Raw genomic sequence first — 71,641 nt, 5'->3', positions numbered from 1 at the left:
CCATCCACAAGCGTGAAATCGTATAATTTGAAGTGGTTTGCTAATCAATTTGCGATCACTTATACGATCGTTTCTTAATCATTGATGTATCTATAATCATTCCACCACAATTGGGCTACCACCCTACTCCTACTCTGTCCATGTGGATGAACTAAATGAAATTTACGGGCTGGGACATCCGGTGTCATTCTCATGACATGATCAGCCCACCGGCAGCTGACGAGTCTAATCCACTGTACGTCGTAGACCCCGTCATTGTAGTGCCTCCTCCATTAACCTTCCACACAAACGGGGTCAAAAATCTTTCTGGGCATCTTCCGGTCATATGTGGCCAAGAGGGTTTCATCAGTATTGAACAAAGCCCATATCTCAGAGGTGTATGTGAGTACTGGAATTATATAGGTCCTATACAGTCTGTTTCGTGCGTTGGGACAGGTGTTTTGAGTACAGAAGTTTCCACAGACTGTAATGACTCCTCTCTAAAGGTTCATATGAATCTTTTTGAAAGTATTCTTAAGCTCACTAACACTAATGTATAACAGCTGATAGCTATGTGGTTGGTAAATATTTATTTCTTCCTGTTTAGCTTAAACCGTTCCTCGGTAAAGCTGTAAATTATTCTAAAATGAAGTTTCTATCACAGTTTTAACATTATGAAGTTAGATTGCGTATGCGGCAAGTAAATGTTGCAACTAAATAACTCCAACAGCATGGGTTGAATAATAAATCACCCAATCGATTTTTTTTCTCATTTCGGATCTATTCGATCGATGCAATTAAGAAACATTCTCCTAATGGATTTGTTTCGCTGCGTTCCCTTTGGGCGTCGCTATCAATCGTCAGTAGAGTGTAAGTCACTGTCCGTCCGACGGAAGGTCGGTTTCTGGCATAACAGCCATCCTGTGCAATCTCGAAGAATGGTAGTTGCGTAAGGTATGGGTATCGTCGCCACGTTTAAATCAATACCCGTTCAGGACTCTGAAACGTCCATACAAACGCGTCTAACCCAAAAACGATCATTGCACAATGAGCAGTATTGTCAGGCAGGTTTGATGTCAAATTGTACACACATGCCTGTCATATAGGGGCAGTATCTTAATCCACTTTCGAAGGATTTTGATAGAAGGCCAGGCCAGGTTGGTCTCGGTCACGTGCAAGCGTGCTAACAGTTTGTGGAAGGAACCAAACACAGGAAGTGTGCATAATTAAATTAAATCTTCTGTTCCAAACGTGCACGATTGGAGGACCCCATAAGATTCCCCCTCTACAATGGGATGGGGGGGGCTATACCAGGGAGCCAAAGTGGTGCCCACTGCTACTGTCCATTGTCAGCCCCTCTTTCCGGAAAAGTCAACCACGCTATTTCCAACGAAAAAGTGAAAACTCTTGGCCACTCACGTTTATGACACACACTAAAAGAAAATCAGCCATACACAACTTATGGAGCGGAGGTGCATGGTAATATGTTTGTGGCCTTTTTTTTTGCCCAGTAAAGGAAGACCCACGAAAGCCCTCAACAATGCTCTATTCGCGCTAATGTTGACCTTCCTTCGGGCGATAGATACGATTCGTGCTACGATCACACCACACACCTCCTTGGGGACGGTTATGTGTGTGCATGCATGGGTTTTGGGGATGGAAAAGCCATAGTGTCCGTGGTCCTGTCCCGGACGGCACCCCACAAGGGAAGGACAGTTCGTCTAACGCCTGTGAAACCGCGTGTGTCGTCAGAACACCGCAGGCACAACTCAATAATCGATGCATTTTAATTTGTAGAAGGAAGCCTATAAAAGAGCATCGCGAATCGCGACAACTTCCAGTACGTACCTGCTTGGTGTCATCGACGGACTGTGTTCTGCCAGCGCTCTTGTTGTGTTCCCTCTGCGTGTTTGGTTTGATGGTGCGCCACGCTGCATTCGATTGAAAGTGTAAGAATGCGTGCAAAATTAGGTGTTGCTCAGCATTCATCTCAGTAGGGTAGATTGTTCACAACGATCATCTCGCCCGCACTCTCGAGAACACTTGAAAATCCGTTCCAAAACCAAGATCATACAGCCTCTTGCTCAGCCCTGTCTGTACCGTGGGTGATTTTAAGTGATGGATTTTTTGGACTTGATTTTCCCTTTCCTCAGCTGCAGTACACCAGTGGAGGATGTAAACGTATGCTAGCGGCAGGTGCCTGTTCAGACCTCGCTTGTCGTGCCCGTGCTCGTGCTGGATAGTGAGTGATAGATGCGACAGTGATACAGAAAGGCCATTCGCTCGGTGAGCCGTGTACATCGTGAAGAAAATTTTACACACAAAAACCACCAAAAGTACCTCGCTAATGGACATTTCATTTCTGTGTGGTTCTGGCTTTTCGGAGTAAGCGTAATTGAAACGGCATCAACAGCAATAGTGTAGCGGTGGATCCGTCTGTTTTTTTTAGCACACAAATCGCGTCGTTGTCCGTTAGGAATATAATCCAATCGCAAATTTTGCAGTGCTGTCTGCAGCAAGCAGTGACGGCGGCATCGCGGTTCAGTTGGCTCAGTTACTGTATCTTGGTTTTGCTGCTCCTAACCTTCTTCAGTTTGGTTTTGTTCGGTTGTTTCCTCCGTTCGGTTAGATTGGTCATTTTTTGACGTTTCACCATCTCACCTGCATCTGTCATCTTTCCGTTTGCTCAACTCATCATCTATGGAAGGCCTACTCTTTTAACTAGGGGTTGCTGATAGGCAACGGCTTGCTTTAAGCGTTGTACCCATCATCCGTTCCTTACGTTTATTGCCCATCGTCTCCGGTGAATCATTGTCGCTTACATTTCCTTCTTGTTACTTTATTTTCTCTAACGATATAGTTTTACGTTTGGTTATCGTTTCTGTTGTCGCGTGGAGCCCGTTTGATGAATCTTCCTCTTCACCGGTGCACTTCTGTTCGCTTGCTACGGTAGCACTGTCACAGGCACCCGGGACATACACACAGACACACGCACGCATGCACGGAGCCAAGAAGAAACAAGACGGTGGTACAACTAAGACGAAGGCCGGAGATACATAAAAAAAACCACAACCGACGAACTTCGCCCCTTTGATTGCACGCTGGCCGTGTGTTCTACGTCGATCGGTTGGAAGTGAAATATGTGTGCGTATGTGTGCGTGGAGTGCCTCCAGGAAGTGTGATCCGAGATTGTGAGAATCTCCGGTAGCTTTACGGTCGGAAAAATCATACATCCCTCTTCGACATCACAACCACCACTTGCGCTAACGGTGGAGTACAACCATCACAGGTGGTGTGGGTAGTGGCATATTGTGATAATTGAATTAGTGCAATAATATACGCGACCACCAGGCAGTGGTGTGATGCGGTAGGTGGTTTTATGTCGGGATAGCCAGTACTCACGCGTGTAAAACGCGGCAACGACAGTGCGGAACAACGCGGAAAATTACACCGTGTTTGAAGGAGACAGCAACAACAAATTCCTCCTCGAAACCAAAAGTGAATCCTTTCCACTGTGAATCGGTGGTGATCATATCGTGGGAGAATACGCTTGTTGAAGTTGAAGAAATAATATTGTGCTGCAACCAGTGTTGTGTGTTGATCTGACGCGTTTCGACCATTGTGAAGTGAGAGCTTAAGACGTACCGAAACCGCCACGCCGTACTGCAATAAATACAACACAACAGCAACAACAACAAAAAAGTCATACCAACCAAGGATAACGGAAGCCGCCGGAAGCGCGATCCAATCTCGCCAGCATGGAGTGCTGCCTGTCCGAGGAAGCCAAAGAGCAAAAGCGCATCAATCAGGAGATTGAGCGGCAGCTGCGACGAGACAAACGGGATGCGAGGCGAGAGCTGAAGCTGTTATTGCTGGGTAAGTTAATTGCCGCCGCCCGTAGTAACTCTGGTGGAAAAAGTAATACTTAGCACGTAAATGTTCCACGGACCAGGCGCCTCCATGTGAGATCGCTGGTGGTAGAGAAGTTCCGGATCGGGTGCTCACATTTTTCTTTAAGCGAGATTTTATTTTCTTGAATTGTTTTAGGCCACACGCTCTACATGATTATGTTTCGGCTGGATAGTATTTATTTTTTGCTCTACAGAGAAGAGCAATCCATGGGAAGAATTTCTTCTTTGTACAATTTTTAATCGATTTCGATTTTTGGTTTATAGTTTTTTTAGGTTTTTATTTATCGGGCATTAATTCCTGCCCGAAGATAAGCTGGTATATGTACGAAACAATGCAATTCTCTATTCCTGCCCGCGCGCTCTGTTGTAATAGCTGGCATGAGAGATTTACTGTGAGTTAAATTGCTGGCGTTTCTCACCAAGCGTATTATATTTTTTCATCTCACTTCTCACTAGGGAAATTATTCCAGTGGGTACGTGTTTCGAAAGGACAAAATAGGTTTTTATTACTTTTGATGTGATTGTCTAACTAATTGATTATGATTGTAAATTTCTCAGCAAGGAGATATATGAAAAATAGCTTTTTAGTTTAAAGAAAAGCAATTGTGATTTGAAGCTGCTTATAGTTTCCTTTTCCCCTTGTTCACGCATCAAATGACAGTTTTATTTCGCTTTTTTTAAATATCATCAACCATTAATTTACTCTAGCAAAGGTGTAGCGCCTTAGCTTGAAACAATTGCTGAAAGTGAATGGTGAGCGAATGAGCATTATTTTGCAACGAATCGCTCTTTTCACTTCCGTTTATACATTTTTTGTGGAGCAACGATATGGAGGCGCATGCATGGAAAAGCGTACAGAATAAGATATACACGAGGACACACACACACACAAACGTGCGCACACACCCAACGGGAAAATGAGGTTGGAGGTGACGCGCGTGGTGTTGTTAGAAGGGAAGATCGCTCACCGGTTCGAGAAGCGCATGCGCCCACAACGGATACCGCCATACATACATTGCAATTTGGAGAGGGGGGGAAGGGGGGGGGGGGGGTCCTTTTTGGGGTATCTGCTGTCATTGATTCAAACCGTTCTTCTAAAATCACGCTCATTCTTTCTCTTCTCGCGTTCGATCGCTCAGGTCAGAGTATGTGCATGTGTGTGTGTGTATTTTAACCAAATTTCCACCACCTTGGTTCTCACGTCCATTCACATCAATCCCGAAAAAAGAGTAAGAAAGGAAGGAAGTGAGGCCCGTTCTCTTATAATGCTGGTCAATACGTATTTTTCCGGTTTGGAAGTCAAGGGAAGTCCATGTTCACGAAACTGTTCTGTAAAAAGAAAAGATAAAATAATATGTGAAAAAGTCTTATATTACCATCATTACTCGTTAGCTTTACCCACCAAGCGCATTGATAATGCCGGGAGCCAAAGGGAGAGCTTAATCGTAGAGTTTAATTATTTCACCACCTATCGGTGAACGCACGCCATGCACCTTAAGGACAAAAGCCCGGAACGAACCTATAGCTAGCTAATTTCATTCAGGCTCCTACCATGCTGCTGCCCCAATACTTGTGGGTGAATGACGGGGATTCATGAATGACTCTTCGATGGGCAATTTCCTCTTGTCATGATGTATGCCACTAGCTGACACGTTAATTTGTGTCTCTTCGTGCAGGTGTGTGGGTGTGTGCATATGTAGGTGCAGTCGATTTTATCCATCCCATTTTCCATAGAGAGCATAATGAGTTATGATTAGAATAGTTGCTAACAGGGACAAATATTACACCGGTACCCGATATTGCATACGGTCTTACGAGAAGAACTCAATCCCTTGCTGGTTGTTTTTCGTATTTCGATTGATTTTTTAACAGATATAGATAAAAAAAACACCATAGACAACTCGGTCGATGGGAAACCCCCACTTCATCGCACTAACGAAGGAAGCAATCAGGCAGGAAACGGTGTCAAGCCCCGTACTGCCGAAGGGTAGAGCGAAGCCTTAAGGTGGCTAGGCCAACAATACGAGAGCAAACAAATCATTAGCGTATAACTAGCTAAATGCACATTACGCTAATCGTTCAGCCGTACGTTTTGCGATGTGGAAGCATCGTTGACCGTCTGCTATTTAATATCTCCACACGGTACTGTGTCCCCTAGCCTTCAGAGCCGTATGTTTTCATCGTCAACATATCGTGGTTATTGTCGCTCGTCCGTTGTACATTGAGCTGCAAATGCACTAGTCAAAAGTGACACTTCAATTCTGGGTTGTAGCTGTAGGTGACCAATGTCGATACTGTCGAGGTGAAAATTTTAGCATTGTACTAGATCTTGTTTCCACTTCTAATGTGTAATGCACGCGTTACATATCATTCACCAGGCTATAACACATTTTACGGGACAAAATATAGTAATATTTTATGATACTGTCAGTATTAAGCATTGCATAAATTTCGTAGGAGTAATTTTACAATTTCGCACGATAGTACTGGTCCAAAATCCCATCCCATCAATCCTCTGTAGGTCAGAAAAGGCAGCCCTTAGACCTCTTGAGGTTGTTGTGCTGGTTAAGAAAAAGAAGAATAAACGATTCAAATCCAGTTTCCCATCCAGGGTCGGTAACAATCAAGATACGGGTGGATCATTTTGCTTATTACTGCACATTGTAATATATAAATAAATGTATAATTTTAGTAACATTGCTATCAGTTAGCTATTTTTTGAGGCCGAATATAAAAAAAAGTATCGACATTACTCGTCCAATGCCAGTAAGTTTATAGCATTATAATGTTGTCTTTTGCTTCACCGGGATAGGGAACTCTTTTAAGCGTTTCAAACTGATAAGATGGCCGCTGATGACTAGCTGTTTTATGTTTTGGTTCGTGGTTGCGAAAGGTTTTCAATGACACGTGCTTCAGATCGTTCTGACCACACGATCGTCTCTACGTCTGCTATCACATACAACGGGGTTCGGTCAAACAACACCACCGCCAAACCGGAACGATTGCCTTTGTCGAAGCAGCTAATCAACGTACAATGATGGATGTGTTCTGATCGGCTCTATCTTATTCGTCTGCTTTCGCAGGTACTGGTGAATCGGGTAAATCAACATTCATCAAGCAGATGCGTATTATTCACGGCAGCGGCTACTCGGACGAGGACAAGCGGGGCTTCATCAAACTAGTATACCAAAACATCTTCATGGCGATGCAGTCAATGATACGAGCGATGGATCTGCTGAAGATACTGTACAGTGATCCGGCAAATATCGTAAGTACTCACGACGGTGCTGCTGCGGGTACGGTTGAGTGGCACAAACTTGATCATCCGCAACACGCTACTCCGGTATCTTTCTCTCCCTCTGTCCAACAAAAGGGGGTAGATCCGATTACGTGCGATGCCTGCCTGTGATGCAATAGTAATCGCTATCATTTCACTGTCTTTCATTGTAGGAGCATGCCGAGCTAATACGAAGCGTAGACTTCGAAACAGTGACCACATTCGAACCGCCATACGTTCAAGCAATCAAAGACTTATGGGCCGATGCGGGCATCCAGGAATGTTACGACCGAAGGAGAGAGTATCAGCTAACAGATTCCGCCAAATAGTATGTGTAGTTGCCAATGTTGTTGATCCGCTAACCAGCGAAAAGACTTTTAGTTCTGTTGTTTTTTCCCCCGTTGAGATTAATAATGAATCATGACAAATTTTACGTAACGCAGAGATCATTTCAGTATGATCAATCTGTGAATGAAGCTATGTTTTGCCAAACAACACCTTTCATTTGTTTTGCGATTAATTTGAATTGAGTTATTGGTGTTTATAAGGTGATTTTGTTTTCCATTAAGTATAGAAAGCAATGCATTTATTTTTGATTGGGCTTCATTAACCCAATTGTTTTTATTAATTATATTAGCATTCAAGACACATCATATACAAATTCCTTTTTTGTTCAACAATAATTAGGAGTAATGAAAATATTAGGACCAACAACAACAACAAAAAAGCGATGCAGTACTCCATTTACAACTGTTTACCATTTATACTGATCCTCCTTTGTCATCCTCCTTTCGCCGTTCAGTTACCTTATGGAGATCGATCGTGTCGCGGCAACAAACTATCTTCCAACGGAGCAGGACATTCTGAGAGTGCGTGTACCCACGACCGGCATTATCGAGTATCCCTTCGATCTGGAAGAGATCCGGTTTAGGTAGAGTTTTGATGGACTAGAGAAGGCTTTTTAATTACAAAAAAAGATTTAATCTTTCTCTCTCCTTGTTACTTCTCTGTCTATCTGTCGTTTCACGTCTTTTTTTCATTTTTGTGTCTTCTTAAGTTTGCATGCGCAGTGAAATTCGTCCATTGCGGTCGGTTGGGTTATGATATTTGTTGTTGTTGTTCTTTTAAATAATCACACTCCTTACTTCCTAACACTTTTGCAATGGCCGGTTTAACGGTTCGTTTCTGTTTGCTTCCTCGATTATGTTATATCTTCAGTATTCCAATATTTGTAATGCAAAAGAAGTGCATTCGCACAAAAACAACACTCCCATTTACACACACGTGTCAATGATCACGGTGAAGTTACTTTTAACGTTCACGCTTTTACATAATCCGCTTGCATGGTTTAACAAATTATTAGTTTAACTGCGCACTTGAAATGAAAGTTTTAGAAGTTTTATGTAAAGCCAGTGCAAAACCACTATGTTTTACACACCATTCCGGTGCGGTTGTACCGATATTTTTTGATGATATTTTTTTGCGAGAATGTACATGTGTACGATCTGGTAGTTATGAGAAAAATGGAAAACAGAGCAAAAAACCATATTTACATAGTCGGTTTGCGCTGTACGAAGTTTTAATGAACAAAAATCATAATTCGTTGAATGCAAATTTCAATTCCCAAGAACAGAACTAATTGTAATGCCGATTGTGTATGCGAAATTATATTTATTTATTATGGTCCATTCTAATTCCGTCACCCATTCTTTATCCAGTTACTTAAGCGATTTGGCACGTATCGAACAGGAAGATTTTCTCCCAACGGAGCAAGATATTCTAAGAGCTAGGGCACCGACAACGGGCATTTTAGAGTATCCATTCGATTTGGATAGCATCATCTTTAGGTATGCAAAATAAATTATTCGTCCGTTTCCTATGCTCACCTTTAACGCTGTCGATCGATGTACGATCGGTAGTGTGTGTGTTATTGTGTATATTATAAAACTGCTAGATGTGTACTGTTTTTCGGGTGGAATGGTGAAAAAAGCCGTGAACACATTTGTAAGCTAAGCGTAAATGGTACGTTTTTCATTCCGGTGGTGCTCCTAGTTACTGTTCTAAAGTGTGCATTCTTCTAACTACCTACCTATATATACACATATTTACGAATAATGTTTCCGGGTGATGTGTTGGATGTACAGTTCAGAGATCGCCTCTGATATGTAGCGGCTATTCTCTCATGTAAATACTTAAGCATATGACGCTAAACAAATGCTTTGGAATCATGTCATTCATTAGGTTATCTAAGTTTCGTTCATTGGATGGTAAGGGTAATGTGTTGCGCATTCATCTGATCATCTTTTATTAAACATTCACCAAAACGTGGGATTTCATAATCATGTATTTATAAGATATGTATATCATGTTGTATAAGATGTTTGCAGTGCTTTGGATAAACGAATAGCATGCTTTTAATAATTGTTTATACTGTGCTTGTTTATTAACAACTCGCTGTCGAATATGCTATAAGGAAGAGAGCGGCGATCAAAGAATAGACAGTCAATACTAATAATGTTGTATTTTCTTCTTCCGTGTTTGCGTTGCATTCTTTCTATCGGTTAATCCCTGCAGGATGGTAGACGTCGGCGGACAAAGATCTGAAAGAAGGAAATGGATCCACTGTTTTGAGAATGTAACATCAATCATATTCTTGGTTGCACTGTCGGAGTACGATCAAATTCTGTTCGAATCCGAAAACGAGGTAAGATAACTTTTAAACGAAATATCGTAACATCGCTGTTCAATCAACACAATTTCTAACGGAACTATCTCTACTGCCTCTTCAAACACAGAATCGAATGGAAGAATCGAAAGCTTTATTTAAGACCATTATTACGTATCCATGGTTCCAACATTCGTCGGTGATTCTGTTCTTGAACAAAAAGGATTTGCTGGAGGAAAAGATCATGTATTCGCATTTGGTAGATTACTTCCCCGAGTACGATGGTAAGTTGAGACAATCGCTAGTGTATAGCGTTCAGTGACGTACAGAGACGGCACTTCCAAATGTATATTACGTTAATTACTAACCTTTGTTAAATCTTTAACAACCACGTACCAAAAAAGGACCGAAGCTAGATGACGTGAAAGCGCGCGAGTTTATTTTGAAAGTTTATCTGCGCGAAAATCCCGATCCGGATCGAATGTGTTACTCCCATTTCACTTGCGCCACAGGTCAAGAAGTTATTTTATTTTTAAGCGTAGCATTAATCGCTAGTCTATCTATTATCGCTCTGTCGGGGCTGACCGGTGCCCTTCGATGCCATAGTACTGTTGAGTATCTTGTGTGTGGATATGGCTCGTGGCTCTTAGATCATTATCTGTCTTATTATATAGTTTTGTTTCTGTTGATGTACTTAAAACAAAACATGGCGTATTGTTTTATGACTAGATTCCAGGTTTTTACAAGCTTGAACCCATCGATCGTTTGCTAGTGTGTTAGATTCTCCCACATTCATACATTCGTTTCGCCTATCTTTCACGTATATACAGGACCACAAAGAGATGCAATAGCTGCCAGAGAATTTATACTTCGCATGTTTGTAGACTTAAATCCCGATTCGGAGAAAATAATTTATTCACATTTCACTTGTGCGACAGGTAAGTTCCCATTTTGCATCCTGTTCACTCATCCACGCTCTACTATAACCATTTAATCGATTTTAATAGATGCTTTTGTGATTAGATTTAGTTTGACTTTCGTTTGGTAAATCCGGGTTTTATGTGAGTTATACATACTGTAGTTTGATTTTAAATTCGAAATATTGAAGTTAATTTAATTTTGGTATAATTTACTGAATCATTTATGTTTTTTTTTTCTTAACTATATTTAATGCTTACCAAATTGTATCGATTCTTTAACTGGATTACTTCGCACATTCTCCTATGACTGTGACATGACACGAAAAATCAACAACCTCGATCGTATGCGCCATGTGTACTAAAATAGATACGGAAAACATCAAGCTCGTGTTTTGCGCCGTAAAGGATACGATCATGCAAACTGCTCTGAAGGAATTTAATTTGGCTTAACCACCGAAGGCGTTAAGATTGCATCCATTTTAATAGCGAAAAGTTCAATCGTTCCGAAAACACACGTGGCTAGTAAAATTACCACGTTGTTGCTAGTACATTTTGTTTTCTCTTTGGTGTCCAAGGCCAGACGGATGGCCAGTTTTTAAAGCATTCCCAGTAGTCAAATGCAAATCGAAAATTTTAGCAAATCAAACCTATTTATAATATACTTCCGCACGTCGCATGCCGACCGCTCTTTGCTGAGCGGTACGGTTTTTTAAATCGCATTACGAATAAAGGGTTCGATTGTTGGTTAAACCAAAATTCACTTAAATTTGAGTTCTTTTCTTTCTGCTGCTTCTCCTACCATTCCTATTGATGCTCCTTTATCCTGTCCAATTTAGTACACCGTCCGTAGTTTATGGCTAATATGTATTATTCTTTCTTCTTCCCTGCGTACCCGGTATCGCTACAGACACCGAAAATATTCGGTTTGTGTTCGCCGCAGTCAAGGACACGATACTTCAGTCCAACCTAAAGGAGTACAATCTGGTCTGAACTCGGAGAGGCAACAGTGCTTGCTTGCCATTGGCACCTGCGTTTCGGTACCGATTACAACAGAAGCATAATGGTGAACGATCGCTGGCGATGATCTCGTTAACGTCAAAGGTGTGGTATCCCTTCATCATTATTCGCCTTTGGTGCCATGCTACTGCAACTCTATCGTCATTGTTACCAACAAACCAACAATTACTTCATCTATGTGCGGAAGTGTCAAACCAGCCAGCTAAATCCGTCACCCAAGGGGCATCTTCTCGGACGATAGAGCTGGATCGAAGAAACGGGCAGCAGTTTCCTTATATACACCTCTACATCATTCTTCGTCATCGTCATTATCATCACTACGATTGCGATCATCATCGTCATTTACAACAACACGTACATGTGCGTAGCAATAGGGGATAGCACGGCCAGACGGACACGACGCTGCACAGTGCAGCCGGAATCCCTTTCCACATAAGGCGCTGGTGGTAACGCCAGCTGCGAAAGCGCCCATTGTCTTGTCTGACCGCAATAGTCACCGTTTTTATTGATTGACCCTTTAGCTGAATGTCAAATCTGTCAAATGTTGCGGAGCAAACGAAAGAGATGTTTGCGAATATTGTGGGTATTATGTTCGGGGCTCCGGGTTATATGCGACGGAACACATTGAATCGATATCGTAGCTTCGATGTTTGCTTTTACTGCTTGTGTAAAATTCGAGAGAAACTCACGTTGTACGAAAATTCGGCATACATTCATACACGCACACACAGACACATACCCCCTGAATATACGTTAAAACATATTTTTAATTATTCTGTGTAACGAGCGACAACCTCTCCCTCCCCCCCTCCCCCCTTGACTGTTGAGTGTATATTATTACGTGATCTGCAAAAATACATGCACACCAGTGTAATCTTACGTTACAATCACATTTCGTTCGGGCACACCGAGAACACTACGAGTCGCCGTAGTCGCCGTGAATGCAACGAACACATTACAGCGTATAATAGAAAGAAGAGATTTATGCAGCAAAACAAACGTTTCCTTTGGACTATCTTTATCGAAGAATGTAATGTAATGGTGATTATCCTTATTGTTAGTGTACTATTTGTATAGATTTGCCTGTATATTGTTGGTTAAAACTTACGTTTGCTTATTTAATTCCGTTACGGTGAAAGCACGCATTAATGATTCACTAGAAGAAGCCATCTCCTTGCCAGTAGGACCATATTTCGATGTGCATTTTACAAAGCAATTCGTGGTTCAATTCGTTTTACGCCCAATTGTACGTTGCTAGTTGACAGTTCCTGCTGGGCTCGATAAAAAAAAAACTGCTTTTCCGCGCCAGATTCATTCTTTTCGTTTTTTTTTTGTTTCTTTGTGTTGAATAGATCATTCGATCACTGTTGATAATGTGCTTCTTTTAGCTTTGTTATTACTTATTTTTCCGCATAACAAAATGCATTTAATTGATGCTGAAAAAGTTTAAGTTAAGAGCCAAGATAGGTACAGTTCTGTTGGGTTTTGTATGTTTTTATTTCGTTTTGCTTTTGTTTGTCAGCCTCTGATTAATATTCAAATTATTTGCTTAATAATAGCTTTTGGTGCATTGCGATATTTATTCCCTTAAAACAACATAAGCATTACATGTATGCTGAATTACGATCGTTCGTATCGCAAGTCATGCTCTTCCATTTGAAGACGGAAGGAATGGTATGTTGTATTTTTTGTTGCTGTTATAATTTACATATTCGCGTTCCAATCGCACGTCTATCGGAATTCGCTAAATCAATCTGTGTTTTGCAATAATGATAATCACAGACACAGTCAAAATAGAAGAAATGTCCCAAGGATTAAACAAAACTACGGTAACCATATAACAATCGGAACAGTTTGTCGAATAGTTTTAAACGGAAAAGCACCGCCTTTGATTAAGTTATTGCATTTAGGTGTCGTTGAGTGAGAGAAAACCGCGGTTCGCAAGATGGGCAAATTTTTACGTGCATGAATATTAAGGTAATATAACATTGGACTGTGAATTAAGAGAAGAAGATAAATGAAATAAAATAAAATGTAAGCAATCATTTAACTCAGACAGGACAACAAAGGCGCATCACGGACAGCCATAATAGTGAATAAGGCGGCTGATATGTGTTTGATGACCGACGGACAGAACAACAATTGCCGTAGCGCTGTAAAACGTATTAAAATTAACAACAGACGAGTTTCGCTTTTCATATCATGATTTTGCGTCAAAATTGATGCCCACACTATTTGAATGTGATTATTACCATCAGAGATAGTGGAAGTGTTGGAATATGTTTTTTTTTTGTTGCTATTATTGTGTCAATGCTCCCAAATTTTGGCCAATGAAACCAAAACAGAGAAGAAACAAGTGTCAAATAGAAAACATAAAAAAACATGCAAACTTTACACACAGCTGCCGTTACGTGTGGATATACCGATTTTCATCTCGATGATCTGATAACAACCCATGAACGCACTTTGCATCATTATTTCGAAACAATTCTTTCGCCTAGCACAATACTGTCGATCAATTCTCTCACATCAATTCTCTGATCATCACTTGATGATCATTCGTCGATGAGATCCGTGCATATTCGGGGTGTGCGTGGCGTAGAATATATTTGTTTACGCCACTTTTTTGTTATACGTTATACTTTACTGGTTCGTTTTAAGTTTAAGCGTTTGAGCTTGTTCAGCTTATATTCTCCTCTTAAGTTAATGGACGGTTGCTGCAAAGTATAAGTTACTGTGAGGTCTAACCGTAATCAGCGGGGAAATCGACCAAAACAAAGAACCCCGATCCCCCTTCCCCAGACACTAAAAGTAAAGAAAATGGTTACCTTATTTGTATCAGTTGTTTGTCACCAGCCTCGTTACACAGCTCACACAGCAAATAATTACTAATGTATGTGGTAAATGTACAGCAAAAACCTAACTAACCCTTAAGTTAACTTACGCGTGTTGCGGATAGAATTTATAGCCGTGTCCGGTAGTGGCCGTCTTCATCTTCTAACGGGCTTCAAACTTGTCCAATAAATAATTTACAAACCGCCCAATGTGCGGTATTCTGAGCGAAGAAGTGATTAATTTTATTTGAAAAACAAAAACCTTCCAACCTTTCGTATCTTTATAGGTTGTTTGTAAAACACCCGAACATGCAGGATATGCTTTCGCTCGTCAAAATGGAAATTAACCACGTCACTATGTGATGGTTATTCATTAACCAAAAGATGCAACTATATGCAGTACCTTAGTGCATTATTTCGTAAAGTACTTCATGATAATGCTTTAGCTTAACTGACCATTTCATACAACAGTGTTTGTGTATTTACTTTTTATTGTTTTACTACCTGCCAGAGGCTTTTTTGCGAAATTGAAATCTCCATCAAATCATATCTTAAGATCTATCTATTTCAACCGTGTATTCTTTGGTTTACTGCATCTCATATACATGCATAGGGGAAATGGTCGACCGTTTACTATGGCCCGCTACCCGTGTTAACGGTATGTGATGTGTGAAGTCAATGAAGCAGTTGTGCAAAATTCGCAAGTATCACACTTGAAATCTCTTCCAAAATCGTATAAAATAAAACAAAATAGTAAGAAAAGAACACACTCGGGAATTGAAGGTACACCACCACCCATGATTTTCTTTTCTCGTGGCTTTAAGCAAACTAAAGATTGCTACACGTTAGGATCAAACCAATGAACGATCAAAGATCGTAACATTTCTCATGCATACGAATTGTGATGCGGGTCATAATGTATTGCGAAGATTAACAAACACTTTGGAACAACCCAGTATCCCAAAATGGAGAACTAAAACAAACCGTTAGATAGTTAGAAAATGGATTGTTCATTTACGTGGGTAAGCTAATACTTCTCGTGGATTATTTCTAGGCAACCCAGCCTCGAACTTTTGTGCGTATTTAGGCTTACAGTGCTGCAAACATCCTGTCCCAGGAGATGTTTTATGTCTCTATGATGTTTTACTAAGTTACTAAATGCAAATATTCGATTGTGCATTAGCATTTCAAGCAAAATGGTCTGTCCGACACGTGACACAAACTCAAAAGCCCCGGAAAATTTGGAATGTGCCAAGCAAAACAAACAGAACAAATGAAACGAAAACCACTTGAAGAACGCCTGCCCCATTTTATGTTGAACGGCAAGTTTCTACAACACTAACTTCCTCTGTGGCATCAATCCTGTCCGATCGTTGCTTTTTTCATAATATACACAAACACACTTTTGTTAGTAAAGCTTTTTGGCAAAATATAGCTTTGTACGGGAAAAGCGTAAAACACACGTGTGTGCGAGATGTAAATTTTGCTTTTTTGTCTCGTAAGCATAAGAACTGCGTTAATCTTATAAACATCTAACACTTCTTCTACATCGTCATCCTATCGGACGCTAGAGCATTCTTCCTCCTTCTAAAAAATCGTTCATATTCATTACATACCTTTTGTGCCATTTTCGATCTATTTTGTTTTAGAAAAACAAAAAAAACACAATATCTCGCATCACTTTATGCGGCAGCAGTGTGTGGTAAACGGAACGCGAACATTAAACATAACAAACAAAAGAAGAAGAAGAAGAAGAAAAGAAACCAAACACATGTGATTCAAATTAATTTTGCGCGCTCCTTTTACCGCAAAACTACGAAACTCCAGCGGTGAGAGGAATCCCTTTCGTCCTTTGACACGTGCGAACTGGACACGAATCACTAAAAGCGGGTAAAAAGCAAGTGAGATTACAAAATTCACAAGCGAACACAACAAAAAAAAACATTAAAAGGCGAACAGGTGAATATTTAGTGAATATTCCCGCATGAAAAGAAGCACCAACCACCCCAAAAAGTCGTACGGTGTGGGGATATCACGTGCGCCATCGGGCGCATTCAGTGTGTGTATGTGCTTGGCAAGGTATGGAAGCTCGTCGGATGCGTATAGTGTCGAAAGCACTCGCATGCGCATCATGGTACATGTGCACGCATCTCTCTACACGCGGTATAGAAAGTTACATGTAATGCATAAGATATATAGAAAGAAAGAGGGAGATAGAGAGAGAGAGAGAGATTTAACATCACGGCATGCCAAACGGATGCACTGTACATATATGTGCATAAAGGTGGGAGTGTTGGAAGGAAGAAGACATGATGCATCCAGTTGGTGGGGTGGACACGCGGCATTCGGAATCGTATCTTCTAAAAGAAACTTACGTATATCTCGAACAAAAAACAAAAGAAACCAAAAGTAATATGTAATGTAATAAGAGAGACAAGTGGAGCAAAACTTTGTTGCACAAAAGAAAAACAAAGCAGAAAATAAGTGAAAATGAATTACAGAGCAGCAAGAATGATAAAACCAAAAGATGTAACGGTGTTTATCAAAATAACGCAAGAAGTGAGACAACGGATAAAACTTAAGAAGAAAATGGCGACGAGAAAACAAAACCTATATATACAGACACGAAGAATAAACCGATCCTTTAGCAAAAGTGCAATAAAGGGGGGGAGAAAATGAGGGTGAAAAAGATGGAAAAGAAAAAAAGAAACAAACATAATAACAACAAACAAACAAAAGAAGAAGAAAATACACAGTGCGCCAGGAGTACGTAGGTGTGACCAAAGTTTTTAGACAGGGGAAGCAGCAAACGGTAGAAAAGAATGTGTAACAAAACAGCAACAGCAACAAAACATATAGTAGCAAAACATTAGAAAACTCCCTAATCGAAATCGCCCTAACAAACTCTGGTTAGCTGCTCGTATTTGGTCGATTGTCATCCTTATTGGAAGTAAGATGACAATCGGACAAATAAATCGAAATAATAACGCGAGTTGCGTGTTGAGCCGTTGCAGTGCGTGAAATGGGTCTTTCTTTGAATGGCAAGGCAGACACTGGATATGCTGTTCGTTCGTTAGAAGCAAACGAAAAATGGAAATATGTATTCTGGCAAGGCAAAAACAGGAACGAGGGTGAGTCAGTGAGCGATCGAAAGGAGGAACAGTTTTTCTTTTCTAATCGGTAGCGTTCTAATATTCGAGTAAATTCTAACCGAGCGGTAATCAATTCGCCCAATTGATTACCGTTCAGTGTACTGTGCGAATTGAATCGATATGAAAGGCAAAAGCGCTCCCAAAACATGGTACCGTAGATGCGATCGCTGCACGAACGAGCAGCATAGCAAACTGTATATCCCAACCACAACCAGTTGCCAGAAGAAAGCAGACCACTTTCACCCGCAACGCGCCAACAACACAACACTGGAAAGGGAACCATCTTTATGTCCCTTGTATTTTGAACCTTCTTCTAACGCACGATTACTATGCGTTTTGCCCGTTACTTTCAGTTCCGTGTGAACGATATTGTCGATCGCGATCGCAATGAGCGCATTGCTCTACAGCACTACCGAATGTACGTATCTTCTTATGGCAGTTGTATGCTGTACTGGTAACACATTTGTTTTGCCTTCGGTTAACATAACACGAGATAGTGACGTGTTTCGATTAACGTTTCAGTTGAAGTTTTAAAGAAGGGTTCAAAAATGTTGTAAAATGGTTCACTTTCACGAAAGAGGAATTCGATTCCGCTTGCAAACGCGTTCGCATCAGTTTACATGCCCAACCATCCCGCCTAATTAAACCAGACAAAATAGAAGCAGATTACAGAAGAAGCAAAAAACGCAGACAAACACACACGGCCGGTTCGTTTTGAATTGTATTTTTTAGTAAAAATCCGGAACCGGAAACACAGTTCGGTGTATGAGTTTTACAGTGCAGGAAAAATGCGGGCAAACTGTTGGCCCCAAGGTCGGACAGAAATTTAGTGAAAACCCTTCCGGAACACAAATCGGCGCCGGGCGACGATACCGCTCCGTTCTCATTCCAATCGGTGGAAGATACAAGTGAGACTAATGTATGGCACATAATGAATTCTTCCGATTAGCAAGAGCAAAGTAACATGAATCACGTATCCTCCTCCTCCACCCCTCCCCCTTAATCACATTCATGAAATGCAAGCAGAAGAAAACGAACGTGAACGGAAAAACGAACGAATAGCAAACACACAACACGCGCGCGCGCTCGCACGCTACATTCACGATAATCTAATGGTAATAACGCAAAAGCAACAAAAATGAAATTATATATTTATGGTTTTTTTTTAAATTATATATGTAAACTGGAAAAAACTTTTCGAACACCCTCGGTGCTCCGCGCGGTGTGTACAGAAGGTGGTTGAGTAGAGAAGCGATCCGACAAAAACAACACTCCTCCCAGTACCGAATCATAGGAAAAAATACAAAAATTCGAAGCATACTATATACATGCTGTGCGATCCACGGTACGGACAGAAGGGGTGCGTGAAACGGTGCAAAACACTCAACACGATTTGGCTAAACAAGCGTGTGTGTGTTGATCAGTAGCAGTGGAGGATGATGCAAAAAAAAAATCCCCACACCGCTGAAAGAATCCTCACAAACGTGTGGGGATCGGTCGGTCCTCTGGAGCCTGATCTCTCCCTCCAAAGTTGAGCCATATACGTGTGGAACCCAATGGAAAGTCGCGCGATTAGCGCTGGATAGAAGCTGCTTAGTAGGGAACGGATATGCAACAATTCCTGCCGGGTAAAACTAAAGAAAAGCAAGCAAGAGCAAGAACGTAAACGAAACCGCGCGTGTGCGTTCGAATGCGGTGTCACGAGCAGAACTATAGCAAATATTAAAAACGAAATCAAAAAGAGCAAAACAACCTGGCTATAGATTGGATGGGAAATAAATTTACATTATACCAGCAGGACAACCACAAGCAGATGGGAAGGTGAAGAAAGAAATAACCAGCAGAAAAGATACAGTGAACAGTGCGCGCCTGGTGACATGAAATACCCTTGCGCAATTAGGGTAAAACAATCCAGTGCTCCATTGTGTGGCTCTGTGGCCACGCATGGCCTGGCCCTCGAATAACACAACCAAGAACGAGCGCGCCTCTGCTCGGCAGCTAGAAGATTGATGAATGCTACTACCATTTACTATTACTACACAACTACTACTCCTATTCTACTACGTTCGCGGGTGTATGAGAGATGCGCACGAACGCGAAATCAATGTGCGTGTGCGCGTGTGTGTGTGTGTGTACCGATGATAAGTGGGTAAAAAAACAGCAGGCGAATAACGAAACAGAGCGTGTGAGAGAGAGAGAGAGAGAGAGAGGGATTGTGAGAGCTGCTAGGGCAAAAAAGGAGAAAAAAAAACAGTAAATAAAAAGTAATTATAAATAATATGATAATATAATTGTGTAAACTAATGGCTGGAATTTATAAGAAACTAAATATATAATAAAATAATAGAAAAAATAATAAACAGTCACCGTGTTGAGGTAGTTTGTTTTCTTTATATTTTCGTTTGGGGGCTTTTTGTGTCTACGGTAGAGTTGGGTCGCATGAACTAAACCTGTACAGTTCGATCAGTACTTTTAAGTGAACGAACGAACTACGCTCGTCAAATTATGTTACTCTGGTTTGCGTAACAGAATGAATTACGTACGTTGAATGACGAATGGCTTGCAGGTTAAATAGAAATGTAATGCATATTGCACGGTTTGTGCCACAAGTTGACCGAAATGTACTGTAGGTTGAGCGAACTGCCCGTCGAATATAGGAACATTTGGTCAGTCCCATCAGTCGATCGGAAGTAGTGCGGAGCATTAGTTGATCAACAGCGTTTTCGATTACTTATCTTTTAACGTTCACCAGAATAGTCTACAATGTAGTAGAAGGATTCATAATACGGTACAAATAGTTCGTGGTCTGTAGAATGTGTAGCAATTTTCCACTATAAAGCAACACATTTTCCGCACGTAGGATGTATGATCCTTTAATGTTCTTTTTTTGTGAAATTTAGTCTGAAATTCGGTTCAAATATCTTATTCAAACGCGTAATCAACGTAAATATTAATTCTACACAACAAAGATACAGTAATGTGTAATGAACCGTTCATGATTATATTTCCCGCATTGGCTTTGTAACAGTATCAACATTTTGCTCCATGACTAATTGCACTTTGCACCGAATTCCTCAAATCACGTATAACCGCCGCCTGGTCGTCGGCCCGAATGATCGCGGTACCGGCAACGATCATGTTAGCGCCCGCCTTCGAACACTGTTCGATCGTACCGAGTCCTACGCCTCCATCCACCTCGATATCCAGCGAAGGGTAATGTTCCCTCAACCACTGCACCTTTGGCATCATGTCGGCCATAAACTTCTGTCCACCGAAACCGGGCTCCACCGTCATGACCAGCACCATGTCCGCGGCATCGATGTACTGCTGAACCATTTCTACCGCCGTTCCCGGCTTGATGGCTAAACCAACCTTCATGCCAGCCTCACGCACCTTCCTACAGACGTCCGGTACCGTGTCGAGGACCGGTTCGATGTGAAACGTGTACTGCTGGACGCCGGCATCAGCCATCGGTTCGATCCATTGCTGGGGATTCTGCACCATCATATGTGTTTCGAAGAATGCATCCTACGAATAAGGACCTGGTTTACTTCTTTACTGCTCTCAACAACAACGAACGTTTGTAAATCACCTTGATTTTGTTCCGCAAACACTTGACTACGGGATGGCCAAAGGTGAGATTCGGTACGAACGTGCCATCCATCACGTCTAGATGCAGATAATCCGCACCATTCTCGAGCAACTTTTGGGATTCCTCGTGCAGTTGAGAAAGATCTGCATTAAGAATGGAAGGACCAATGCGTGCACTTAGTGGAGCCATTTTAGTGAAAGTTTCCTTGCCAATGTAACCAAAAGCGAGCTGCTTGACGCGTGCCGATCTTGCAAGTGACTTGTGGTCCGTTATCGCTGCAAGGTCAAACAACGTGCCATTATAGTGGCTGGAACAAGCGTACGGGGAAGAAAAGTATTGGCATTGTATCTGTTTTCTTCAAAGGCCAACTTTACCGGATGGATACAAAACTCGATTAGAATTAACTATGGCATATTGCTGAGCAGAAATGTGTCCTATCGCACTTTTATTTTGAATAGCTATCAACTGCGCCAACTATTTTTAAAATAAAGCAAAACTCGCTTTACGTGCAAAATACAACCCTGGGCCGTTTGACAGCAATGGAAGAACGCAAACAAATGACTCGAAGTGAAGATGGTCTCACGCTACAGTATTGAAAAACAGGTTTGTAGCAACAATTCGTACTTAATTTACTCGATTTAATTCTTTTCAGTCTTGTCTTAAAAATATGCGCCAAGGAACAGTTTTAACTAATTCCACCTTTAGTTACGTCCACCGATGTTTGGCTACGTACGAATGCAATGCGGTCATTACAACACCGGGCTTCTACTGTGATTCCACCCAAACGTCAACTCGCATACGTCACCTCAATCAAAGCAAAAGAGCTGCGTTTGCTTACATTCCGGCAACGAACCGCAGTAATCGGCACTTTTCCTTCCCAAAATGAAGAAATTGCTCGTGTTTGTTGCACTGTGCATTCTGATAAACAGCTGTACCGATGCAAAAAAGTTTGAAGAGAAAGAAAAACCATCATGGGCCAAAAAGGACATACGTGACTTCAACGACGCTGATATGGAACGCTTGTTGGAGCAATGGGAGGTTCGCTTCTAGCGGTTGAGAAACGATCGTTGTGGCGGAAGAGAAGAAATATTAACCTGCCTTTTGTTTGATCGCAGGAAGATGATGATCCACTCGAGCCGGACGAACTGCCAGAACATTTGCGACCACCGCCGTCCATCGACATGGCCAGCGTAGATTCGACGAATCCCGAAAACATCCTGAAACTATCGAAGAAAGGCCGCACGCTGATGACTTTCGTGTCGGTTAACGGCAATCCAACGCGGGAAGAAACGGAAGAAATTACCAAACTCTGGCAGACGAGCTTGTGGAACAATCACATACAGGCCGAACGTTACCTGATCGACGATAATCGGGCGATTTTCATGTTTAAAGACGGCGCCCAAGCATGGGAGGCAAAGGACTTTCTGGTCGAACAGGAACGCTGCCTGCACGTGTCTATAGAAAACAAAGAGTACAAAGGCAAGTCCAACCGGGATGAGCTGTGAAACAACAGTGAGCAGCCGCATTTTGAGCGCGAAGATACGATGAACTCTATAAAAATTGAATTCTTTTGATTTTCGGAAAGACTGAAAATAAATTTGCATGAAATGTGTTGCGAACTGGAAGCTGTTGCAACTATTGCCCTTTGCATTTCAACGCATTCAGCCGTAAACAAATAGTGACGGCACCCTAACCAAGGTAGCTGTCAAACGACGGGTGACACATCGACGTGGAAAAAGAACAAAAAGCACATGCGTTTGTTTACAAAAATGCCGCCGCTGATTGGTCGAGCCGTTTATCAACAAATGGCGCTCGTTCACGTTTCGGGGAAGTTCGGTTTCTCCGAAATTCCCAGGGAGCAGTTCCGAAGCGAAGGATTGGCCGTTTTGGGCCGAAAAATCGACCGTACAGCAAGATTGTCCGGCCCATCCAGAGGGTGTGAAAGAAACGGGGAAGGAACCGTGCGGGTGCCTGGAAACGATCCACCACAGCTATTTTGGGATGTGAATAAAAACACGCTTGTATTTTTATATTATTTGATGCACATTTTCTAGTGCATCAAATTGAGATTTTATTTCTTTTTATACCGCATACTCACACACACACTTTTCACTGCTCTTTTAAGCGGATGCCATAGGCGAATAGCTATTGCTTTCCTGCAATAGCCACGTGCATAATTTCTGCTCCTTGCTCAGGGAGAATTTAGGAAAGTGGAGCTAAATGATGCTATTACCAGGATGTCTCCAATAAGACGTCATGGGTTGTAGGTAGTGTTGGGTCGTGAGCTCAGCTCAACTAACAGAGCGAGTTCAAAGCGCTCAAAGCAGAAAACTAAGAAGCTCAGTGCTCAAACGACCGCTCCTAGCTACGGAGGAACGATCCAGATAGGATTTTGTCTCGGTCCGGTTGTGTGAAGAACGACGCCAATAAACCACCGACCGCGCCATTAAAAACGCAATAAAATTGAATGAAAGTTAGTTTGGCGTTCAACCCGCTCATTCGCACAAATTTCAAAGTGCTTGTTTAAGCGTTTCTCGCCAATGGGCTCGACGCGTTCAAGTGCTTGTTTGAGCTTCGAGCTACCACGCGCTCAATACTGGCCTTGTTGTACACGAGCGGTTCGCTCAGCTTATTAAAATGAGCTACTTGACCCTACACTAGTTGTAGCAACATTTAGCAACACTTTCCTATGTTAAGCAGTTTTAATATAGCAAAACAGTGTGCAAATCTTTCACTCCGTTACCGTCAAAATACGCCGGTAGAATGCTGTTGCAATGATTGATTGATCGATGATCGATTATATTTGATTTACTTACCACTTCAAACCGATGTCCTAGGTTAATCTTAATAGTTCACACGCGCACTTATCTTCGTCGCCGCCTTTAACAACTGCAAATGTGTTCATCACAGCGGCAAAAAACGTAGTCTCAGAAGAGCGAGAAGGTGCAACAAGCAGTACATTGTACGAAAGGGATAGGTATAACATCTTACCAAGAGCCGCTCAGTATGTGCAGACAGCCGGTGTGAAACGCAATGAAACTGGAAGTGGCGGGGTAAAAATTGTTCCTTGGGCAGAAGCTGTCACTGTAGCGAAAACAAAATGCCAGAATTACATGCACAGTGAGGAAGCGCGCACCGTGGCGAGTGCGTTTTTCTGTGTAAAATCCGTAACAGATAGTGCAGTGACACACTCCACCGCTTCTCCCATTCTCCTTTGATTTCGATAGCAATTAAGAGATACAAGGGGGCAAGGGTCAAACGGGCACTGCTCCGGGTCGCCTTCTCCCCATTGTCGTTCACCACACGCACACGCATCATCATCTTTGCAGTGGAACAAAGGAAAACATCACGGTGGGCCAAGGAAAACCCGCGTAACCCCATCGTAGCAGGCGAGAGCAGATTGTGGAAAATTTAGCCAGAACGGTAAAAGGTGCAGCAAGGCAGTCGAAGTGGTGGTGTTGGTGTGGTAAGAGCCAAGTGATGTCATCGCTGAGCGGTGTGCAGCATTCATAGAAGAATAGTTAGACAAACGGTGACAAATACTTGTTTGTGCGTTCAGCCATTGCTTCGCTCTCTCTTCGAGCCCTTCCGTCCCCCTTTCTGCACATCCACCGGAGATAGCGGTGGCACATACTGGTTCACGTTTCGTTTTACCATCCACACACACCGTGGATGATAACAGTGTAGGAAGCCGTGAAATACGACTCGATTGGAAAACGGAGTGTTGTGTGCGTCGCATTTTAATGGCGGGTGTACGTTTCTGATGCGTAAAATACGTCGGAAACCGGGTACAACATGTAGGGTAGTGTTGTACACTCAAAAATAGAAACACTACTAGCGAAAATTGTAGTCCGTAGTAACGTCGAAAGCAAAATGGTGTTCGAAAGCATTGTCGCCGACGTGCTGAACCGATTCGTCGGTGAGTACGTCGAGAACTTGGACAAGAAGCAGCTGAAAATTGGCATCTGGGGAGGTAAGTGCACTGGGGCGTGAATGATGGATGGGGGGCACTATCATCATCAATGGGAAAACGAATGCAGATGGGTATGCTGCGCCGTACATAAACCGCTCTCAACTCTGCAATGTCATCAAATGACACTGACATCTTTGGGGGTTGTTTTCTTCGCACATTTTTTTTTCCTACGGTTGCTACAATCATCTGTTCACAGCCAAGCCCGCCGTCTAGCTGAACGTGCATATCGTGGCGTGGAAGGGATGGGGACGTGATTAGCATGGCTTGTTTATATTCTTGCCCGCTTGATTATGTTAGTGTGTTTAAGTTTTATTTTTGTTCCTTTTTTGAGTGAAAAATATGAAAAATCGATTAGCTCCTTCGTTCGGTTCGGTCGTAGCTGCGAACGTAAGGGATCATTGCCTGGGATGGACATCTGTACGGCTTCGGCGTAAATGAAAGTGATAGTTATTTGGGGTCGTTGATATATACTCCGGTTAAGATGATGAATCCTTATACGGCTTTAAACTATGGGATGACTAGCATCATGTGGGGTATTATGTATATTATCGAAATTTGTTAGAGGTTTTTCAATTTTTAAAATTTAATAACAAATCGAAACAGAAAAAAACATACTAAAGTCAATTGATAATGGAATACAAACATGAATCTTTGAGGATTTATGAATCTTTTGCGGGTCATGAATATTCAAAGATTCAGAGTCGTTCATTCAGATTTATGAACCTGAATCAGATGCACCCAGCAGATGTGATTCGATTCTTAATAATCATCAATATAAGCTCCACATTATCTAGTTTAGATGTCATACAGTTTTCGATGGATAATACATTGAAAATTTTCTTGAGCGCTGCTTATACTGCTTAAAGTATACCAAAATGATTGTTTTATTGCATTTAGTAGTAACAGGCAAGCCCATTTTGCTAACTAACTATTGTTGGTAATGATACGTACAAAAAATTAGTTTGTTTAAGCATTGTTACCAAAAGGTACGCTTTCGAATGTCTAAATGATCCACATGAACATTTGAATCAAGTGATGGAAGCCAATATTCTAACAACTAAGGACCATTCTAATTAAACAATGTGATAAGGATTTCAAACGATTCTAACATTTAAGGCAGTGTGCTTCATACGCGGCCGTATTATGAATAATTGTCTTCCAGTCTTTTGCTATTGAAAATGATAAGCTGCAATCTAACCATTTGGATCGAACCGATTTTTATGTAGCCGATAATCCATTCTTCATCATCCATATGGTCAAGAGTAAATACACGTGTCATTCTTAATTTTCCTGCACGGTCACTTTTGTAAGAGCTGAGCGTGATAAGATTAATTTTATACCGTTATCTAAATATGCGTTAATTTAGCTTTTTATTGTTGACGTATTTGATACAGATATGTACAGCAAAAATCAAGTTCTTAGAGTTTGATGTCTGATGATAATACTGGATAAAGCTCGGTGCTGTTGTTGTTGTACAGCACCTGATGCTGACGTCATTTTATAACGAACAATGCACAAACCAGACGGTGTAATAAATGGTCACTGCTGTGTGATTCAATATTATATAAATAGACACACGGTGGATTAAAATCCCCTTCCAAAATGAAGTTGCCTAATGTTTACTTTTAAAATGATTGAATTCCTAACCAACCACAAAGAGAGGTAAAAAAAAAAAACTCGGGATGTGGGTGAGGCTGGTGCATTTTTTTTTTTATTCTAGCAAAACCCGTTCTTTGGTCACACATTTTCATCTTCGTGTTTTTTCTCATCTTTTTTAGGTGATGTCGTGCTCAACAATCTTATTTTGAAGCAAAGTGCTCTCAAAGAGCTCGATTTGCCTGTGACGACTTTGTACGGACATCTGGGAAAGCTGGTGTTGAAGATTCCCTGGAAAAATCTTTACAGTGCACCAGTGGAAGCGATCGTAGATAAGCTGTATGTGTTGGCCGTGCCTAATACCGACGTTCGGTACAGCGAGGAAAAGGAGCAGCGAAATGCATTCGAAGCGAAAAAAGCTGAGCTGGTCCGCATTGAGCAGGCGAAGAAAAACGAGGAAGACAAGGAGAAGGTTGGTCCGGTGGCGGACAAATCGTTTGCGGAAAAGCTGACCACCCAGATCGTGAACAATGTGCAGATCAAAATATCGGACATACATATTCGGTACGAAGATACGACTACCACCGGGCATCCGTTCGCGTTCGGTGTGACATTGAGCAATCTGAGCGTGCACACAACGGACGAGAACTGGGTGCAAACGTTGGTGTCGGAATCGGTGACGAAGATATACAAGATGGCCCAGCTGGAGATGCTTTCGGTGTACATGAACTGCAACACTCAACTGTTTCAGAATTCTGATCCGTCCGAGTACCGAGCCCTGTTCGAAGCGTCGATTGCATCGAAAACGCGACAACCAGTCGATTATCACTATATTTTTGGACCGATCAGTTCCGGCGCGTGTCTCGAAATGACACCAAATCCCGAGCTGGGCGAATCACCATTCACGTCGCCTAAAATCAAATTAAAGCTCTGCATGGAAACGCTTGCGATCGGTATTACACGAGTACAGTTTCAAAACACCATGCAACTGGTGGAAGCATTCGGGCGGATGATGCGTGCTATGCCGTACCGGAAGTACCGACCATACGGATTCGGCTACAAGGGCAACTTCAAGGAATGGTGGCACTTTGCGTATACCTGCATCTTGGAGACGGAAGTGCGTCGCCGCAGACGGAACTGGTCGTGGGAAAATATGATACGACACCGTCAAAATTTGCGACGATACGAAGAAGCGTACCGGCAGCAACTGACGGCGAAGAAAGTAACACCGGAGATCGTGAGCCGTAGCGAGGAGTACGAGAAAATACTCGATCTTCACAACATCGTCGTCATACGGCAGAAGGTAGCATTGGAGGTGGAAAAGGAAGGCAAGCGCCAAGCGGAGGAGCAAAAGTCGGCCGGATGGTTTAGTTCTTGGTGGGGTGGAGGAGCCAAAAAAGAGGAAGATTCTGCTGGCGCTGACATCAGTATGTATTATGTGTGGGCGGAAACATTATATTCAATAAGACACGTCTAATCCCCATTAACATGATACATCGTTGATCATTGTTTTGCAGAGAAACAGTTTGAAGCGGCAATGACACCGGCTGAAAAGGCAAAACTTTTCCAAGCCATCGGGTACCAGGAGAATGACGCACCTACTGAGCTACCGGAGCATTATGTGGCTCAGATATTGGAGTTCGAGTTGAACTCGTTGGAAGTTTCGATCAAATCGGAACTATCCGATAAGGAAACCGTTCTGAACCGTGTGATGTTGCTGGAGTTGAAGAATGTTATCTGTGGTGTGGAACAACGCCCATCAGCGGCCGCTATGAAGTAAGCAGCATTGTGCGACGACCTCTATACTGACAAGGAATAATATAAACGTTTTGTATTTATTTTACTTTCAGAGCATCACTTGGTATGCAGGAACTTTCTATTTCGGGCCTGCGACAAGGTGAGATACTTCCCATCATGGTGAAATCCCAACTCGAGGGATCCAAGACACTGTTGGACGTGTCTTTCGAAACAAATCCAGAGGATAAGCTATGCGATCAGCGAGTCGTGGTCACTTCCAGACCGCTACAGATCGTGTATGACGCTGAAACCATAATTCAACTGACAAAAGTTTTTCAAACACCGCGCACGGCAACAATTTCTCAGTAAGTTGTTACGGTGATCAGAATGATCGAACGATCTGAAGTCTTACATTTATTTTTAGTAAAGTGAATTGTTTTAAAATAATTAAACTAGTTAAAAAATTTTAAGATCAATACATAACTTCACTAAAACATGTTTTAACTTGCAGGTTAACTGATGCAGCGGCCGAAAAGTTGGTTAACATTAAAGAACGTTCCGCGACTGGGTTACAGTACGCTATTGCAAAACATCCTCGCCTGGAACTGAACATTGATATTATGCCCAGTTACATCATTGTACCTCATGGTGGCCTATTCTCGAGCCGTGAATCGGTATTAGTGCTCAGCTTGGGTAAACTTTTAGTCCAAACCGAACCACGGCCAATCAACCAAAGAGATGTACACACGATGCACGGTGAAGGTGTCGGACAGGAAGAAATATTGTCGGAAATCATTCGCCAAAGTTACGATAAGTTTGTGCTAGAGGTACGCGACGTTCAAGCGATCGTGGCCACATTCGACGAGGATTGGCAGGGTACGCTACGGGTGAACACTGTAACGGAAATGCATCTGTTGGAGCCAACATCGTTCCGAATTTCGGCACATCTCTGCGTCATCGATGACGATCCGCGGCTCCCGAAATGCAAAATATTCGGTGTACTCCCGTCGGTCAATATTTGCGTCACTGAGCAACGTGTGCTGGAGGTGTTGTCGATTGTGAGCAGCATTCCATTACCCGAGAGTGACGAAAAAATACAACCAGCTCCGATCGCAAAGGATTCGAATGTGTTCAGTTCCAGTTTGTCCCTGCTGAAATATCTAGATGAAAAGCAGGTGAAATTACCAAAAATTCATCGTTCGCCCGATGCACTCAATCCGACCGATGCAGTCGATGGCGATGTCGTGCAATTTACCGATATGGAAATAAAATTCGAGCTGCACGGTAAGATAATGTAGGGTAGGGGGGCATCACACATTAGTACTGATCAAAACTTTTTCTTCGTATGTCGGTTGATTGTCAGAATGTTCGCTAACGATTTACAAAATGAACGGCGGTGGAACCGGTAGCAGCTCGTCCGATGTGTTTGCTACACCAACTGAAGAATTTTCGCAGTCACCTGTGGAGCATAATTTTCAACCGCAGAAAAGTGTTGCCTTCAGCATGCCCTACACTTCTGTTGGTACGAATCAGCGGAAAATAATTGCCTTCAAGGTAAAGCAACTGGAAATGACGATGGTGCAAAGAACGTACGATCTGAAGGTTGCTCTGAAGCTTGGCGCAGTAACGTTGGACCAGTTCCGTTGGCGCAACGAGCAGGAACGTGTGTTGAATGTCATTCAAACGCCAAAGTACGATAACAACGACGACTATCTTTTCATCGTAAACTATAACAATGTAAGCAGTGCGTGAGAATTGTCATCCGAATTCGGCAATCTAATCCTATCCATTTTTATTCATCTAGTGTAAGAAAAATAGTCCCGAGTTCGCGACGAAGTATGAATCGGTAGAACAAGAGGTGGCTATCGATTTCTCTACCCTGCTGTTGCTGCTGCACGAGGACGCTCTCAATGAGTTGATCCAGCTTGGCAACGATTTTCAGGTACGGATGGAAGCGGTGGCAAAGAAGCAAGAATCGGACTCAAACGGACAGCAGCCGAAAGATCATTTTGCCACGATACACGAAGAAGAAAGTGCCGCGACCGCATTGTTGAATGCGGCTCGCGAAAGATTACCGACGATATTGGAGGATGATGGTGTTGTTACTACCAGTTCCAACAAAGGTAAAAAAGAGGTACAATGTTAGATTTTGCTTCGATTAACATCATGTTCATAAACGGTTCTGTAGGATCGATTGAATCGATTTCAAATTGCTTGCTTTGAAAATTAGCAAATGTACTTTGTACCAAACGTAGATTTACTGTTGATCAACATGTGTTGCGTACATAGTCAGTTGCGTGTAACATTGTTATAACGGGTCAAGTAACGTTCGTAAAATTTACGTTTGAGTCAATATTAGTGTCTTTATGCGTAGTTAAAAGCAAAAAAAAAAATTCGAAGCATGGATCCTTTCATAATATCATAAATGATTTTTATATTTTCTCTAACCAAAACTTGAACTTGTGCATTGTAGTGCGGTAGACAGTTTTATTTTATGTGTTTTCTTTTCTTTTCTTTTTATATAATTGCTACTGTTTCGGTTTCTGTTGATGTGATGTGTTGTGAATATCGATCATACTGATGCACTGAAACAATCCAATCCTGACAACGGTGCTTGACTCCATTCCTTCCGTTCGACGCTCAACGCATGCATGCCTCACTATTAACGGTTTCCTGTGCATTGTGTGTCTGTGTGTATTGTGTGATGTTTTACACGATATGTAACAACAATCACACCATCTGGCTACAACAACGCCCTGCTCAAACCTTCACGGACACGACACAACATCTCTACATTGATATGTATACAACTGATCACAACATATTTCAACATTCTTGTTTTTGGTCATTACTGTTTGGGGATATTATACTGACACTAGTTTCTCGTAAACGTCGATCAATTGTAGATAGCATCAAGGTCAGGGTGGTAGCAAAGCTGGAGGATGTCACGGTGGAGTTGCAAAACGATAAAAGATCGTTGGCCGTTCTGGAGGTGAATATGAGTTGTATTAAAATACACTGTGAATCTTTTGTTTCCGGTTGGTGGTGATGCATAAATGTTCTGATTTTACTCCGTTTCAGGTAAAAAATCTCACCAGTAGCGTAATTATGAAGAGCTCGTACACAGAAATAAAGCTACGGTTAGAGGACATAGTTCTTACCGACACTAATCCCGACACAATACACAGCAAGATAGTGTCCATCATTGGCGATGATGCGCTGCAGGTGCAGGTGATTTTGTTCGATCTTGACGCTACATCGGACTACAACTCCGATAACATGCGAATCGAAGTGGTGATGGGATGTGCACGAATTGTGTTCCTGAACTGGTTTGTTACATCCGTGCTGGCGTTTTTGGACAATTTCCAGGCTGCCCAACAACGCATTAAAGACGCAAGTGCTGCTGCAGCCGAAGCAGCAAAGAACAACGTTGTCGAAGCATACACGCAGGCTACTCGCATGAAGCTTAATATTAAGGTGAAGGCTCCGATTATTATCATACCGGTTGACTCGAGGAGTTTAAAAGCGGTCGCAATGGATTTCGGTCATCTAAGCATTACTAATAATTTCCGTGATATTCCAACTGAGAATCAGCACGGTCCTGCTGTGATTGATGAGATGAAAATAGAGCTGAAGGATATGAAGCTAGCGAAGGTGGAGGTTTCCCATGCGGAATCTAGTGCGGAATCGTTTTCGCGGTACGGCTCAGAAGATGTGTGCTACGGGCTCGTACCGGATCAGGGAGCCGTCCTCAGTCCAACTAGCTTTACGTTGATCATGAAGCGTAATCTATCTTCTGGTTGGTATCGCGATCATCCAGATATGGACATTTCAGGTCGTTTGAAGGCTGTTGAGGTATGTGGTCGATTTGGTATGCTTTTGGGACCGTATGTGCAGATCAAATAACAGTTGTGCTTGTTTGTTTTCTTACAGCTGAATTTCATCGCCACCGATTATAGTGTAATAATGCAGATCCTGTCCAAAAATATGACGGAGGGCCAGAATGAGTTTAAAAAGCCTGCAAAAGTTGAAAAATCACCCACTAGTCCACAAGGTAAGTTGACTGTTGTTGAACGATATTGTTTTCTGGCTTGTTCAGTAAAAACTTAATTACATTTGAACAAGACAGCTATTTTGTTTGAGAATTGCCTAGAACATTATAAAATACTACGCTCCGTTTGTTTTGTACCTGTGCCTAGTAATTTTCGCTATGCATTGTCTTGATTTTACCATTTATTTTAGCATGGTTTGTTTGAAACAGCATATCATTCATTGTCGCTAAACCAGGATTATATTTATTTATCCTTTATCATATTGCTTTCTTTTCTTCTCTTTTTTCTATGTTCGCTTTTTTTGCTTATGCATTATTACGTTGCAATTGTGTAATTATCTATGCCATTAACGTGTTGTATATTGCATCTATGCTTTCTGTTTGTTGCTGTCGTGTGAATGTGAAACTGTAAATGAATTTCTATCACGGTACGGCCTGCTAAACGATATAAATAGTGTGCTACAATAACACGGTTACTACAACTGCTGAAGTAAATCTGTCGCCTGATGGTAAGCTATGTGAATACTGTTTATGTTTTGTATACTTCCTAATATTGGCATTGCTTTATTGTAAAAATCTCAATCTGGTTCATGTCTTCCCTGATCTCGAATTAGTCGTAAATTCCAAAATTTAGCTAAACAAAATGTGTATACAAAATGTTAGTTTGTTCGAATGCTGGCAATGTTGATTTGTATGTTACTGATATCGTATAATTTTACTCACTACAGGGAAATCTAATTGGTCGACAGTGGCCAAGAAAGCAACGGCCAAACCATTCGGTGTGGATGTGATGCAATTGAAGACGGCAGAAAACAAATCTTCGGACAAGGAGAAGGAAACGGCCAAAGTTGACACGTTTCTTAAATTTAGTTTTCAAGTGGACAGTATCAACATTAAACTTTTCACCGGTACAGCAAGCTAAGATAGTCAATACAACGCATTACTGTTACTCATTGGTACTATTCCATTTTCAGCTCCTGGAGAGGGTCTAGCCGGTTTCGAAGTGTTTTATTTATCGCTGCAGGGCAGAAAGCTTACGGACGGTAGTTTAAACACAGCAATAGTACTTTGTGATATACGGCTTGACGACATTCGACCAAATCGTGAAAACATGCTCACCAGATTAATGGAGCGTCGATCACAAGATACGTCGTTGGATATGTCCAGCGGGAAGCAAAACGAAGAGGAACCAGAATCATCGATGGTATCGCCTTTACGATCCATGATAAACATCACCTTCAACATGAAGGAAAGTGATATGTTTGCGGACGTGAAGGTGTCCAGCTTTAATTTGATCTTATCGGTCGACTTCCTGTTGAAGTTGCAGCAATTCCTGCAGCCAGAAGAACTGGCCGAGCAAAAGTCACTACAAGCAGCAGAAGTGGAGCAAACAGAGCGCTCACGGCGTGCTAGTACATCCGCTGGCGCTGCCAATCAACAGCAGGAGGCCGGACAAATTACACTTATTTTGAAGATCGAGCAACCGGACATTATTTTGGTGGAAAAGATGGATGACATCAATTGTTATGCGCTGATTCTGAACAACGAAATTGCACTGAATGTTCGGCTGATTGGAGAGCGGCAAATCATCAAGGGAGAGCTGAAGGATCTCTGTTTGTACTATGCCGAATTTAATCCCGAACGCCGGAACTCCACGAAACATTACGTTGTTCGACCGTGTTCGATTAGCTTAAACGGTTCGACACCCGAAGGGCTAGGTCTGCATCTAAGCATCAACTCTACTGAGATTGAACTCTCAGTGTCACCGGCGGTGATCGAACTGATGAACAATGCTCTGCAAACGCTAACCGCTAAGGAGCAGTCGAAATTCAACGAATCCGCAACGGCGTCCGATTATGAGCAATTGTGGCATGTGAAAGAGTTCGATCCAGATCAATATTGGTTCATCCAACCGGAAATGGCGGAAGACGCGTTGAGCTTGGAATCAATGCGAACCATCGAGATCAAAGAAGAAAAGTGCATGATCGACATACCGTGTATCTCGCTGATTGTTGAAACTGGGCTAGGTACGAACACGATTCCGATGCTATACATCAACACTAGTTTGGAAGGATCGGTTGCTAACTGGAGTTCGGAAATGAAGATAAATAGCTCTCTGCGGTTGAGCATGTCGTACTACAACCAGGCACTCGCTCTTTGGGAGTACGTTATTGAGCCAAACGTAATGGAACAACCGAACGGGCAGATCACAAATATTCCTTGGGAGCTGACGTTTGATTTGGAAGTGGATCACCACGAAGATCGGTCACGAGAACCGACTACCCGGATTCATATCGCTTCAAGGGACAGTCTGGAAATGACGGTCACTAAAACATGTCTAGACGTAGTGCAGAATCTCGGCAAAGCCTTTTCTGAGGCTATAAAACGGGACGGAATAATCAAATCAGAAATACAAGCCCCATATGTTGTGCGCAATGATACCGGTCAGGATGTGAAGGTGAATTTGGCTGCTAGTGATTTCAACATACACCGTTCCCATCTCAGCTCAACGAATCTGGACGATCTGATTGCGTTCGAACATTCGGTAGATGAAGAACAGTCGGTAAGCAATTGCATTGTAATGCCAAACGGACGATTACAATTGCAACCGAAACAGCACAGCTCCGAAAGAAGTACAATCCTCACAGTGCTGGACGATAACGACACTAGCAAGCGTATGTTTGTAAAGGTGATTGTAGGGGATACGGATAAAGAACTGACGCTGCCGGTGTATAAATCCGACAAACGATACTTCCCGCTGTTTCGCAACACAGGCCAAGAAGCATGGGGAATCATTTCGGAGGTGAAAATCGAACACGGTTGTACAGTGCTGGTGCTTCGTAGCATTGTGCAGGTGTACAATCACTTTACCGTCCCAATAGATGTGTTTCAGTATATCGACCATGAAAAGTATCTTATCGGCGAGGTGCGTGCGGGTGGTTATTTAAATGTACCACTGTACTACCTGTACAACGACTCCAGGGAGTTGCACTTTTCGATAAAAGGCTACCACTCCTCAGCACAAGGAATCAGTTGGAAAGAATCGCCCAACAGTTTCGAGCTAATGAAGGCACTCCAGTGTGATCCCATAAAAACATTCGAACCGTTTTATATAAATGTAAGTAATATAACCACACACCCCGTGGTTCATAATTTTGAGAGTACGTTTTATTGATTTTTTTCCTTTACTCACTTTGTAGGCTGTTCGGCAACGTCAGGACGTGTTTTACATGATATCATCTAACCATACAATGTTAAGTGCATGCTACGAAATTCACCTACGGCCACCGTTTATGCTGCGAAACGCATTGCCAATCGGGCTTACCATTTCTGTTGCCGGGTGCTCCGTCCGTCGCGAATTGGATACTGGCTTGGTGACCAGCAACGAAAGCCTTTCGAACGCTTCGACCGTCGCAGGAGAAGATTATTTGGATTATGGAGAAAAATTGCTTCGACCAGGAGAATTATTGCATCTGCCGACTGTCAAAACGTCTGCCCGATCTGCAACAGAAACTTCGTACATTGTGGCAAGAGTGAGTTTTTCATCCTAGACATTACAGTTCAGAATTGTGGTATTTTTTTTTAATTAAAATGCTACTCTGCTTTTAGCTTGTTGACTATCTGGATAAAGATTGGTCGTGCACAACGGATATACCTGCTCAACCTCCAGAATTTGGCGTGTGGACATTCAACGCATACGATTCCGTGGAGGTTATGTCATTGCAACTCGGAGTAAAGTAAGTTTTTATGGCAAAATATTAGCAACTACGAACATTGAAATCACTTTCTGTCCGAATTTTAGGTATGAAAATCGTGCGGATGGTTTAACCTTGATCGTGTACTGTCCATTCTGGATGCTAAACAAAACAGGACTAATGCTGAGCTATCGGGTAAGATACTGTGACCGAGCACTATGTCTGTTGAAATCTTTAACTGTACAATTTTATTATTTCTATGCACCAAAGAACTCTATTCGTCAGTTTTGTATTTGCTAGGGTACGTTGTTGTAAAAGCTTAAACACAATATTTCAATATTCAAGGTTGCTATATGGTACTACATGCACACGTTATGCAAATGGTTACCAGTTTATTCGTTTTATGCAATTATGCATTATTTTATCAATTTAGAAACAATTACAATCCACTACAACAAACTTACTTCATAACACGACAAAACATTCACGAGAGATTTGCTAAGTTGACATATCAAGTTGTTTTTCCTTTCAAATCAAAGTTTTCTATTTTTCATGGTTTTCTATTCATGGTTTTCTTTTAATCCTTTTGCTATCGTCACGAGGTTTTTTATATATACTACGATATCTTATTCACAATCGCTCTGTTTCTATTTCTTCAAACATTTTCGCGGTAAATGGTAAACATGTTCACGTTCATTTCTGTTTCGTTTCATCTCAACTTTACTGTTACTTGTCCGTATCCGTTCGAATTCCGTTTCCATGTGCGTGCTCGTTTGAAACATTTCACCCTATTGCCTGTGTTATGTGGCCTCGGCGCCTGTGCTTGGTGATGTTTCAATTACAAAACCTTCGCCTGTCCCACGAATACCCCCGTCGATGCTGGTCGATGTTGTCGAAAATGTGTCGAAATGTACGAAAACAAATTATCGTTCGCCAATGTCTGTATATGTGTATGTATGTGTGTCTTCGCGTCGATACAGAAATCCAGCAAAACGGAGAAGAAAGAGTTAGCCGGTAAAACTAATTACAAGGTATCTTCATTCTGCTTCAAATCATTACTTAAATACGTTTTCTCTTCACAATCTTTTACTGCTCCGTGGTATAGGATAGCTTTTTGCATATCAACATCTTGCTCTTGTTTTGTTATTGTTTGTTTACCAACGTTTTTAATGTTATTATCCCCTTCTTATTGTGTTAATGGGTCGTTCTCGTTCTAAAAAGAAAGCTATAATCGGATTACAGATACAAGGAATCGGGAAAGGTTTAATTGTCGTGTTTACTTATTGTACAAATTCTAATCGCGTCATGGAATCGAAAGCGACCGGACTGATACATTGCTTCATTAACGTTTGAAAAATGTGTGTTGACGAGTGTATAAATTGTACTGCTTGGTTTAAAAGCTGTAAGCAATGTAGCATTAGTTGTTTCTATAGTGGAATTTCGCCCAATTTCTATGCTTTAGCTGTTTAGGTTTTTTGCACCTTTTTCCCGCGTGTTGAATATTCCTCTTGAGCTTTTCTAGACTGTTAGCTTCCCGGTGTCATTTGTACTCTTTGTACTGTACTTTAATTTTTCAGGTATTATTTCGCCGAAAAGTATTTACCATACTATTGAACGCTTAAATAATACTACTTTACAAACCACTTACGATTGCTTGCAGCTTCCATCGAAGTATATGTGTCCGATGCTTTGGAAATTATTAAACAGTTGTGTGTCCAAGGAAGAAGTAGGTGTTATTGTGTTTTATTTTCTACATTAGAAAGCACAATCATCTTCAAAAGAGCATTTCAATCATGATGTGTACGTTGCTAATAACAGTCGAACAAGCATTAGAGGCTCAACAGTAAATAGCTAATTTGTCGCCATGTCCATGTTATGGAGCACGCCCCATTGGAAACAAGACTTAGTAAGGCACGAAATTGTTAGGTGAATGTTGAACGGTGGCGGTTAACATCAGTGAGAAATTGATAATTAAGTGTGCATTCCTTTGGTCAAATCTTAATTCATAAAAAAGACTTATGTATCTAAATTGGTCCCATTTTTTTGTGGAGGGAAGGAAATACGGCTGTGTATATTTTGTGTTGTAATTCTACTCGTTCACTGCAATCTGGAGGGAATCGTTGAATGCATGCATCGCTAGAGCACTTTCCTTTATTAACTTTTTTGTTTCTCGTGTTTAGTGTCGATGTTTACGTTGATGTTACTTTGTTGCCACTCAGTACCGTAAACGGTATGCTAAGGGTGTTTGTTTATGTTAAACTATAAGCGTACGAGTGCCGAACTACATTCATCAGTTATTTTTTTGTCATCCCGCTCTAGGCAAATGACGAGAATACCAATATTCTCTACCATCCACCAGAATACGAGGGACCAATATTGTTTTCGTTCCGCGAAAAGGTATTCTTTGGCAAGAAGAAGGCAGCCATTCGGGTGGACACCGGCGAATGGAGCGATAAATTTTCGTTGGATGTGGCCGGTTCTAGTGGCGTAGTGTTGTGCCAGGCTAATAACATGACGTACCAGATTGGAGTGAATAACACCCTGACGCACAATTCGCTCACGAAGCAGATTGTCTTCATGCCGTACTTTGTGCTGATTAATCGGGCAAACTTTGATGTCGAAGTGCAAGAGTATCTTCGGCCAGGCGATCCGTGGACAAAGGTGGGTGTCAACGAATGTGTCCCGCTGTGGCCGAAAACGGAGGACAATCGTATGCTGAAAGTGAAGAGCTGCGATCGGCCCGAAGTGACGGCACCGTTCAAATACACCGAGGTGCAGTGCACGCTGCTACAGTTGCGCAACCGATACGGGGGTATTAACGTGGACGTTCACGTTACCGAGGGTGCAATTTACATCACCTTCACTGGTTACTATCCCGGCGATGCACCGGCACTACTAATGAACCACACGTGCGAACCATTCGCATTCAAGGAAAAGGGCGATGTAAACGGGAAAATATTGATGCCATCGCAAAAAGTACTCCATACGTGGATAGATCCTGCCGGAGAACGCAAGATTGTGTGGGAAAGTGGATCGAAGGCGCAACCGATCGAGAATGATCTGCGACGGGACGGTATCAGTGAGTTTAAATCGCCAACGGATAGCGTCATCTATTGGGTATCGTTTCTGAACGGCACTCAACGCGTGCTGCTCATAACGGACAACTGCAACATCGCGTACGGAGTGCACAGTGCTAGCCGGCTTGACCAGGTGACGCAGGAAGTGAAGTTGGAAATACACGGGGTCGGGCTATCGCTGGTGAACAATGCTAAACCGACTGACCTGATGTACATCGGTATCGCCAGCTCCGGGGTGATTTGGGAGGAACGTAAACGGTCCGGTCGGTTCCGCCAGATGAAGATCCAGGAAACGATTAACATGGAGAATCAGTATCAGCAGTACCTGCGCGATCAGGAGGTAGGAACGGTGGCAAACAAACGTTACGTGCTGGACAGTGAATCGCGCCAACAAATCGACTTCCAGAACATGATCATTCACAAATCGACTGAGCGGTCGATCAAGCGTACGTTCTATCCGGGGCTATGGGTAGAAATCAAATCGTCCAGCCATCAGCTACAGTTCCACGCGAAGATTAACCGAATTCAGATCGACAATCAGCTGGTGGATTGTATATTCCCCGTTGTGCTGGCACCAGTACCGCCACCGAAGAGTGTAGCGGCAACGACTGAATTTAAGCCGTTTGTCGAAATGAGCATGGTACAGCGTATCATTCCACATTCAAACATTAAACAGTTTAAGTATCTACGCGTCCTGATTCAAGAGTTCCACGTGAAGGTGGATCTGCTGTTTATAAATGAAATCTGTGAAATGATCAGCAGTGAGATCACCGAAACAGAAGCGGTAAGATTCCCTATGTTGTCCGCTAAATAGCGAGTTTCGAATGAAGTGTGTTGTTCTTCCCTCTTTCTCGTACAGAAACGATTATTTGCCGAGGATCTGAAGCTTCAAACACAACCACTTCACGCACACGTAGCCATCCAATCGCAGCAGGAAGTAAAGAACTTCTACGACAATCTTCACCTGGGGCCGCTCAAAATTCACGTCAGCTTCTCCATGGCTGGTTCCGAATCGAAGGCTCTGCCAGGAATCTTGTCGACGATTCTGCAGGGCGTTGGTGTGACGCTGACCGACATCAACGATGTCGTGTTTCGGTTGGCCTTCTTCGAACGTGAATATCAATTCTTAACCCAACGACAGCTGGTTTCAGAGTGTGTTGCGCACTATAGCGGACAGGCGGTAAAGCAGCTGTACGTGTTGGTACTTGGGCTGGACGTGATCGGGAATCCGTACGGCTTAGTGGTTGGGTTTACCAAAGGTGTGGAAGATCTGTTCTACGAACCGTTCCAGGGTGCCATACAGGGTCCGGGAGAGTTCGCCGAAGGTTTAGTTCTGGGGGTAAAGTCCTTATTCGGTCATACGGTTGGTGGTGCGGCCGGAGCCGTTTCGAAGTACGTATTTATTGTGCAGACTGGTATGAGCACGATATAGGGATACTTTGAATTTAATCCGTATTCCCCATTTACAGAATAACCGGTGCCATGGGCAAAGGCTTGGCTGCATTGACGTTCGATGATGACTTCCAGAAGAAGCGTCGCGATGCGATGAACAAAAAACCGGCCAGTCTGCAGGAGGGGATAGCTCGCAGTGGCAAGGGGCTGGTGATGGGTGTGTTCGATGGTGTCACGGGTGTGTTTACCAAACCGATCAGCGGCGCCAAAGAGGAAGGCGTGGAAGGATTCTTTAAGGGTCTGGGCAAAGGTGCCGTTGGTCTAGTGGCCCGTCCAATCGCCGGTGTGACGGATTTCGCTAGCGGTAGTTTCGATGCCGTTAAGCGCGCTACAGAGTTGTCTGATGAGGCTATTCGTCTGCGACCTCCACGATACCTGCACAAGGATGGTATTGTGCGACCGTACAATCGAAAAGAAGCGGAAGGTTGTAAACTGTTAAGGTAAGCCAGAACAGCTTTATGTTGGATGTTGAAAGTATGCAGCTGCAGTGGTGCTTTGGTTTATGAGTGATGGTGGCGTGTATGTTTGCTTTATATTTCGCTATTCTGTGCTTCCAGGGAAGTTGATAAAGGGAAGTTTGCTGCCACGGACGCGTACGCTTATTACGAGGTGATCATTGACAAAAAGGACGTCGTCGTCCTGACGGACAGTCGCATTATCTATGCTACAAAAAGTGAAATGTTTGGTGGATGGCAGGTATGCTTCTAGAATTGATTTTGTCCACGCAATCTGTACCGAAATGTTTAAATGATTATAACATGAATTGTTTTGTTCTATTCTCACCAGTCCGAGTGGACACACAAATGGACTGAAGTCATGAGCATCTCCACTTTGAACGATGGCGTCGAGCTGCTGTTACACAATCGCGATGGAAAGAAAACATTGAAAAAAATGTTCGGTTCATCAGGACCTACCAAAAAGATTCTCCTCATATCGGTCGCAGCCAGACGAGCTAGACTCGCTGAAGAAATGCAACAATTGTTGGCGAAGGTTCAGCAACATACTTAGTGGAGTGTTAATCATGGAAGGATACAAAAAACGATTACAAACACAAATAGCGTCGAAAAATAAATCTGCTGCAAATTGCGTAATTTAATTCCGCTATAGCTAACTATTTTTACTCTCATTTTCTTGTCGGAAGTGATTAACTGTTTTTTTCTATACATCGATCAGTTAACAAACTAGAGTTTAACAGTTATGTAATGCTACGAGTGGAAGAGAAAAAACAAGCAAAATCAATCTAAAGTACAAACATATATTTACTTCTATTACAACGCTTTTTAAAAGTCTACGGAATGTTGTGTTGTCGCTAAGCGCGCTATAGGGGCGGCAGTACAATCGATCGATATCGATATTGTTATGTATATTTATGTACTTTCATGCATATTTTGTTACCTTATCTCTATTGGCCTTTTCATGTATAACAAAGAAACAATATATCGGGAACCAAGTATAATATACAAACATTTATTTGTGAATAAATGAGTGAACTATGACAAGAGAGAGCGTGATACATATTCATAAATGTTAGTAAACAACTTGTACGATACGAGAATTAATTTCGCCTAAGGAAAGAAACTTAGTTAGTTCAGATTTAGTAAAGTAGCTAATTTCAATAGAAAGAGATTCAAGGTATACAATCGAGTACATCGGTAGTGCTAAAACTATGATAAGTGACATTTGATCATTGGTAATGGTGTAATGATTTGTAACTGTTTCTTCTGGGGATGTTAAATAAGTCGAGTTGTAGGTAGTGGAACGATGATTGTTTTTTGTCTCAGCGGTTTTGCCTCGTCGGATGAAGAGAAAGTGGCATAGTTCAGTATTGTAAAATAATACGAACTAATATTACTCACGTGTCTTCGAATTCTGTTAACTACGTGACGCTGAAGTACAATTGAATCCGGGAATGTATCATATTCGTTCTTGTAAAAGTGTTCGTTTTTGGCGATGCGTCAGTGTCGAACTTATTTGGTTAGCCAAATTGGTGTTGGGAAAAATGGGAATAATGCAATTTAGTAGTGTAATTACTAAAGACTATCATTTTGTCAAAGCTGTAATGTTCATAAAAGTGGTATTGAAAACGATCGATGTAACTGAATTTCACAGTACGGGACAGTGGAATTGGAGTGGAGCAATGTGCGTCGATGGTTCAGTATTACCAGGAAAAGTATGTATTCAGCAATTTGACACGACTGGTGTAGAGATCGCGAAGGATTTAAATGTTGATTGGTATTGAAACCACTAAACATGTAAATAATTTCACATTTACATCTTTACGGTACGTTCTTACCGGATATTAACAAATCAGTAATGAAAACATCTCCATTTTAACGATGCTCCTTTTTTGTATCGATACATGCAAAAAAAAAATTCGAGAGAAATTTGTAACCAATCTGAATATCGTTAATCGTAGTTTGCGTGAAAAGCATCTGTATTGGTGTAAACGGCCTTTCAGCACGTCGCCTTCGTGGCGCAATCGGTTAGCGCGTTCGGCTGTTAACCGAAAGGTTGGTGGTTCGAGTCCACCCGGGGGCGCAGAAACTTTTTTTGTTGTATGATGAGAGACAGTGAGAAGGGATCTCAAGAAGAGAAAAGAAGCTGTGTGCTATGTGCATGGTGGAACTGTGACGGTTTTGTGTGTGATTGCATTTGTGATGTGATACGATGCATATTGAACGTACACTCCACCAACTAAACAAAATGCTTCTTTTAATTATGCACGTTTCCTATAATTAAACACACCAATTAGCAAGCCATGCGTACTCCTTTCTTCATTTCACTTAAGTGTTAATCGCATAGAAACAGTGCTTTTTCAATTCAAATTGTATGCTCTTACTATTTTTAGTGAATCGTAATTTGAAATCGGAGCTTTAAGAATTAAAATGTGTCAGGAAAAAAGAAGAAAGATAAGAATAAACAAAACTTTATAAAGTGGATGAGCATTTTCGCAATCACTTACAAAAGTTCTTTGAACAGAAATCAGAATCTCAATCAACAACACCTATCACAGTTCTAACAACAGATAGAGAGAGAGAGAGAGGAGCACGTATTATTATTATTGTTTCATCATACATCATAAATATCGGTAGTACACAGCAGGATCTAGTTGGAGAGCAAGCAGGTCTTCAAATAAAAAACTTCGCCGCCCCCGGGTGGACTCGAACCACCAACCTTTCGGTTAACAGCCGAACGCGCTAACCGATTGCGCCACGAAGGCGAACTTGACTAGCCGGGCCCAAAGTACGTACACAATTTGATACTGCTCTTTGCTTAATGAACGGCACAAACAGTTTCCGATGCAACTAGTTGCAGACCAGCTGCTTATCGTTTTCGATCATGTTTGAAGTCTTGTTCATGGTAAACGTGTACTCAATTATTTTAACCCTCCTTATTTCTTCCATTTCAAATACATAGTTTTAATGAATGTATTTTATAGACAGTTTTGTAATTTTTGCTTAATATCTCACAGAAAAGTTTTATAATTTCGTCAATTTTTATGACTGTGCATTTGCCCTTGCTTGATTCTCTAACAGATAGGAAAATGTGGCGATTCGTATATTGATAATTTATGGTTAGAATAATCTAGAGGAGAAATTTTAAGATAAGTAATATAAATCACATGATGATTTCGTAAAACAATTCACAGCAGTAATAATGTTTCGGTAAGAAGTGCTTAATTTGTTGCAGTGTAATCCATTTACACTTTCGAATTTCGTAATGACAGTGAATCTGATTTGAATAACACTGAAAACAGTAATTCATATGAATTTTTAGTGATGAGTGAACACCCACCAATACCCCTCCAGACACTTATTAATCGGTTTGCCAAGTAATATTGATTTGGTGGTAACAGCCTACCAGCTTTGGGGACTGTTTCATATATATGGCCATGTTCACAAACACCAGTATCGTGTTAGAGTCCAACCTTTCGATACAGGAGAACGTTTGAAGGAGCTGAGAATGTCGACTTCTATACTAGAGCGTGTTCAAAACTATATTACACAAAGGCAAAATAATAGTTTTGAGATACAGTAGAATGTCGTTTATGCGGGACCTGATTAACCGGGCGGGTGGGCGGATTATATCCGTGAGCTAAAAAATGACAGCTATTAGAATAGTGTGACTTGACAGTTGATTGAGAGTTTTCTATAAAGAGTTTATCTAGTTATACTCCCTGGAAAATGTTCCATATCGTAAATAAAACATAACTCCTAGTATTAAAAATATATGAATTATTTTAGCATCTTCATGTCCAATTCTGGAACGTACAAAGCTGAAGGGCCTGTTATCCATGGAAATCGATTAACCGGTATGCGGCTGACCTTTATTCTTTAGTTTTTAATCTAGCAAACAAAAATGTATGAGGAGTGATAGATATGGAGAGAAGACGATAGCGAATAATGTCACTGAAAATGAGGCTATTAGAGAAGACAAGAAAAAAAGAAGTATCGGATAGCAGAACGTAGTTTCGATCTACGGACCTCTGGGTTATGGGCCCAGCACGCTTCCACTGCGCCACTCTGCTCGTCGAAACAAAGGGTGCAAAAAGTAAAATAAAAGCTACACCCGCAAAGCACAATTCAACGCGTTTTGTGCGATGTTTTTCAAGCATATGCTGGTTGAGACAATTTCATGCAAGCAATATTTTAGCAAAGTTGTGTGCAATAGGGTGAACGGCTGCTAGTCACGCAAACCAGTGTTTTCAAAGCGTGACAAGTGTAGAACAGATAATAAAATATTGATTTTAATAAAACATTTAAAAAATATTACACATTTTTGGATGAGAAAAAGCATCAGTCATCCACATTGTGTATGTTTCTAGAAAACTTTTACCCGGAAAGGGTACATTTGAAACTGGCAAATATATTGTACTTCAATTCTTTTACTCTTCAATGCTCTATAAATGCTCTTCAATTAATGATCCCTAAGTTTTTGTAACAATCGCTGTGCAAAGTCGGAGCATAGAGAGAAAGAGAATATTAAAAAATGTTAGGCATAAATATTTCAAATTAGTAGTAAAACATAATTGAAAAGTAACGTTAGCGAAAATAAGACTATGAGGCTACTGCAAAAACTATTTAACTTCAAGAAACAAATACATCTTTCAAGACAATTCTCCTGAAAGAAAAGAAAAAAATCTCTGGATAGCAGAACGTAGTTTCGATCTACGGACCTCTGGGTTATGGGCCCAGCACGCTTCCACTGCGCCACTCTGCTTGTCGGCCAATGTGGACTAAAATGCAACATATAAACTTTTTTCTTGAAATTATAATTGAATCCTTTCACTGCGATGTTTTTCAAGCATAGCTAACAAACAGTGCTTATTCGGTACATTTCGTTCCATTCGGGTTCTTTCGTTAACTTTATGAAAAACTAACCAGATACATATTTCTGGTTACTTAAAAGTAGTTAAATTGCTAACAAATTATTAGTTTTTCTTCAAAACCACACATTTTCTGTTTTTTTTCTACCGACTTGGCGAATTGTCATAAGGCTATGATATGCCTCATGTGTGGTATGCAAGACACAACATTAACACCACACATGAGGCACCAAAAGAGGGGCAGAATTTTCCAAACACCTCCTAACGTCGTTCAATACAATGATACGGCGCCGTTGTTAAGTGAAACCAGGGAAATTCGAAAGGACGCACAAATAATCAAAAAGAATCTGTGAGAGAGGCTTCCACACAGATGATTGAAGACACTTTACCGAACTTGATGGATGGAATCAAAAGTAATATTAAATCATTGGGATATTAAAAGATAAAACAATAGTTTATTGATGGAAATGGGTCTGCAGCTCACCTTTTGTCACGATGATTTTCATCAAATTAGGAATAATAAATAGAAGTTACGTCATACTGTGAGTTTTGCATTGATTAGATTTTTCTGTGAGTGTACCTTATTAAGCACTAAAAATACCTAGCGTTTTAAGCTTTGTTTCCTTGATGGTCACTTTACCAGCATTCTCGAAACCTTAGCTTACCTTAGCGTACTATCGAATTTATATGTGAAAGTCATACATCAACGACGGTATAATTTTTTGGCGTCGAAAAGTGATGTGTTGACTCGGCTCGATAGTAGTATTTGGTAGACGGGACAGGATCGAGACAAGATCTTGTCCGGACCGTTCCCGAGTAGCTGGCTATCTGGTTTACTTACTTACTTATCAGGCGCTACAATCGCTTCTCGCACGAGTCCCTTAAACCACCTACGGTCGAGCTTCGTCGTCTGCTAATCTAAAATCCCGGCCTTTTTGGCGAACGCATCAACGTCATCACTCCATCTCAATTTGGGCCTACCTCGCCTCCTTTGTCCATTTGGACTACCTAAAAGGACTTTAAGAGCTGGGTCGTCCGGTGTCATTCCCATGACATGAACAGACAACCGGCATCTATCGAGTCTTATCCACTGTACGGCAGTGAGTTCGTCGTAGAGATCGTCATTTTAGTGACTCCTCCGTTGATCTTCCACACAAACGAGATCAAAAATATGACAGAGCATCTTTATAAGAAGGTTTCGTAAAGTTTGGGCAAAGTCCATGGCTCAGAGGCGTATGTAATTACTAACTAACTGTAATTATTAACTATATAAGTTCTATACAGTCACAGCGTCCTTCGACTATCCAGCTGCATGGTATAAAATTTTTCAATACGACTTGTGTAAAGTAATACTTTTTGTATAAAGGATGTCCCACATCAAATTGTATCACGATTGGAACAGTATAGAAAAGTACCTAATGTACCTAAGTAGTCAAGAGTGTATTTGTTTGCAGTGACCGACGGCGCATTTTGCTTTTTGACAGACAAAAATTTTTCGAAACTTACCTTTAATACAACGTCGTGAAATGGGTTTGCGTGCGAATAGGTAGACTGACTGACTGATAAGGCCTCGAATTCGATGGCTAGTGGAACTCAGGGAACAGAACCCTACAAAGTTTGCCGAGAAGTACATGATTCTTGTGCTTAAACAAAGCAGTGCGTGTTCTAAGATCTACCTCAAGGAGTGTATACTGATATGTCTGCTCTGAAAATCTCTGGAGTGTTCCGTAATAGAAGCAAGGCAAATACCATACGATCTTCTTACCTGATCTAATATCGTACCATTGTTTCAACTATTTACACTATTTCTTCCTGGAGCTACACGAATCAAAGTAGTTCACTTAAGTACTCAAGGACGTAAATCTCCAAAAAGCGCCGGAACTAAGATCCACCGAGCATTCCAAATATACCCAGATATTGCACAAAGCCTGATAAGTGGTGTTAAACGCAAAGTGCGATCGCACGGTTATGGTATACAAGATAAATGAAATAAAATTTGCCAAAAGCTTACTTCATGGATTGATTTTATTGCCCGCAAAACTTAAAAACGATCGGTCAACTAGTTAAATACTAACTAATCCGTAAAAGATACCGAGTATCCTGAGCACTTCCTGTACGAAAGCTTGACATTGACATCGAACATCCCTCCCATACCTAGGAATACGCTGGCCGTTGTGTTTGGTTTATAAAAAAATAAAATAAAATCCACCGATTTGTTTGAGATTGGGAAATTTTGGAAATTAGCTTTTAAATTCCATGATTCCTCACACGCTTTGCGCAAAACGATGATGTGCTCATTTTGATTATTGACGTCACCAAGTTAAATGTTGCTCCGAATGGAATGGTTCGCAACACTGTGTTTACTTTAATGTTCGCTGGCTGCGGAAGGGCAGATTTTATTCTACACTTCACACAGTGGCTGAGGACTGATTGTGTGTCCCACTGAAGAAGAGCCAGTGGCAGTATTAGCACAACCAATCGCCTTCAGTCTGTTATCAATTGATCTGCTGACGGCAGCAATCCATTAATTAAGGGAAATTATCGTTCAACGTGTAAATATCTCTTAAAATGCACTTGGAATCATGTTCGAATGGAACGCGTTCGAAAGCGGTCGCCTGACATTCGTCGATTGGATCAACAATCATTTAACGTTCGCCTTTATCGGTTCGCCAGTCGCAGCTTCTGGTGGTTGCATTTCGGCGAAAAAGCGCCTCGCACTCGGTGGATGGAACACGGCGAAGAATGAGAAGTCGCATTGGCACATATTTTCTTAACCGTTAATTATGTCGCTGCTAATGTAGTGTTTGAGCAATGAATGTAAACGTTTTGCGAACGGTGCTTTTGCGCTATCGGCCATTTAAATTGAGTAAATTAATGACCATCCTTTCGATCGTTTATGAGATGCTATTTGTACGAAATGTCAAAAATGAAGTCTTTTTTTAATGTTGGTTATTTTATTTAAATTACGGCTCGGTTTTAATTCGATATTTTTAATTTAATCCCTATAACTATGACGGTTCTTCACCGTATTATCTGGTATTTTTATATTACACATGACAAAACTGTGGAAACAACCTTTCATAAATATTCTATCTGATCAATGGTGCCGTGTGGTGCGCTGGAACGAGAACATGAAATGCATGGTTCACGTTCCTGCTGGCTTAACGGTTAATATTACAGCACTATCCGCCCGGTTACACGATCAATCGACCATGCTGAGGTAATAGTAATATGCAGCCAATGCCAAATGCTACAATCATATCTATCCTGCCACCATCAATGACTCGGCCCCACCTGTGTGCGCCTTTCCCGATCGGCTGATCGCATGCAGCGGCACGGCCCGACCGTGTCCAAGTGGCCACATTCCCGTTCTGCACCGACGTAGGTCAACCGGTACGGTGTGGAAGTGAACCGGGCGCTTGGTGAATGCTTCGCAAAACGGCGGATGATGCCGGGTGGGGCTGGAGTTGGGCGGATCCGCCACGATGGAAATAAGGTATCAATTAAGGTGAGTGATTTTGTTCTTGTGATTTAATAGCCAGCCAACCCCCCCTCTCCCCTCCACCCCCTTCCCCTCCAGTGAAATCGGTGCGAGGACATGAGGGTGCCATAAAGAACCGAATGGGGGGAATGGGAGGGAGGGCGTGGAGAGGAACCAAAACCAGTTCGCTTTTGGCGCACGTAAGGAAGGTTTTGGGCGGACACACACCCGGGTAAGCAAAGGAGTTTACGCGGAGGCGTTCGACGTGGTCCAGTCAGGGCTGGCATATTACAGCATAGATGGGAGCTGGCTGACTTTGGCCGTTGGCAAGCGTTCACTTTCGCTTTCAGCGGGGCTGCGAAGGGTGTATGTTTGAGAGGAACCGGTTACGGCGAAACGATTACGGAGCAGAACGGAAGCAACAAGTCGTCTAAAAGGGTTCGAAATGATGACGATGAACAGGTTGGCACGATGGCTTGCAACCAAGCAGGCTAATGATCATTCAATTAGTAAAATTTAAGTCCACGGCCAGTGATGACGGGAATATTGTTTAGAATTAAACGATCAGCTCGCTGGTAAATGTTAATGTTTTGCTAAATTGTAAACCGTGCCGCATGTGTGGCAGAATCGGCAGACAGCACGGTAAGGATTTATTAGCACCATCGAGCTTAGCATTTGTCATGTCCGACATTAAACGATGCCTGTCCAGTGGTTCCGGTCAGCGTGTAAAAGGGTAAACACAAATGTTCAACCTGCTCGCAAGATTGCCCCCGAGCAGCGAAGTATTCCTATTTGTCAGCGTTGCTCAACGCATTAATTTCTCCCCCCCCTCCCAAACGGCCCCCGCCCCCCGCTCCTGGCTGACCTTTTGCGGGATGGAATTTTGTTCTTTACCGAGGGAGTAGTGTAAATATGGCATTGTTTTTAAAGATGCAAAAAAACCACTCTTCAACGACATCTGGATAAGTTATGTGAACATGCAGAACATGACCGATCGTGTAGAATGGCGTTGTAAGTTGCTGTGCGGTTGGGTAGATTTTTTATTTGCTACTTCTCATTGCTTGTTTGTAAAGTTTTTACATTAAAAAAAATGTTAAAATTATGTTAAAAAAAGAATTATCATACCTTCCGAATTTTTATCCGACTCAAAATTACAGAGACGAATGAAATGGCCAACATAATAATCTTTATCTTCATGTTCATAGAATACCTTCCACTCTTCTTCAGGGAGTCATCATAAATCTTCATATAAATCATCTCTAGACTGTATCTAACGCTCATGTTCAAAAGCATTTCCATTAAATATGTTAAATGATATATGTATGTTTAATTAAAATGTGTCTTATTAATTGAACATTAATCATAGTGAGTCTTACTCTTCCCGATCTCCCAGGTGATGTAAAAATGGTTCGTTACTAAAAGACATCTGGTGGGATCAGCTTGGAATAGTATAATATGAGGTCCTCTTGTCACAGGAAACAACAAAACAACGGCTTCGAATCATTTTCCAAAGCTCGTCTCATGACCTTCAGCATGAGTAATATACAGCACTGGATGGTTCACCACTGATTCGACAAAAATAAAAATTTCGTCAAAGCATGTAATGGTTGTCCACCTATCTACCGAGTTCTAATCGGTCTCCAATGATTCAGAAACATGAGGAACAAGCAGAGTTGTGGATCTAATAATTAACAACAAATGTAATCATGCCATCGTTAAGTTGTCATGTACGATTTGGTATCAAAGCACATAGAGTGCAATAAATGTAGTTCTATAATATAAGGCAAAATCGTCAGTGGTATGTCTATTACGGTTCTCAAACGTTTGATAAAAGTTCAGACGTTTGACATCGTTATAACGTGGCTGATTTATTGGCATAGCAGTGTTTGGCAGGGAGAGAGCACGCAAGTTAACTCTAAACGGATCTGACGTCTACTAGTACCAGAAGGATTTCAATAGGCTTAGGATCCCAGATATCTTGTAGTTTTAAATGTATCCACCAAACCGTCGGGGTACTCGTAATCCCTTCAAGATGCGTCGCATGACCGAGTTTTCCCGGGATAAGGTGAACTTTCACTGTTTGGAGAAGGAAATGTCTTCAAACGGATTTGAATTGTATATTAGATTACTAAACTAATTTAAAACTAGGACTAGTTATAAGCAATACTTTGGGGAAAATGGGGAAAATTGGGAAATTCTTCTTCTACGAAAGTTTTGGTCAAGTTGAGTTGAAAGCTCTCACGCGAATCAAACAATAAGGCAGAAAAAAGAGATACTATCAGACAGTCAGGCTATATTATTCGCTCTTGTGTTGTGGCGGCAGTGTGATGGTGTCCTGGAATGCATAAAATGAAACACTGTTTTTATGCTATTTGTGTATTGAAAATGGGGTTCACAACATAAAAAGAATGATAAATGAAGGGAAAATCAGCATTCCTCAAAGAACCAATGTTAGCATGTAAAAAATGCTCGAAAGTATAAATTAACGACTTGTAATTTTCCTTTAAATTACCTAGTAAATCAATGGTAAATGAGGGACGGCCCGGTAGTGTATCGGTAGCGCCGACACACGACATGACTGGCCCAAAATTCCATCCGGATCAAACACCCGTACGCAGGACTTACTATTCCGATACGGGGAAATAAAGTCAAAGAAAGCCAGAAATGGCAGACCTCTTGAGCTTGTCGTGCCGATAAAGAAGAGGAAGAGTGAAAAATTAAATTTAACTGATTGGGGAGTTCATAATACATACGTTTCAAACGTCTGAGCCGGACGTCTGACAAACGTTTAAGCCACAAGATCTGCACCATCACATGGTGTTTTACGAAACATTTTTGTTTCATTGCTCACGCACTGGTACCAGTTGGCGCATTTCAGAAAAGCAACCATGCTGTAGGGTTTACATGATAAAATGACGCGAAAACTTATAAAGTAGAAACATTAGTAAACAATAATGGTTCAGACGTTTATCGATACTACACACGTAGTGCTGATGCACCAATAATTTCCAGCGGGCTAGAACTATGTATTCTTTACGGGAACCCAAATGCATAATAAAAAGCCAGTGGTATTTCAAGATGAACTAGCTTTTTTAATTTAAACGTGTACGTGCCGAATATGTCAAACAAACTGTGAAATGTGAGCTATGTATGTGATTTCTATGTAGTTGTGTCGTATGTAAGTGTAACTACATTTGTCATCACGATATTGTTGATGATGACAATATAACTTGTTTACTAGATGTATAAAAAGTGTATTAGTCAACAAAGTTTGGGACACGCGCGCGTAACATTGGACATTTAAGGGATTCCCAAGGGTCCAATCGTTGTTTTCATGCAGTGTGGTAAGATCAATTCTCAAACGTTCTCAAACACGATACTGGTGTTTGTGGAAATGACCCTAATCATGGAACAGTCCCGAAAGCTGGATGTCTTTACCCATTCAGGCAGTCTAGGCAAAGATCTTTAACGGACATTGGGGAATAATAAAATTTGAGTTTAAATGTTTAAATGCGAAGTTGGAAGTGTAATGAATTCGATCGAAAGGTATCCTGACATCTTAAGGTGTTTAAATGAAACTAATGTTTCAGTTTCATATTTTGGGATATTTCTACATGGGATAGAATTACTCATGTCATTTGGATTAAGGGTTAAGGATATCCCTAGGATAAACGTACCGTGCTAAATGCTCGACTGCATTGTGGACTTATCGTCCATAAAAGGACGTGAGATCGGGATAGCTATGTGACGTTATTATTGTTAATAACTTTTCCAAACCGGTTTTATTCCGATTTACCTCATCAAAAACATTATTCTAACACGATCTCAGCATATTCCATCAGGCGTATTAGAATGGGTGGGACAACTTTGACCGCCGTACCGAAGCGAAGACGACCGTAACGAGCGCATTCCGCAACAATGATCGTTTTGACAACCTGATGAGCACACCCGATTGCCGTTGCCTTTCAAGTTCGATGGGCTACCACCGATCAACGGATTGTGGAATTTTATCGATCGAATTCGTTGCACTTTGGTCATTGATCGATCGATCGATTTAACTGCAGTTGGCAGCAGTATGAGCACCGTTCGCTAGACAACCGTTTTGGCGCGGTTCGCGGCCACACAAACGGACGGCCACTGGGTGGAAGGAAAGCTGGAAAAGAAAAGCACAAACACACTCTCCCGCGCCGCCACTTTCCCAACAGGTATGCAAGCGGCTTGACCTACAGCGCCGGCGATCTTGGCGCTGCGTACGAATGTTACGAAGTGCGCGGATTCGTAAAAATGTATCACAATTTCTAATTAATCACGGTGGCTGCTTTGATGGCCGTGTTGTGTTTTTGCTTCTACCGCACCATCTTGCGTATCGCCACCCGGTCGTCCGCCCCACCCCTGCAACCCCTTGTGTTAGCTGCGCCGTTGTTTGCCACTGTTTTGTGGCTGTTATTTTCGTTCCTTTCCTCGTGGTTCGCTGTGTGCGCTCTTGGCAATTTTATTCCGCTTTATACACTAATGGGCCGTCCGTCCGTTATACTTCTTTCAACATTTGGCGCTTTTGATTTTTTCTCTTGCTTTCTTCTTCTTTTTTGTGCATGGTTTTTGTTTTGCCCAACGCTCTTCCTCGTGCAAAACCCCAGCAGTGTGTACCGATCACTTGCACTTGCACGGGAAGCAATGCGAACTCGCGCACGCATTGCGGCCATTAGATCGCCGCTCACATGGAGTAGCGATTGGCCGTATATGATGGGAGGGTGCAGGAGGATGAACCATGAAACCGTTGCCATTTATCTGGTTTGAAGAAAATTTCGTTAGATTTCACTTTTATTTGGAACTGAATTTAGAAAACACACACACACATTCGTTCAAGAAGCGAAAGATTGCTTAAGTGTGAGCGAGCGGACGATCTGTGGAGGACGATTGATCGCGATGGCGTGTCTGTTTGGTGTCAGCAGAGATGTGTCGGTAGCGTTTAGCGCCTAACACCGATTCTTCCCATTGACATTAAGATGCGTTTTGAGGTTTTGCTTTACTAAGCAAGGTGGAGATACTCCTCCACATGCAGACATCTACAGCCAAGAAGGTGGAGGCTCTTTCGTGTGATAACAGCATTAGCACGGTAAGCTTTAATCGGTCCAATTAATCCGGCGCGTTCCATGCGTTCAGCCACCCATCGGGAAGATGGAGGGCAAAATGAATCAAATGTAGGGTAACTACAATATACACACTAACACGAGGAAACTACATACTAAATCGTGTTCAGAAGTGGGTGCAATCCGCTCGGTGTGAACCCCTTGATAAGGGGTTTGTTGCACATTTTATGGGCATATATTATTTTATTGTCCCAAAGCCTGGTAGCTGTAGAGTTGGCGAAAAATGTTTTAATGCGCAAACTACTCTTTATCAATTGGTTGGACCAGTTTGTCACGTTTTATTTCTTACCAAGTCAGCAAGCTAAACACAATTATCTTACGGTGATAATTCTCTGTCTGGTACACGAGGACACAAAGGTTTGAAGTTGGAATTCATACTTATTGTTTGGTCAAATATTATTGTATATGGATTATTTTTTAACAGAAGACATGTAAGTATGACATGAAATAAAAATGTTTCGGCAAGGAACTTTTGACTTGCCGCTAATGATGGTTTCAACATGAACAGCTCTAGCAACAAGTTTGCGTGCATTATTTTGTCTATTTGTTACTTTCTTTTATCACTTTTTGCATTACGTTTTTGCTTTTCACTTTCTTAGACAAAAACTAATTTACTGTGACGGGAAGAAGCCGAATAAGTGAAAATAAATACTCGTTTAGTTTTACTACGCAATTAGCTTTAATAATATCCTTTACACAATAATATAAAATACCTTTTTGAATTATTGTTAAAAAAAATAAACCAGTTACTTTCAATTGTTAATAACAACTGAACAATTTTTGAGTTACAGCCAGAAAGAAACATGGAAATTACACAAAATCGGATTTAAAAATAGAATAAAATAAAACTAAAACACATAAAATTAAGAATAAAAAGTACTAAATAATTCGCTTACTTCCTTAATCAGGGCAACATAATTCAACATTTTTACATTCGGGGTTGTCATGGTGCATTTAATGAGATCTACATTCCTCTACTTATTGGTTATTTGCTTCTATGTTGTTTCTACCTTTGATGTGGGTATAATGTAGTTATTTGTTCAAATAATTTAGAAAGGTTGTTTTTTCCAATAATTATCACATAAGAGTGAAAATAAGTTTAACTTGCAAAAATATCAAAATTAATAAAGAAAATATTTGATTCAGTAACTCTACTTGTTTTTGTACACCAATTTCAACATATTTTACAAAGCTTCGAAACTTTGTTTTTTTTGTTCTTTGGTTTCGATAGCGAAAGTGCGATGAAGAGGTTACAGAATATAGTATGTGTATTATATCGATCAGATATTATTTTTAAATGGTCTCTAATGCCACCAATGCAATACGCGATTTGTGATCCTTGGCTGTAATGTTTCTTGTTCGTCATCTCTGTTTATCTCTGGATGAAAAGTTGCGCTTGACGCTTCTCATTCAGCAGAACCTTGTACAACAGTAGCGAGACTTGATCTCTTGGCAAATATCTGCAATTGTGAATCGTTTTACAGTTACTGCAACAATTAGTATGGCCATAAAGGTTGCACTTTACCAAACGGCAGAGGAAAGGAACAGTGCACCAGAAAGCCCTCGTTTCACGTTGTCTCTTTTACGCGTGTCTACATCCTTTTAAACAGCATTACTGTGAGCCGGTGGACGACGCGTAACGCAACAATAATAAACCATCCACTGGTCAGCTATATCAGCGCGTCCGCTGGCCGATGTCGAGTGAACAAAAATGTCAAGGCGTTCCGGGGCATCCAGTTCCTTGTTTTGGGTTGTTTTGCTCGAGAGACTGCAGAAGGCATTTTAAACCTCTTCACTGTTTCGGAGATAATTTTGTTTTATCGAAGAGTGAATGATTGTTTTACGCTAATTGGAACATTGCAGTGGGAAGAAAAATGACAGCTAACGGTTTTCTTTCATTTGCTTTCGTTTAATGAGCTCTACTTGAACATAACCTCTTTAAGAAAAGACTTTGTACGAACTTTATGAGGAGGGATTGTGATGAAATATTATTCGAGCTTATTTTGCGATAAATCACACTTACGTAAGGAGTAAGATCTTAAGCATTTAATTGATAATGCTTTTCCAAGAAATCTTTCCCGAATGTTCAAGTCGAGGCAACAACAATTTTGGTGGTTTTAATTAAAATATTCCTCGCCTTCAAAATACATGCCAATGTTGTTCTTCCTGGTCTTCCTGTTAGCTCGGGGAACAGGAAAAGAAAAAGCTCCCTCATCCACCGGGTGCGTTTGGTAGCGTGACATTTGCCGGGGAACCGAACGAACGCAGCTGTAACCGGCTGTACGCTTTGTCCAGTGCGACTACGAAACCAGACACACGACGGCAGGAACCCATCACGGGAGTATCGATGGCCGTATTTCTTTAGCTTATGCGTGACCTTGACATTCAGGTGTGGTTCGAGCGTGCGTTTTAGAAACGGAACAAAAAGGCATTCGCAAAACTAATGGGCCGTAGCTGGACGCGGCGTTGGAATCGTAACATAGCAGATGCATATGTTGTGCCAGCCGTGGGAGATGAACGCGCGCAACCGCGTATGCGTGCGGCTGGGCAGCGATCAGTGATTTGATTGTACAGAAACCGGCTCAAACTACGCTGTAACATATTATAATGTCGAGTTGTTATTTATTGCAAATGCACGGATGGAAACGTCTTTTCGCGGCAAGGGAAATTGAAACGAGCGAAAACAATAACACGGAAAAGGAAAGACCGAGCGAAAGAACGAACAAAATAAGCAAAACGAACAAAATGGTTAATGTCTAATATCCATTCAAATACCAGGAATCTAAAAATAGTGTGAAACGAAACGGCAGAAGAAGATAAATGCAGAAAAGGAATGCAGAATTTAAAATCAATAAACAACCATATGTGAAAAAATAACAACAAAACACAACTTCTTTTTAAAAAAAGATAAAGGAATATTCTTAGCACAAATCAGAGAGCGACAAAATATGTTATCAGAATGGAATGATAAACGAAGGAGAATCGGCTTTTAATGTCGTTGTTTTCTTTTTCGTTAATTTTAACTCTCTTTTAACAGAAACATAATTTGGGGATTGAGCTGTTTTATTTATATCTCATTAATATGTTTACAGGGATTTAGCAGGTAAAGACGTAGCTTTTTCTGGATTCTCTTCAAGTTGAACTAAATTGTGCCTATGTAGATCTGAAATCCTACATACTAATAAGAACTTTTTCAATTTGAAGTTATTGTTCAAAGCTTTCTCGACTGATTCAATAGAAACTTTTGATTTACACATTTGTACAACATTCAGTTTAGTGTTGGGTAATTCAGATTCAGATTCATGAATCTGAATGAATGTTTGAATTGAATGAATGAATCTGAATCTCTATTCCAGAGATTCATGTATCCTCGAGATTCATGAATCCTCAGAGATTCATGAATCCTCGAGATTCATAAATCCTCAAAGATTCATGAATCCTCGAGATCAATGAATCCTCAATGATTCATGAACCCTCAAAGATTCATGAATCCTCAGAGATTGATGAATCCCTCCGGAAACATAATTTTGAACTTTTTTAAATTATTTTTTCGTCCGAAATATTTTTTTTTTATACAGATGAAGTTATTGTTAAAACTGCTAGCATTAACGCTAACTTGCTTAAACTAATCGAGCTGAATTTTTTGCCAGTGACCTTTGCGTTGCCCTTAGAGTAATCTCAACGAGTTAATACGTTTTTGGAAACTAAAAATATTGAAATAGTTTAAATATAATTAAATAAATCTTTGTTTCATTGCAAAGAAATTTGACATACTCGCTCTTTTATCTGCTGCCTTGATCTCCTGGCACTACTCTACCCATACCACATACCGTACTAATTTTCTGTTATTCGGAATCCCTTCAACATAGGCGAATGACGGCGCAGTGCATTTTTGTACATTAGCTTATTAGCGGATTTATTGACGCCCCGTATATTATTGAAAGTATAAACTTCCAGACTCCTAATAGGAATTAAGGGCCAAGGCCAATTTTTTTCCATCGCAAAGTTACGATCACTAGAATAAAATTCAGCTCGATTAGTTTAAGCAATCTAGCATCAAGCATCTAGCATCTAGCATCTAGCATCTGGTATCTAGAATGCTGCTAATAATAGTGCAGTGCTAATAACAACTTCATCTGTATGAAATTTCTTATTTCGGACAAAAAAAAGCTGAAAATTATGTTACCGGTGGGATTAATCAATCTCTGAGGATTCATGAATCTCGAGGATTCATGAATCTTTGAGGATTCATGAATCTCGAGGATTCATGAATCTCGAGGATTCATGAATCTCTGAGGATTTATGCATCTCTGAGGATTCATGAATCTCTGGGGATTCATGAAGCTTTGAGGATTCATGAATCTCTGGGGATTCATGAATCTTTGAGGATTCATGAATCTCTGATGCTCCCTCAGAGGATTGATCCCTCTGAGGATTCATGAATCTTGAGGATTCATTAATCGTTAGAGAGTCGACTCCTGATTTGAATGATTCCTCGTTAAAGATTCATATGAATGACTCTTCGCAAAAGATTCATTAAGCACAACACTAATTCAGTGTGTCAAACGAGAAGGCCTTTGAACAGATTCAATAGCCTTTTACACAAGATTCTGACCAAGAATCCAAGATTTGCAGATCAAACTCGGCATATTTTAGGTGATCTTGAACACAATCCAGAAATGCCTCCAAGTTCAACAGTTGAACTCGACTCCTCTATTGTCTACTTGATAATTTAAATAGCTACGAATCTTTACCTAAGGTGCCAAAAAATTCACGTTCTCCTCATTTATGATCTTTGATGTAAAACTATATTATAAGATCTCAACTTCTGCTATAGCTTAAAGCCATTCTTCCAGCACATAGCAGTGGTGGGATACAAAAAAAGAGATCATAAAAGTATAACGATCTAAGGATGTGTGTTGTGTAGGCGCCAGAGGCTACCCCAAGCACCATTCACCAATGCGCGATTGAGCTCGGCGAGCTCCCACTACTAGGCCTAATGTTTACGGACGGCATGCTGAGAAACTCGATTACGGGTCACAGGCTCACAGGTGCGGTGAATTGATGCTGTAAAGGCGTCTGTAACTGGCCAACCTGTTGCCACACGCAAGAATATCATCCATCGCGACGCAAAGCTTGACTTCAAGCTCGGCTGACGACTAGGGCACTCAAAATAGGGGTAGGTTTCGGTTGGAATACCCCTCGTATTCCTTAGCACCTGTTCTATTTTGCCTCTCAATACCGGGCATCTATACCAAGCTGCTTTACTCACTCACCAAACCATTGTCGATCGTGGATCGTGATGGTGGTCGCAGTTTTACTAACACTCCTGTATGCCGTTTGCCCTGCACGAAGAGCCGCGTTTAGTGTCTGCTGTTATATCACTTGTTTGGTGTGCGTGCGCGTTCCTATAACTTTTTGACATCCACTCTCCTAAGGCCGGGCGAATGGATGCAAAGGCGCGCGCGCTCACACACGCTGGGGACGACCTTGCCGAAGGCAATTTTTCAACCTCATTTCGCGCTCCAAAGTTGATTTAGATCCGTTCAATTTTCTTTCGACTTCGCGCGAACGTACGCGGCGGGCGAATGTTTTGTTTGTTTGTAGAATTTTGTCCTTCCACATCAAAACAACAATCGCTTGCGTTGTGGTTGGGTGTGCGGAGAGGGTGCCCAGGCGATGGTCGAAGGCGTTCGGTGGCAAACGTGTGTGCAAGGGGCTTAGAGAGCACACGAGCTGTGTGGAAGGAGCAAACATTGAAAATATTTAATTTCAAGCCTGTACTCCGTACGCACACAGCAGTTTTATATGAGGTGGTGCGCTCGTATAGCACTATTGGAGGGTTTAGGGACTTGGAATGAATTGAGTGGCTTTGGCAAAATGAGAAAAAGAGAGAGAGAGAGAGAGAAGCCCTACACAATATTATACAAGCGCCGAAGGTATCGGACGAAAGTTTACTACCGCAAGTGAAGGAAGTTCCGGCGTGGTTGATTGAGGCGCCTAGTGGAGTTTAAGCATTTGGGGAATTATTGTTGAGGAAGGTTTTTTTCTCATTGGTGTAAAGTTATGTTATTTACATTATCACGTGCTCTGAAGTGTGGGTCTTCTAATGAGAAACGTTTTTCGTACACTTTGTGATTGTTTTGTTTTTGTAAAAAGTTATTTATATACTTCTCACGCTTTTCATTAACTGTCGCAAATTAATATGCTAAAGTTTATTTAAATTTTATGTTCTAGAAGAAATATCAAACGCTCTTTTGTTAATCGTTTATACCGATCGAGATGTGTTCCTTTTACACTGGAGTGCCGATTATCCGGGTGTCTGATTATCCGTGCAGCTTGAAAATGATAGTTAAAAAAGGAATTTTGACATATTCTCTGCAAACATCGTTGACAGGCCCAAGTTTATTAGATAAAATAAGCTCGAATTACTATGAAAAACTATGAAATCCCTACCACACACTAGTTTTCATCATAAAAAGGAGATGTGTCCATTATCCGTGTTTTCCAATTATCCGGTAACCGTCGAGTCCCGAATAGCACGGATAATTAGTGGAGCCATTGTAACTAGGAATTATAGCAAGGTGAAATTTTTTCATCTTGGTGAGGAAGCATATCCTTTTCAGAAACGCGGAAAAGCACCTTGATATATTATGAAGTACGGCTTGACCGGATTGTTATATTGTTAAACTGCTAAATGATAGTGCTGTTTAACAGTCAAAACAAGCAGTTAGTTCGTAATCAAAGGTCTTTTTTATAAGTTTAGTATAATAGTGTATTTTTCGTACCATTTTTATAACTTTGAATAATATTAGTAATTTTATCATGCAGCAGAAAGATAGTCACACACTGTCCGCTGTTTATGCTACCAGGGTCCGGATCTGATTAGATTTATGACTTGCTATGTTTTAGATTGTTCAAAAACGCAAGAGGAACTGCTCAGAACCATGATATGCAATTACAGGTATGATCTAAAAGTTGTTAAACATTTGTTAAAAACAATAAAAAATTGTTGAACATCAAGATAACGATTGTTAGTTATACACGACGTGTTGACAATATTTATGTTTAGTTTGAATATTCTGAAGCTTTTATCACACAATCTGCAAAGAAGTGGAATTTAATTACTTTTTCATCAAACCATAAATGATACCGAAAGGAACCTTCATCTTGAAGGTGAATTCAATCGTTCGTTGCGGTTATGTAATTAATAGGATTTGCAAAAACCTGTTTCTGTTGACGGGCTAGGAATGCAACCCAGCCCAGGTGGAGTTGGTTGTAGAATCACACCTTTCGACTAGATCTAGTTTTATTTTAGGATGGATTTCTTAATCCTATTAAAGCTTGGTGGAAGTGGTTGTTTTTGTTGGCTTCTTAGTTGTAGATCCCGGTCTAAAGGGATCGAAAGAAAGTGAAGACACAATTTTAAACGAATCCGCTGTCTGTCTTGCTTGATAGCTGAAGGTATTCGTGAATAGTATTACCCATGGCTGAAATGTCGACCTTGCGTATAAGATGACCTTGGTCCTGGAGGAATGTTATCCTAGCACAGGTGTGACTTAAGCATAAGGTTTTACCGAAGATACTCTGATATTCCCGAAGCACAGACACACAGCTTTTCTCAGATATAAAAAAACGCACAGCTTTACCGCACGAATCAAGATTCGTTTATTCTATTAATGCAGTATTTACATAATGTTTTAATTTTATTACAAGTTTGGCTAGAAATGACAAAGTGTCTAAAAGAGGCTATAAAACATACACCAAGCCTAACGAAAGCGCCGCATAAATTGGGTAAATATTAGACGAAGCTGAGGTCAGCTGAGGATATAGAAAAAGATAAAACGTGTAGTTAATCGCTGGTCTTTCATAACCATCAGCACTCATTAGCTTTTGGATGGTAAGAAAATAAAATACAAATATAGGCGCGATTCTCAAGGTAAATCATCAAAGATATCACATTTGGACAGTCTGTCCCTGGTGTTAACATAGGTGCTAACAAATAGAGGCATAGAGCTGGATTTTGATGTACTGGCAATTAACTTTTAAAAATAGAAAACTTCTTTTTAAACTTAAATGGCTCGTTAGTTAATTCACTCTATTTACAAGCACGATCGCACAGCATCCTACCGATCATCATCGGTGATTGTTTAGAGTGTCATGCGTGTTCCAAAAATAGTCGATGATTCAAAGCGCAAGATATCCTCCGAACTGACAATGATGCAACGACGGTGCTGATGCTGCTGCGACTGCTGCTAGACATTATGGGACAGATCTTCCTTTTCCTTTTTCTGCTGTTGTTATTGATGCGTTTTGCAGTATTTCTTCAGCATTCGAGTGAAAGGATGAGCGCCGTGTGTGATGGTACCTAAGTGCACAACGAAGGGCACTCAATAATATTGGACGTTAATTTGTTAGCGAAAATGTCAATAGCAAAAGCCGGAGCTACTTGGCAATGTTTTACAAAATAGCAAACGTGAGCGACATTATACAAATCATCTTCAAGCGCAAATGGACACGAATGGTGCAGTTAGTACAGTTTCAATGTTATTTGTCTGTTGCTGTGCTGTGTAGGTTGTGGGATTTACTATTTCCGCAAGGGGTATTAAAAGAGAATGTGAATGTCAATTGATAATTAAATAATGGAACATGAATTTATAATATAAGAAATGAAAGACTCAGTACTTTAATGTTACATTTTAATAATAGGATACGAGCATAACTAATTTTACGTTTAATTCGCCTGATTGATTTTTAATTTTAATTTTATTTGAAAATGGTAATTTAAAAAAAAATAACAAGAAAAAACTACTAAACTAAATCATTTTCGCCTGTCTTCCTCAAACCATAACAATAACGCGTATCGGAAAGATGCAACCCAGTGTAACCCTACGACAAGCGTAGAATTGGATCGAAATAAATTCCACCGAAGCAGACAAACAAACATCGGTGTAAGAATACTTAATCGGTTTTTCGCCGTGTTCGATGCGCATGCACCAAGACTGCCCGAGACCGGGGAGTGCGCGGGACAGCGCGACATGCGAGAGCAGAGGGTGGGCGCAGTGCGCAAGGTTACGCGACATTGCGCATGGTTTGAGGCGATGTAATTATTATGCATTACCCAGAGGCGTACGCAAAAGTTATGTCAAGGTTGTAAACAACTCTTTCGCACGGCGCGACGGCTTAGCTCGGGCGGCGAGAAGAGTTACCTTTATGCTCTGGGGTGCATTGTGTATGCGGCACAGCGCGAGTGGGCGTACGTAAAATCGCCTTTCTTCCGATTGTGCAGTTTGTTTTTATTTGTTTGGTAGCTGCTGTTGCCATTTTCTTTCGGTGCTTTTGTGGTGCAACTGACCGATTTCGATCATTTCAACCCTCTTTTACCGACTACAAATACAGCCTCACGTTGAGGATTTCAAGGATTACCTTAGCAGCCGGTGACAGAAAATGGTACGGAAATGCGCGAGAATGGCCTTTCCAGTCAAGCTTCTTTAGGACGCCGTTTGGTAATGGGATACTCTCACGGTTGTCAGTCGCGGTGCGCATCGTTGCGTCCGGGTCCGTCCGTCTGAATGACTGATTGACTTACTTCTCGCGATGCGTCGCGGTGCATGGTCACGGTGCACCGATGCTTATTCCCGTTAGCCGCACAACAATGCACACGGTAAGCGGTGGACACACGTTTCTGCGTTATTAATGCATCTTCTCGACATAACTACTTTCGCTTTCGCACACCTGTTTGTAATTTGATCCCGTATCAGGACGTACGTATCACCGCAAGCTAACCTGCGTAGCTTGTTCTATTCCGGTGCAAGACGCACTCGCGGCTTCAACCCGCTGGAAGATTGGATTGAATTGTGTTGCTCGTGGGATGTGGTGTGATTTATTTATGTACCCCGTACAATGACAACGACGGTTGATGATGATGATGATGATGGTAGCAGCCTTGTTTTGACACTCAATCAACTATTTAGCCCGAGCAGCTGCAATTTATCAGTGAGACTGTGGGTGCAGGTTGGGTGATGATATTTGGTTTTGTATCGCAACTACGCCTCATGACAAATTGGGTGTTGAATAACGAATCACTCATCGCTAGCAGAGGGCGGTGGTTTTACTGATGAGAACAATTATAACATTTCATTTTAATGTGACGGCAGACTTAAGTATCCATCTTAATATGTTACCCCTGTTCGAAACTAATTAGTTCGTGATGGTGTATTAATTTGTCAAACGTGATGAGATGTTGAAGTTATTGTTTATTGAATAAAGGTTATGTTGCGTGCTACATTTTACTGGAATAGTACATTTTTGGTGTTTATTTAGCTTCAGTACAAAGTGTCAGTGCAAAGTGTCAGTTACAACCATACTAGGTTGTTCCATGAATTCGTTTTGAATTAAGGTGGATGTTCTTCATGATGCATTTCCATTGTCGCAATTTCAATATTGACACTTTTTAAAGATTCGCAATAGTGTCTGAGACATGAACAACATATATCTCCATTATTAAATTAAGTAAACTCGAAGTCTATGAAAAAGAATTATTTTAAATAAAATGTGTGATTTTTACGATCTTTAATGCGAATTCCCTGTCACCTATTAGAGAACCTAGCACTGTTTCGATTTTGTAGCTATCTTATTGTACGTGTTATAACCTACAGGGAAAACGAAGTTATCAAATATGTCTCGTTCTTCATCGTTGGATTCTGTTACAATTAACAAGCATGTTTGTTGTCGAGTTAACGGAGATAGAAAAGGACATATTCAGTTCGGGGCCTCCGCTTAGTTTGCTTATTGTTAAATTTGCCAAAGTGGCCCGAACAGTCCGAGGTGGTATATTGGTAGGAGGCACCGGTTTTTAAAGAACAAAACCGGGCCAAAATCCCATCTGGATCAATTCTCCGTACGCAGGACTGACTATAGGGGTAGGGGTAAACTAGAGGCTGGGGGTAAACAATGTCAAAGATAGCCAAAGTTAGCCAATGAAATGGCGAACCTATACATCTGGAGGTTGTTATGCCAGTCTTTAAAACCCGCTACTGTGTGTCAGATACTTGGTAATATTTAATATAAAAATAATCATTTTACTAATTTTGAAAATGTGTTTAAACTGCTGGCGTCATACCGGTTCAAAGATAGTTTATATGGCGAGGCACTCCGTAACCGTCACATACAGCTAATCATGCCAGGTGCGAATCATCGGCAACGCGAATTAAGACAGGGTCTCGAGCTGCAAGGCCAGATTGACACTCAGAATTTCTGTGCTGACCACCCGGCAGCAGACATCACCGGATCGGATCACCATAAAATGGAGCAGAATCCGAAATTGAAGATCGAAGGCAAAGTGATCTCTTTTTTCGGCCAAACAGTAAATAAGTACGTGGATAAAATGGATTTTGTTATGCGAAAGTTTCAGTCGAGACCAGTAGCATCAGAGTAGAGACCAACAGCATTCAATATCCCAGAATGTGCGATAAAGGATTCAGGTGAATTTTTGTTTTTAATACTTAATACTAATGAATAACTCCCAACTGTGCTCAGATACGAACGACAGAACTACTTTGGGATGACCTTAAACGGAAGATCTTATTCAAAAGTTTTTAATAAACTTTATTTAATTTAAATTTTATCTAAGCCAAGTTTACTGCATTATTTATTTGTTTAAAGAAGTGTCTTATTTCATTACACTTTTTTTAACTTCTTGGGGCCATGCAGCTCCAGTTTTTTGCCATGCGATCGATGGTTTCGAAACGAAATTTCCTATGTTATACCATCATATCACGAACAGATATATCAACATAATGTACAATAAGTTTCTGAAATTTTTAAGTATACATTTTAATATGATTGTAGTAGTTTTAATTAGTAGTTTTAATAATAAAGTCTGAATATTGTCAATAAAACGTGTCGCAAATTCGAGGTACTATTGCCAAAAGCATTTTGATGGTGGTTAATTTCGAAGCTCATTTAGCAAACAGTTTAATTTGCATGCCGACGTACCACATTTGGGTGAAGAAGTGGACCGAAATATTCGATGCTTTTCTTTATTGCATCCATTTCACGTCGAAAACTGGTTTGCAATATTCCACGGGGCAGCATTTTAATTTCTGAATCAAAATGAAACGACTATTTTTAAACAGCAAACCAAGCAAAAACAAAAGAACTTAGGACACAATTATGAACCGCTCCGCAATGGGGTGAAATTCTGGACGCTGAGATGGCTGCTGTCACTGCATGACCCACATTAAACCTGCCTTGTATAGAACTTGTGGTCAAAATAGTGCCTCTCGCACCGCGAACCCTTGTTGGTGTCGATTAATTAGCGAAGCAAAACGAACGAAAAATACAACAAACTCACAAAAGAAAAACTGCTCCACTGCTACTGGAGCAGCGAATCGGCATATGATTTACAAATAAAATGACATAAACGCACTCTTGCTCGGCAGGTTCGCCGTGGGAAAAGGGGTAATGGAAACGGAATCGGTACGGGTGGAGCAACTAGGGGAGGGTGAATGTGCATTTGCTTGCTTGCCTTCGCGGCTATGGATGGCCGTTGGCAACAGGCTTCGAACCGCATTCGATAAGCAAACTGGGGTCGGTTTCGGGGGCGACTGGCTGCGTTCCATCGTGCGATCATATGACCAAGGGGGGGGGGGGGGTAGCTTTCCAGCCCTTCGAAACCAGGCGTCGTTCTGAACGGGCTGCGTCGTCGTTGTTTTGATATCATAGGTGGATTTTTTGTCGCTGCTGCAGTTGTGTGTGCGGTCTACAAGTACCCGGCCTGAGCGCCCGAAAAACAACATTCACTTTGGTGGTTCTTGCATGTCCCGTTGCGTTGCCTCGAAGATATGCGTCCCTCCAGCGTTTCTCGTTACACGCGCCGGAACAACCCGCCTCTCGGGCTGATATGTATGTTGCACATGTCACCTGTCACTCGGGAGCTTTCACCCAAAATCCAATCAACGGGCGGCTATACGGGCATCGCACAGTAACACCCTGACCGACTGACCCTGACTGATTTGACGTTTCAAGATCCCGGCATGCGTTCCCTCCGGTCAGATCGGTGGACAACGCGCATATGCAGCGGTGGTTGTTACTGCATCGCCGCTAGGTCGAGGAACTGTTGCGATGGTTTGTTTGTTTTTTTTCGCATGCTCAAAATGTGCCCGTTTAAGTGATCGTATAAATTAAATGTTAAAATAAACTGCACAGAAAGTTTTCCGCTCCACGCATGATCTTCTCTTTACCGTTCAGAAAGCTCATCTTGAATGATGGTAATGAAGAGAAATTGATTTGAAGTTAACCGTGTAACCTGTAAAAGCTTTAAACATTTAAAACGTAATCTTCTATAGTTACTTCTTCGATAGGTTTCCTTTTAGTTGTTCGCAATGTACCAAATTGTATCACTTTTTTCAATACTGTTATTCAAAATTTATTAATTCACTGTTGCCTTTCTTGAATTTCAGGCATTTACGAACATTTTTGTGTCGATATCTCTATTTGATGAACGAAAATAAAGTTCTAGTCTAAAATTTCAACTAAGTCGTTTATATTTTGCTATAAACCGAGTTTTCATGTATTATGTAATAAAAATGTATTGTCAATCGGTATGCATGATTATGTAAAAACCAGTACGATTTGCTACCTTTACTGGTGTTTTCTAATGATGTTTTTTAAAAATAAAATTGAATACAACACACTCGTCTTTCTTATAGTAAGTCCGAAAAAAGAGCGTATTAAACTGTTTCAATAAAGTTAGTTTGTGCAATTTATACTCACAAAAACATTTTCAATTTAATATTTGAACTAAATCTTCAATGTGGAAACTGCCTTTTCTTTCATCCTTTTGAGAGTGTATTTTAGCTTAAGTCTAGAACTAAGCAATACGGTCTGGCCGTTTCTCTTAAATAAAGTATAAAAAATAGAATTACTATTACATTCATTCAATCATTTTGACATTGTAACATCAGTCTCATTTAAGTTATTTTTGAAATGACGTTTACAATAATATTTTTACAATTGTATTACAATTGTACGAAATAGAAAAATGTATTTATTTAATTACCGTACTTACCGTAAAAATCGAGCTCGAGCTGAGCTCCGTCGTCTGCCAATATATAATCCCGGCCGTTCTGGCGGACGCGTCAATGTCATCACTTCTTCGCAATTTGGACCTACCCCGCCTGCTCTGTTGATGTGGACTACCTAAAAGGACTTTACGACCTGGGTCGTGATCAGTCCACCGGAGCCTGATGAGTCTATTCCGCTGTACGACAGTTCATAGAGCTCGTCATTGTAGCGGCTTCTCCATTGTCCTTCCACACATATGGGGCCAAAAATCCTTTTGAACAACTTCCTCTAGAACGAGCGGCTAAGAAGGTTTCATTAGTTTTGGACAAAGTCCATGTCTCAGAGGCGTATGTGAGTACTGGAACTATTTCGGTTCTAAATAGTCCCAGCTTCGTTCGGCGCGACAGGTGTTTTGAGTGGAAAAGTTTCCTCAGATCCTCAAGATCTTGGTTGACTTATAGAAGAAGATCCCCAAAGTTATCGCCTAGGTGTCGCGGATGGCCCTCTCTAGTGCTGATATGAAGAGTAGACAAGCTAGCCCATCTCCTTGATGCAGACACTTGGTGTTACCAAAACGCCCTGAGAGTTTTCCATCCATCATCAGTTTGCCCAGAAAATAACTCATTGCAGCGCACAATTTTACCTTGGTTTCGTTGAATGTTCTTGGCGACATTTTTCTTTACATTGAAATTGAAATAAACTTTACATTGAAAACAAAGAGATGGAAAGTGTTGGGCTCTTGCTCCGCCATCTTCTCCATGATCTGCCGCTTGGTGAAGATAGTTTAAACCCTGATAAACCTTGATAGTTTCTACTACGAATGGGACAAAAGATGTTGTAGTATAGAGAAGAATGTCTTGTAGGCGATATTCTACACCGTAATATCCCTATAATTATTGCACTCAAGCTTGGCATTTTGCTGCACTTATTGCCCTTCTTGTAAATGGGGTGGATGATACCAATGTTCCAATCACTAGGCATCTTTTCACTATGTGAGGTATGGTGATTAAGATGAGATGAGATGAGATGAGTATGAGAATTCGATTTACTAGTGCTGCATCTTCGTTTTTGATCATTTCGGTTACATATTTCTTCGGTGGCCAGTGGATACTAGTAAAAACTAGTATAAAATAAACTTCTGCTTTTCGCAATTGTTTATAGAGTAACAACCAACACAAAAAAAACTGCTACAACATTTGTTATTTTCAGTTTAAGATCGAATTAGATCCAATAAGTTATTGTGCTACTTACTGAATTAAATGTTTCCATAACCCTGAAACCAAACCCTGACTCAATCAATAAGTTGAAAGATGTGAACCAAGATCAACCATGTTGTAGAGTCGTGTATAACGATATGGCCCAACCCAGGCAAATGCTTCCACGTCCGAAGGAACGAATCAAACCTCGTTTAGCGATTCGCTTTTACAATTATATTTACGTTTTGTGCAAATAACAAAGCAATTTGGATAACGAATCTGAAAGGAGTGTACGAGGAAATATAGTTCAGATCCTGTTCCAAAGATTGTACGAATATTCAAATTAGTAAATTAAGAACAATCATCTACGTTGCCGGAGCAATGGAGCAGAGAATGCAGCGAATTTAGAATGCTACAGCCAGTAATGTGGATGTGTTTTTTCCTGTCCTTGGTGGGAATTCATGTTTTTCTTCGCATTGCGTTTCTCCAGGTGACAATTTTTTGTTGTCGCTTTAATTTTGTCCCAACCACTGGTTGCACTGGTTTCGGGGCACTTGCTATTGGGGCGCTGGTTAACAAGAACGTAATGTGTGCTGCCCGGTGTCCGGGCCCGTATGGATGAAGCCGGTTCTGAGCTGGGAATGGTGAAAGGGCGACCAAGAACGCTTACGAAAATGGTCACCAAAAGGAGAGGAACCATGATGGTGACCAAGATACGTAAAAATTGTAGCGAAAAAGCAAACCCCCGGGCCATCGGAAACTGCCAGTGAAGGGGTGCGAAACCAGTTTCTCTACTGGCCGTCGCCGTTGGTCGAATTTCGGATAGTTCTGGTTTGGCGAGGATGTTTGGCTACAGTGGAGGATTTTTTGTTGTCAAACCGTTGGTTTAGTCAAACCTTTGCCGTGCAAGTATTTCTGGTTCGATACCGGTGGTTTTTGGGTGGTTCGAGGCCAGAATTGCTTAACCTCGGAACTGTTTCCGAGGCAGAGCAAAGGAAAAAAAGGTTGTGTCCAGAAATTTGTGGACGAAACCGTTCACTTTACCATAATCAGATGCTAAGATTGGTGGGTCGACTGGTATAAAGGGGAAGTGAATGTAAATGGAACAACAAAGGTTTTATAATTACAAAAAAGGGTTTTGCTTATTGCTTCGTTCTTTATGTTAAGCATAAAGTACTTATCTTAATTATGCTAGATATATATGACGGATATACTCCAAAGATAAAAATGGAATTAAATAATTTCCATTCCATTCACAATCGCTTAGTTAATGGTAGATTTTTGTTTGTGTTATGTTAGTAAGTATTAAGTTGCTTTTATTGTGGTGGCAGTTTTTTCCTCACCCACGATAGATCCAGCCAAGCAAAATCCATTTGATGTAGCAACTATCCACTTCACCAGTTGGAAAAAACCATTCCCAGATTAAAAGGCGTTTAACAGCTTACAGATGACAGTCTATGAAAGGTGGTACGATAATCTAAATGCATCGCGCT

General features: G+C 41.2%; 4 protein-coding genes and 4 non-coding genes across 10 annotated transcripts; 4 read left to right on the top strand and 4 right to left on the bottom strand.

Moving 5' to 3' along the window:
- The first annotated feature begins 3,737 nt into the window (after positions 1 to 3,737).
- On the top strand, positions 3,738 to 11,947 carry LOC128711361 (guanine nucleotide-binding protein G(q) subunit alpha). 3 transcript variants are annotated; one of them, XM_053806230.1, is made up of 8 exons: positions 3,738 to 3,855; positions 6,974 to 7,158; positions 7,341 to 7,495; positions 8,886 to 9,014; positions 9,742 to 9,871; positions 9,963 to 10,116; positions 10,663 to 10,770; positions 11,660 to 11,947. In XM_053806230.1, exons 1-8 carry the CDS (start codon positions 3,738 to 3,740, stop codon positions 11,740 to 11,742), a joined length of 1,062 nt encoding a protein of 353 aa, XP_053662205.1. In that variant the 3' UTR covers positions 11,743 to 11,947. The 3 variants fall into 3 exon arrangements, with proteins under 3 accessions (XP_053662205.1, XP_053662204.1, XP_053662206.1); XM_053806229.1 differs by lacking the exon at positions 8,886 to 9,014 and adding an exon at positions 7,970 to 8,098; XM_053806231.1 differs by lacking the exons at positions 10,663 to 10,770; positions 11,660 to 11,947 and adding exons at positions 10,237 to 10,344; positions 11,120 to 11,202.
- An 8,838-nt stretch (positions 11,948 to 20,785) lies between these two features.
- Positions 20,786 to 21,536, bottom strand: LOC128711969 (ribulose-phosphate 3-epimerase). The gene is made up of 2 exons (XM_053806860.1): positions 21,348 to 21,536; positions 20,786 to 21,283 (listed from the first exon to the last, which is right to left on the bottom strand). The coding sequence occupies exons 1-2, from the start codon at positions 21,534 to 21,536 to the stop codon at positions 20,786 to 20,788; spliced, it is 687 nt and encodes a 228-aa protein (XP_053662835.1).
- Positions 21,537 to 22,229: 693 nt separating this feature from the next.
- LOC128713410 (LDLR chaperone boca) lies at positions 22,230 to 22,852 on the top strand. Its single transcript, XM_053808270.1, has 2 exons — positions 22,230 to 22,385; positions 22,463 to 22,852. The coding sequence occupies exons 1-2, from the start codon at positions 22,230 to 22,232 to the stop codon at positions 22,850 to 22,852; spliced, it is 546 nt and encodes a 181-aa protein (XP_053664245.1).
- A 2,368-nt stretch (positions 22,853 to 25,220) lies between these two features.
- Positions 25,221 to 41,936, top strand: LOC128712703 (intermembrane lipid transfer protein Vps13). Its single transcript, XM_053807590.1, has 23 exons — positions 25,221 to 25,320; positions 27,099 to 28,343; positions 28,434 to 28,692; positions 28,767 to 29,018; positions 29,165 to 29,937; positions 30,017 to 30,390; positions 30,458 to 30,776; positions 31,533 to 31,645; positions 31,735 to 32,508; positions 32,587 to 32,707; positions 33,160 to 33,213; positions 33,433 to 33,612; positions 33,679 to 35,822; positions 35,905 to 36,237; positions 36,314 to 36,441; positions 36,507 to 36,594; positions 37,380 to 37,430; positions 38,060 to 38,125; positions 38,719 to 40,260; positions 40,336 to 40,868; positions 40,946 to 41,368; positions 41,486 to 41,624; positions 41,715 to 41,936. Exons 1-23 carry the CDS (start codon positions 25,221 to 25,223, stop codon positions 41,934 to 41,936), a joined length of 10,233 nt encoding a protein of 3,410 aa, XP_053663565.1.
- Positions 41,937 to 43,392: 1,456 nt separating this feature from the next.
- Positions 43,393 to 43,466, top strand: Trnan-guu (transfer RNA asparagine (anticodon GUU)). Its single transcript has one exon. It is a non-coding gene; the product is annotated as a tRNA-Asn (tRNA).
- Positions 43,467 to 44,074: 608 nt separating this feature from the next.
- Positions 44,075 to 44,148, bottom strand: Trnan-guu (transfer RNA asparagine (anticodon GUU)). The gene has a single exon. It is a non-coding gene; the product is annotated as a tRNA-Asn (tRNA).
- Positions 44,149 to 45,384: 1,236 nt separating this feature from the next.
- Positions 45,385 to 45,456, bottom strand: Trnam-cau (transfer RNA methionine (anticodon CAU)). The gene has a single exon. It is a non-coding gene; the product is annotated as a tRNA-Met (tRNA).
- A 620-nt stretch (positions 45,457 to 46,076) lies between these two features.
- Trnam-cau (transfer RNA methionine (anticodon CAU)) lies at positions 46,077 to 46,148 on the bottom strand. Its single transcript has one exon. It is a non-coding gene; the product is annotated as a tRNA-Met (tRNA).
- Between the last annotated feature and the right edge of the window lie 25,493 nt (positions 46,149 to 71,641).

Source organism: Anopheles marshallii, chromosome 3 (assembly GCF_943734725.1).
Source record: "Anopheles marshallii chromosome 3, idAnoMarsDA_429_01, whole genome shotgun sequence".
Taxonomy (NCBI): domain Eukaryota; kingdom Metazoa; phylum Arthropoda; class Insecta; order Diptera; family Culicidae; genus Anopheles; species Anopheles marshallii.
The sequence above is the reverse complement of the archived record's forward strand: the minus strand, read 5'-3'. Positions and strand labels throughout refer to the sequence as shown.

Coding starts and splice junctions, on each gene's coding strand:
- LOC128712703 (XM_053807590.1), top strand. CDS start 25,221: ATGGTGTTCGAAAGCATTGTCGCCGACGTGCTGAACCGATTCGTCGGT. Junction 25,321..27,098: donor GAAAATTGGCATCTGGGGAG/GTAAGTGCACTG, acceptor CATCTTTTTTAG/GTGATGTCGTGCTCAACAAT. Junction 30,391..30,457: donor TCATCGTAAACTATAACAAT/GTAAGCAGTGCG, acceptor TTATTCATCTAG/TGTAAGAAAAATAGTCCCGA.
- LOC128713410 (XM_053808270.1), top strand. CDS start 22,230: ATGAAGAAATTGCTCGTGTTTGTTGCACTGTGCATTCTGATAAACAGC. Junction 22,386..22,462: donor GCTTGTTGGAGCAATGGGAG/GTTCGCTTCTAG, acceptor GTTTGATCGCAG/GAAGATGATGATCCACTCGA.
- LOC128711969 (XM_053806860.1), bottom strand. CDS start 21,536: ATGGCTCCACTAAGTGCACGCATTGGTCCTTCCATTCTTAATGCAGAT. Junction 21,284..21,347: donor GTTTGCGGAACAAAATCAAG/GTGATTTACAAA, acceptor CCTTATTCGTAG/GATGCATTCTTCGAAACACA.
- LOC128711361 (XM_053806230.1), top strand. CDS start 3,738: ATGGAGTGCTGCCTGTCCGAGGAAGCCAAAGAGCAAAAGCGCATCAAT. Junction 3,856..6,973: donor GCTGAAGCTGTTATTGCTGG/GTAAGTTAATTG, acceptor CTGCTTTCGCAG/GTACTGGTGAATCGGGTAAA. Junction 9,015..9,741: donor TTGGATAGCATCATCTTTAG/GTATGCAAAATA, acceptor TAATCCCTGCAG/GATGGTAGACGTCGGCGGAC.